The sequence below is a fragment of the Thunnus albacares genome, chromosome 3 (assembly GCF_914725855.1).
Source record: "Thunnus albacares chromosome 3, fThuAlb1.1, whole genome shotgun sequence".
NCBI lineage: Eukaryota > Metazoa > Chordata > Actinopteri > Scombriformes > Scombridae > Thunnus > Thunnus albacares.
In genome coordinates this window covers 8,234,281-8,304,302 of record NC_058108.1, presented here as the reverse complement: position 1 = coordinate 8,304,302, position 70,022 = coordinate 8,234,281, and the positions used below count along the sequence as shown (strand labels likewise).

The 70,022-nt window shown below is 39.6% G+C and overlaps 6 protein-coding genes and 1 long non-coding RNA gene across 9 annotated transcripts; 3 read left to right on the top strand and 4 right to left on the bottom strand.

Moving 5' to 3' along the window:
- Window positions 1-11,230: 11,230 nt before the first annotated feature.
- Window positions 11,231-15,217, top strand: krt98 (keratin 98). Its single transcript, XM_044346174.1, has 8 exons — window positions 11,231-11,672; window positions 12,322-12,404; window positions 12,571-12,727; window positions 13,362-13,523; window positions 14,351-14,476; window positions 14,607-14,827; window positions 14,953-14,963; window positions 15,069-15,217. The coding sequence occupies exons 1-8, from the start codon at window positions 11,334-11,336 to the stop codon at window positions 15,164-15,166; spliced, it is 1,197 nt and encodes a 398-aa protein (XP_044202109.1). The 5' UTR covers window positions 11,231-11,333; the 3' UTR covers window positions 15,167-15,217.
- Window positions 15,218-16,810: 1,593 nt separating this feature from the next.
- On the bottom strand, window positions 16,811-19,343 carry krt15 (keratin 15). The gene is made up of 7 exons (XM_044346171.1): window positions 18,823-19,343; window positions 18,473-18,555; window positions 18,189-18,345; window positions 17,891-18,052; window positions 17,617-17,742; window positions 17,235-17,452; window positions 16,811-17,043 (listed from the first exon to the last, which is right to left on the bottom strand). The coding sequence occupies exons 1-7, from the start codon at window positions 19,264-19,266 to the stop codon at window positions 16,935-16,937; spliced, it is 1,299 nt and encodes a 432-aa protein (XP_044202106.1). The 5' UTR covers window positions 19,267-19,343; the 3' UTR covers window positions 16,811-16,934.
- A 5,817-nt stretch (window positions 19,344-25,160) lies between these two features.
- Window positions 25,161-30,076, bottom strand: LOC122979016 (keratin, type I cytoskeletal 19-like). The gene is made up of 9 exons (XM_044346170.1): window positions 28,923-30,076; window positions 27,895-28,020; window positions 27,678-27,760; window positions 27,219-27,375; window positions 26,875-27,036; window positions 26,631-26,756; window positions 26,241-26,464; window positions 26,112-26,149; window positions 25,161-26,005 (listed from the first exon to the last, which is right to left on the bottom strand). Exons 1-9 carry the CDS (start codon window positions 29,223-29,225, stop codon window positions 25,899-25,901), a joined length of 1,326 nt encoding a protein of 441 aa, XP_044202105.1. The 5' UTR covers window positions 29,226-30,076; the 3' UTR covers window positions 25,161-25,898.
- Window positions 30,077-31,586: 1,510 nt separating this feature from the next.
- Window positions 31,587-34,894, top strand: LOC122979028 (gastrin/cholecystokinin-like peptide). Of its 2 annotated transcripts, none has more exons than XM_044346184.1 (3): window positions 31,587-32,882; window positions 32,963-33,202; window positions 33,362-34,894. In XM_044346184.1, the coding sequence occupies exons 1-3, from the start codon at window positions 32,822-32,824 to the stop codon at window positions 33,436-33,438; spliced, it is 378 nt and encodes a 125-aa protein (XP_044202119.1). In that variant the 5' UTR covers window positions 31,587-32,821; the 3' UTR covers window positions 33,439-34,894. The 2 variants fall into 2 exon arrangements, with proteins under 2 accessions (XP_044202119.1, XP_044202120.1); XM_044346185.1 differs by having other exon boundaries at window positions 33,345-33,467.
- On the bottom strand, window positions 33,610-51,571 carry hap1 (huntingtin associated protein 1). Of its 2 annotated transcripts, XM_044346158.1 has the most exons (15): window positions 51,157-51,571; window positions 46,635-46,711; window positions 46,266-46,382; window positions 46,043-46,137; window positions 45,250-45,358; window positions 44,911-44,989; window positions 44,684-44,814; window positions 44,420-44,494; window positions 43,940-44,151; window positions 40,161-40,379; window positions 36,920-37,257; window positions 36,564-36,752; window positions 36,271-36,373; window positions 35,892-35,947; window positions 33,610-35,360 (listed from the first exon to the last, which is right to left on the bottom strand). In XM_044346158.1, exons 1-14 carry the CDS (start codon window positions 51,353-51,355, stop codon window positions 35,908-35,910), a joined length of 1,983 nt encoding a protein of 660 aa, XP_044202093.1. In that variant the 5' UTR covers window positions 51,356-51,571; the 3' UTR covers window positions 33,610-35,360; window positions 35,892-35,907. The 2 variants fall into 2 exon arrangements, with proteins under 2 accessions (XP_044202093.1, XP_044202092.1); XM_044346157.1 differs by lacking the exon at window positions 35,892-35,947 and having other exon boundaries at window positions 51,157-51,570.
- LOC122979022 (clusterin-associated protein 1-like) lies at window positions 41,271-43,159 on the top strand. Its single transcript, XM_044346178.1, has 3 exons — window positions 41,271-41,399; window positions 42,004-42,777; window positions 42,900-43,159. The coding sequence occupies exons 1-3, from the start codon at window positions 41,370-41,372 to the stop codon at window positions 43,029-43,031; spliced, it is 936 nt and encodes a 311-aa protein (XP_044202113.1). The 5' UTR covers window positions 41,271-41,369; the 3' UTR covers window positions 43,032-43,159.
- Window positions 51,572-57,924: 6,353 nt separating the features above from the next.
- LOC122979029 lies at window positions 57,925-68,524 on the bottom strand. Its single transcript, XR_006402785.1, has 3 exons — window positions 68,417-68,524; window positions 65,233-65,382; window positions 57,925-58,129 (listed from the first exon to the last, which is right to left on the bottom strand). It is a non-coding gene; the product is annotated as an uncharacterized LOC122979029 (long non-coding RNA).
- Between the last annotated feature and the right edge of the window lie 1,498 nt (window positions 68,525-70,022).

Genomic DNA, 70,022 nt, shown 5'->3' with positions numbered 1-70,022 from the left:
ATCTTTCAGAGGCAAAAGAGAATAGGAAGAAATAGCAGACAAGTTCAGTTATAGCCTTTGGCATTTAATTACATGTAGATTTTATCTGAGTGGCATTGCAGTCACACGAATCAAATAAGAAGGTAATTGATAAAGTTGTTACCGATTGACAGTTGCATGAAGTCTTTGTAGCCTTGAAACACAAACCGACCTTGTTTTCTATATTTTCAGTCAAACCCATTTGAAGGAATTCGTCAGCACCCCATTGTTCACCGTATCACACACAACATCCCCCCTCAGCACTGTATCCTGTGTGTGTGTGTATGTGTGTATGTGTGTGTGTGTGTGTGTGTGTGTGTGTGTGTGTGTGTGTGTGTGTGTGTGTGTGTGTGTGTGTGTATGTGTGTGTGTGTGTGTGTGTGTGTGCGTGTGCTGTTCATTTTGTTGGTTTTGGCTGGTGTCGCAGGCTGTGTGAGGGTTGAGGCAGAGTGCCTCAAGGGATTGTGTGTAGTTTTAAATTTCGTGTATGCGTACTAATGTGTGTGTAGTTGGATGTGCACGTATATGTGTGTCCAAGTTTTCTGTGTTTGTGTGTCCTCCTTATCTCAGCGTTGGACTCTGGCCAATGTCTGTGATCTCATACCGTAACATCTGGTGTCAGCTAGGTTGGGAGGTGGGGGAGGCACATGGGGGTCACCTCTCAGTCAGAGGGAGAAGTGAATCATACTTATTATGTACTGTGTGTGAACAGGGCTTGGTCACTCTATACTTCACTGCATTAAGCTACATAATCTACCTAAACATTTGTGAATATTAATTACAGATTCTTGTGAGCAAATCAAAGGATTATAACCCCTTTAAATCTTAACTTGTTTGTACGCAAACCAGAAACACTTTTTTTACAGCCTTCATTTTAGCTTTACTGTACCTTTAATTATGGCATAATAATCAAATAACTTCCAGAATACATGTCAGAATTCAGTGAATCACTCAGATGACTGTACTGCAGTTTTTTAGGCAGCAAGTATCTTTAAACTGAGACTATGTAACTTTTGCCGAAAGGCAGCCACAGTAGCCACAAGTGGCAATTACGGGGTAATGACGCATCAAATCTCCCTTCATTTTCCAAGAGTCTCTTGAGTCAGTTGCTTGTTGTATTTTTATGATAAAACCATTGAAATGTGTATCTGTAACATGTTAAAACATAGTGTAACGGTAGCACCAGGAGACAAGAGTTATGAAGTCAACAAACTGATTTAGTGACGTTAACATTAACCATCATAAGGCCACTGGTCATGCCATATAAGGCTGTAGCAGCAAATCTCTGAGTGTACTGAATTGAGTAAGTGTGTGTTATTGCTTATAGGAGGAGGATTGTGTTATTTCTTCTTTCAAAAGTTACATAGTCCCGCATTTGCATTTTTAAAATGACTCACCCGCAAAAAAGTATGAGTGCACTGCAGCAGATATTGCCAGACTCAATCTTTTTGTATTCTTGTAGATTCTTTTAGGCTTCTCAAGATAGTTTGCCCAAAGATGCCCAAGATAGTTTAACCAAATGTTATCTTTAAAGGAAAATAATGTTACAATTATAGAAGCTTTTTTTGTTTGTTTGGGGAGTTGAAACAGTCTAAAAATGTCCAAATGTTCAATACGTGAGTCCCAAGTTGCTTTTGCCTTGATAGGAGTTCAAAACAAGTCACGACAAGTTTATTTGTGTGACCCCTAATCACCATTGTAGTCTCAGAAGGCCTGTCAGCGCCCACATTATGAAAACAGTGGATAACAAACTCCTCCAGACTAAGACCTTCAGTGAAACTAGAAAAAAAAACTCCCTACGAAGAGCTCAGAGGGGAAAAATACACTAAACCCAGGGAGGTGCTGCTAGGTATCCTGTGGGTGCAGAGAACGACTTCCAGATAAGGTGACAGTTTGTGGTCCACAACAAAAGATGCTCCCTGATCCTGCATCTACTGCCTACAATATAAATGGATTCAGCACAGTGACAAAAAAAAACTTTTTCTGAGACTACCTGTATTGGCACAGGTGCTGTCACACAGACAGGGATGTGCCAGTTAGGTTATCTGCTGAAACGGTGACAAAGGACTGCTTCACATTAGCAAAGTGTGTCAGGCAAAGTGGATGAGACCATAGATGGGTGTTTCCACTAAAACATGACTCATGTCTCTATGGTTGACTGAAAAACTCAAAAACCTCATCTCCAATGTTACAGGAAAATAAATTTTTGTATTTTCATCCCTTTCATTTCTCGTGTCGATCCACACTTCTTTAATGATATTGTAATCACTGTGGTGAATGGGTGAGACATAAAGGGTGCAGTGAAGTTATAATGCATGTTTACAGTTTCTCGTTTACAGAGCTTCAGACCCAGATTAAACTACTTTTTGGCAACTATCTAAATATGTATGAGAACAGAGTCTATATGATACTGAGCATTCATTCAGAACAAACATCAGGGCTTGCAAAACTTCAAACCTTTATATAAATAGGCATTACCTAATAGCTAAGGCTAAATCACTAAATCTCCTATAAATCCCATAAATCTTTAAAGGCTTTTCTCTTAACTTTATCTAAATCTTAACCTGTTGTCACTTGTCCTTTTTGGGAGTTTTTTCATGCATTATGAGTAATAAACTGTGGTACTTAGGAGAAATACTACTCCACCCACTCCCCTCTTCAAATCCCACTGCTTGGAGAAAGAGGTGAAGATAAGATCGATAAACAGACTTCAAACTTTGGCAAAGGAGGGGTGTTTTTCTCTTCAGGAGAGTGAGCAGTCTGTGCCGATTACACAGGAAGTGCTCAACACCTTTTTGCATTGTTTTTTTTCTTTTGTAGTGCAGCTTATGAAATGTGCATTGCTTCTCCATACTGTTATTTACAGTTAAATTAAAGCTCCACAAGTAATTTTGAGAAACTCTGATTAAATATTGTTCAGGTCCTGAAACTGTTTCAAACCTCCAATGATTAATGGTCAGTGACTCTTGGTAGTAGGGGTCTCACAATGAAATGTAATGGCAATAACAGTTTAATATTTCATCCATAATGTTCTGTTATGAGTCTCCTTTCAGCTGTAAATAATGGAAGGACGGTTTCTATTCAATGCCAAACAAAGAAAGTCAAGACTAACGGAAGAGAGGGAATCGGACGAGACGTGAAGGGAAGTCCACTGTTCTGTTTTTTCACTTGAGCATGTCACCTTGAAGCCACAATACACTCAAAACAGTATCACAATCACCCACTATTTGGTTTGTTTGTAGCATAGCAACCACACGGAGAGTGTGTGTCACTGTGTACTCATGCTTGAATATTGTCTATTGTCTTGTGTTCTGGATGGTCTGGATTCCTGCACCTGAGCGTAACTTGCCATCGGTTTCGTAGCACAGTGGGAATAACAGCTGGCTGATGTTCTCATGTCTTTCACTGATCACTTCCTGCATAATAAGTTGGCACATACATATATCCTGTCTTGTCATGTCAAGGTGGCACACCAGTAAATCTTTGTTCATTGTTCTAACACTTCAAGGTTTGTCACTGCAGCTGTAGTAGATGTAGAGTCACCTATCAATAATACACAGCAATCAGTTCAACAGGTCACCTGAAGGTAACAGGTTAGTCTTCAGCTTTATTAGCAACTTGTTTTTCTTGAAGATACGGAAATATGTTATGAGATATTCCTGCACAGCACAGCAATGTTCGTAAGAGCTTCTTCTGCACTGAATTTCAGTTTGTTGCTCTGCCTCAAGAAAAAGAACTTCAGTAGTTCAGTGGCAATACAAAACGTGATTGAAACAATTGCACCTGTAAAACTCCATGAAGATCCATTAGAAAAAAAATTCAATGAAAAAAAATAATTAAATAAATAAATTAAAATATATAAAAATACAAAACAATGAAATGAAATAAAAACAATACAATTACAAGTAAGACGAGGATGATTTAATAATACATAAAAATTAATGAAATAGAATAAAAGTAAATGAATAAATATAAAGATTATTTTTTATTATTGCTACTGGAGTATCTTTCTTTTTTCTTGCATCTGTTTTGGGGAAACAAATGATACACAGCACTGAATTTGAGCAGCAATTACTGTGCAGCCCAATGCACCACATTCTGGAAATATTTATACAGCAGTTAAATCAGAACCAGGACGGATTTCTGCAGCTCTCTCATGTTGTTTGACAACAGCAAGGTTTGACTCTACATGTGTGTGCTGAGAGGAACAAAACTTAGATAGTGGTCTGTGAATTAGTTGCAAAGTTATATGACTTATAGTGAAAATCCATGTCTACAAAGCCTTAAAAGTTAATTAGTTACTTCTAGCATAAAGGCAGCCATTCAATAAAGTCTTCTCTGACAGTCTTCAGAGAGCAGCTCTGTGCAGTTACAGTAACTATGAATCACAGCTGCAGGCCTGTGTGAAGCAACACGGTCCTTGGAGCCTCCCCCCGATGTACCACACCCCTCCACAGCAGGCATTATCACACTCTGCTTAACTATTCAGCCTGCACTGTGCAATAACATCCCAGCATGCAACACTTTCGACAAAGTTCCTGGACTGAATCATTGAGTGAACATCCACAATAAAATGCTGAGAGCTGGGATTGCACCTGTGTTTGTAGGCTATGTGGGGCCAGTTTCTAGAGACAAAGAAAACATTCACCAGCACCTTGACTTATCAGCTAGACTTGCTTATAGTCATTCATCCACTATATCTCAAGTAAACCAAAGAGTTGTTGTGTCAAGATAGACCTTGGCTCATTCCTTTACTACCATTAATAATGATAAATTAGCAGAAGGCTTGGTCTGTCTAAAAGTGAAAACACCTTTAGGCAACTACTTAATACACAACCAAACACAAATTGCTGCTTTAGCCAGAAATTGAAAAGATAAATCAAAGGCCGATGTGGACTGATAAAGGGTGTGTGCGCTAAAGAATGGTGATATAGAATGATGTCATTAATGGGGTTTCACATAACATGAATTAATACCACATTTAAAAATCCCTGAAGTAAACACTTTAAGTATAAATTGAAATAAAGTTGTTTTGTTTAATTTGACTGTTAAACTTCCTATGAATCAGCTACAGGATTACATTCACTTAAGAATACTTACTTTCCTCTTTTGTAACTGAATTATTATACCTGATGTTGTTCATAAAGAAACCTCTCATGTCATGGCACAGACAAGGAGAGAAAACTGGCATTATTTAATCTTTAAGACTCATCAGCAAACCTTCTCATTTTAAATCGACTCAGGCTTCGGTGAAATGTTTAAAGGAACTCCCAGAGTTCTTACTGTAAGTGATACTTGCGAAATAGATAATGGGTTAAGGTCTTCTGGGGCTGACACATCTGGCACTTGACAAATGCAACAGATCATCACACAGCCACACCCTTCCTGTGAAAAAGATTTCTGAGCTGTGGAGGTGAGATTCACAGCTGAAGAGCACCCTCTAGCGATAATTACTGCAAAAACTGCTGACCGTGGAAATCAAGTATGCAGCATTTTTGTGCAGTGAGTCACAGGTGAATCACCATGCCACACCTGAAGGAATTGTGAAAGTTAAAAAATTTCCTCCTCCTGAAGGTGAATCTGATGTCGATCTCCCCATGTATTTTATCAGTCTGTCAGTGTATTTTTGTACATGTAAGGAGGTCAGAGATAATGAAAAGTATGATATTTAAACCATGCTGATATCTGTCTAATGAATACTTAAAAAATGAGTGCAATGTAGTACAAGTATGTGGTTATACAATACACACAACTGCACATGTATGCGCACTGTAGCCTCCATCTAATGACAGCAAGCAGTTGCAGAGAATGTGTCTGTGAATAAGTGAAGGGATCTGGACTTAATGGAGTGAGCAGGGAAGAAGGAGACACAATGCAACTCTTGTACTTGTACTTGATCTTGTACTGGTACTTGTTATTGTTCTCTTTCTTGAGAACAATAATTTGGTGTCCACTTTGAGCTCTCTGCTTCTTGTTCAGTTTTGAGCTGTGAAATAAAGTGGGCGTCGACAGCTGTTGGGAGGTGGTGAGTTTGTGCTCAGTCAGGATTGGTCAAAGTGCTGAAACTTTTTTTATTTCATGTCTTGTGACATCATTCTTTGAGCTCGCCTACACCTATAAACCCTGGATGGTAATTTTAACCACTGACGGATGAATATAACCAAATTTGTAATTAATGTGGCACCAGCACACTTATGACAACTCAATGATAACATATCCTGCACTGTTTTATTTCATAATATAATATACAGTACTGTGCAAAAGTTCAGGCACTTAAGATGTTTAGATTCATATACATCATTCAACACCATCAGGGATCTGTCTGATCAGTCCCAAACTTAGTCTGCAGCATGACAACGACCCCAAACATACAGCCAGAGTCTAAAGAACTATCTTCAGTGACCAGAAGAACAAGGAGTCCTGCAACAGATAGTATGCCCCCCCTCAGAACCCTGATCTAACATCATGGAGTCACTCTGGGATTACATGGTTTTGCAGGTATCTGGTCATATACGAAAGTAAAAATTAAATTTTACCTGATGATGTTGCTAAAAGAAAAGTCAGGAGATCAAAGTTATTACAATTCATCTTCTGGGGACCATAAATGTGTTTTAACCACTTTCACATCAACCCGTCCAACAGTAATCGAGAAAGATCTAAAAAGTCGACCTCATGGTGACGCTACAGTAAAAGTCGGAGAATCTCTAAAGTCGTTAGAATGCATCGTCTGGAGACAACGAATGTCTGTATCAAATTTTGTCGACATTGCGCCATATTACAGCATAAATGAGAACTGTGGGACCATCAATGTCATCAGAATGTATCCTCTGTCTTGTACATTTCACAGCAATCCATTTCATAGTTGTTTTAGATATTTCACTCTCAACCACAAATGTCGACCTCATAGGAAAAGGGGAAGTCATGAGTTCATCAAAGTCAGTAGGATTCATCCTCTGGGGACCTTGGATGTCCATAAAATAATTGATATCAATTCATCTATGACCAAAGTGGTGCACTGATACGGCTAGCATAGCTAAAAACAGTGTCAGTATCAGGGTTGTTAAAGGATAGCTTCACATGTGTACATTGAAATAATGTTTGCTTGCTGTAATCATCTTTTCCTGTTTCCTGTTCCCTCTTTAACATACTTCTACTGGAAGAGATGAGGGACAAAATCCACAGTCCTAAGTTTATCTGAAGCTAATATGAGGCTCCAGCAGCACACGAAAATTTTTAAGGGTGTCCTTTTTCCTTGGACTGCTTTTATAGTGATCTGCTGGAATCTCCATTCCCATTATGTGTTTATTTTAAATCAGAACTGATCACATTATAAATAAGACTGACATTCAGTATTCATTTTATGTAGTCAGTTTTTTTCAGTATATTAAAAAGTAATTCTGCACTGGCTCAATGTAGTGGACACTTGTTTAACCACCTTGTACAGCTGCAATCATACAGCAAATGCTTTTCAAATTCACTATGTACTCAATATAATACACAAGGTCAGTGCAGTTGTGTGTGCCACTGTTATGAACAATCAGATAAAAATGTTGGCACATAAAAACTTTCACTGTCCAAGCATGTGCACATAAAGGTGTGTTACTACACCTGCAATCTCTCCTGCCACATGCAAACATACCATCAACCTGGCTTATCAGAAAGAAAGAATTTGTAACCAAAGGGTGTCGGTGTAACATAAAGAAGGCAGGCAGAGCAACATTTTTGTCTTAAGTGTTTGACCAAACAAAAGATCTATTCTTCAATGACCTGAGGAAAATGTTTAGAGGGTTCAAGTAAAACTGAGAAAGTTGTTTTACAAGCCAGTCATGCCTACCAGGTTTTTAAATTACTGCAGGGCTATTAGGCCTGCAAATGTTTGGAGGAAAGAAGGTTTAGATTTTCAAATGTATTCATTAGCCAAAAATATACCGAAATAGCTGATTTTGCTCCTATAAACAACAATGATATTAATTGATTTGTCTTCGCTACCTGAATTACCTTTTTTGTTTTGCTAGACAAGCACGACAGCTGGACTCCTGGGCGGGCTACGCCATTTAGATGAAACTGCTTAGCCAGTGGAGCCAGCAAATGCAGTTTAGCCTGAGTAGATACAATTTAGATATAAGATTGGGTCAAGACACAGAGTATCTGCTCTTTGCCTGGGTGAGAGTAGGATTCAAAGGCAGTTTAAATGTGTGTTAGGTCCGGATGAGAGAATGGTGTCACCTGTCAAAGAGATCAGTAGATTTATGATCCCCCCGATACCCACTGCAGGAGCCAATAATAGAAAAACATAATTTAATATGAATACTGGGCTTCCACCCAACATTTGGCACATATACTGATAACTGACAAACTGTCATCACAGCCCCACAACAAGTTTTTTTTATCCTTAATTTAAAGGCAAGGCAAGTTTATTTGTATAATACATTTCAACAACAAGGCAATTCAAAGTGCTTTACATAGAGCATAAAAAGCATCAAGACAGAATATAAAAGCAACACAAGGCAATATAAAAAAAAGCTACAACACAGTCTACAATTTGAGAAATCCAAGATAAAACACTGGTTTCTATGTTCTTTTGGACTTTAAACAGGCATCAGCCCTCAAATCATTTCACTGAACGATATCTGTCACTGGAGTAGAATGTGGGTCCTGTACCTCTAATATTATTTTGCACATTGTACTATAAAAAAAATAAGTGAAGCATTCTTCAGTTGTAATCAAACCATCAGTCATCTCTGTCTCAAGCCTCACCCTGCTTATCAGATTGAGCGTTGACTGAAGAAGTTGTGAAATGATGACAGAAGAAGGTGGGGGAGACATAACTGTGAACGAAAACATTTAGGTGATCAGGTTCTACTAACATGCGGATGTGCCTGTGTGGAGGAGACAGAAGTGATTATCATAAACCAATAAAACCAACTGCTTTATGTTTAGTGAGTTAACGCCAGACTTTTAGAAGTTGGTAGTGAGTATCATAGACTGTTTCACATTTCCCAATGTTACAACTGATTTAATTTAATCCTGTTACAACAGTGATGTCGTTTTAGGAGTGGATTTTTTAGTAATGTATCATGGTTGTTTTAGAGGGAATCCTACGTGGTTCAGAAGGGAAATCAGGGTTAGGGTTAAGGTCAGGTGGAGGAGAGACTAAGGGTGAATTGTTCCGCATGAGGCTTTGTTGCACAGGCTCAGGAGGCTGATAGGATCCTGATGGCTACTCCACTTTGAAATTAAGATGATGCAAAATCATGATCCTTTTCTCCCACTGAGATTAACATGTCACTGTCACACACCATATACATCTGAAGGCATCTGTACTCTGCTTGTTTTGGGACATATATATATATATATATATATATATATATATATATATATATATATATATATATATATATATACAGACACACACTAAAGCTGCAATCACATATGTACACATTGGTAACATCATCACATACAAAGTTGCAGGAGTACTCAGAAGAAGAAGAACCATTCAGATCCATGTATGTGCTATACAGAGAATATGTAAAAAATCATCAGTCACAAGTACAGAACACATTGGTTTGTATTGTTTTATTTATTAGCATTGGTAGTGACAACAATGATATCTGACATTCTCATGATTTTTCTTTTTATTTAAGTTTCTGAGAGGAAATTTGCCCCATTGAAGACTACCTGCTGAAGACAAGCTGACCATATATTTAGTTTTAGTTTAAAAAGACATTAATAAACAATTCAGGTGGAACTTTAATTGAAGTCACAGGTGAGTACAAGTGGGAGGGGTTATTCACTCATTTTTTCACTCATGCACATGATGACATGATGCCTGGATACTCCTACGATGTACAAATTTTTTTAGTAATTATGACATGTTCATACATTAAAGACATATGGTTAGATGTACAGTGGATCATTATAGTTCATTTAGACCTGTGGAGGCAAATGTACCTAATTTTGTCATCCACAGTTTTTCCAAATTTTTCTGCTGCACAATGGTCCAGTTAGCATTCGGGTTAAGGTTAGGGTTAGGGTTAGGGGAGTGGGAGCAATATGAAGTCAGGCAACAGGGGGACATGTTGTGACTGTGAACAGGTTAATTAACTCATAGAGTTCTTTTCACTGTTTGGTTTACACTACATAATTAGATTTAAGTTCCTTTGTAGCGTTAGTTATTTAAGACTCATAAAGAAAAAAATGATCCAAAGAAATATTAAGGAAACCTAAAGTGAGAGCATATTTTTGCATAGCACATTTCCCATCCAGAGCAATATGTGACCCCTAACCTGCAGAGCACACAGGTCTGTTTGAGCGCAGTAAAGAGTCCCAGAGGAGGACAGAAAGTGTCACCTGTGTGATTTGGATGAAATATTTGACAGTCAATTGTATCATGATGTTTGAATCAAGCTTTTCCAGAAAATGTCTGCCAGACTGTTTGACACAATGGATGAATGTACATGTTTACATACCAGGCATTTGACAAAGCTCCGTTTTTGTCAAAGGCTTATCATTACAGTATGAAAGGATGGTATGTTTAACTTAAGGTTATACCTGTTATGTTGTGACACATACAGTGTTATGAGTTTTACTTGTTCCTTCTTGTTTTCTATTACCTCTGTATTGTATGTGATGTAAGCAGAGTCTCGTAGGCCTCTGTGGGCTGGTCACCTTTGAGTTTGTGATGCTTAAATAAAAGTATTTATTCGTTCATTAGAGTATATTGTATAAGATTAGTACACACAATAATGAACACCTAGGCTCCAAGCCTTTGTGACAAAAATTTCCTCAGCTATCTCAGAAATGCCTTGCCCTCTACCTTTGGCCTCAAGTTTCACTGAGGTGAAATTGTCGCTTGTACGTGCCATTTCTGTCACTGCTGTGAGCAATCATGCTGAGTGAATATTATATAGCTTACATAGCTTTTTCTTCTATACTATAGGTGCTCAAATTGTTGTTTTTGTGCCTCTAAACCTTCTCTTAAGCAACAAGGCTGTGATTACTGCTACAGGTTGAGGATAACAGAAAAATGTGTTCAAGGAATGCTCCGTCATTAAGAAGCGTTAAAATGTGGAATCACGAGTTTGTCCTGTAAAGAAGGCAGATGAACCCCGACCCACCAGCTACCACACCTATGTTGATGGAGAGATTGTATAGAGGAGTAGGGGGGGTAGCCTGTCAGCTGCATTCTTCACTTTCAACCCCCTCCCAGCCCTTCCCACTTTGCCGCTGCTATATAACCAAGGAGACCAAAGTGATGCTTACAACTGCAGATCAACTCCAGTATTCCTACCTGGTCCAGATCCAGACCCTCCAACATGTCGTTCAGCACTAGATCCTATGGCCAGAAGACCATGAGTGTCTACGGTGGAGCAGGTGGTCGTGGGACCCGCATCTCCTCTTCCCAGATGAGCTATGCACCACCCTCCGGCGGCTTCAACCTTTCTGACGGCCTGGACCTCCATGTCGGGGCCAACGAGAAGGCCACCATGCAGAACCTGAACGACCGTCTGGCCTCCTACCTGGAGAAGGTCCGCACCCTGGAGAAGGAAAACGACCGCCTGGATAAGCAGATCAGAGATTGGTACCAGAGCAAAACTGTCATCTGCCACGACTACACCAGCTACTTCGCCATCATCGATGACCTGAAGGACAAGGTAAGAGGAAGCAGGGAGATATGGGTGTGTTTCAGTATTTTCTGTTATCTTCCTCTTCTCATCTTCCTGTTGTTATCATACCTTTTGTTTGTGTAGGAGGGAGGGGGTGGGACAGGTTTTTGTTGGTATGTATGGCATGTGGCTGACAGTGTGATTTGGGGGTTAGGGTATGACAGCTGATATTTGATTTAGACAGCCAGTAAATCCATCATTGCCATAGTTTGGAGGTATGCCATCTCATCAAGAAGCACATGACACAAATGGAAAGCAATAAGGTAGCAATATTTGTTACTGTCATTCCTACTGTGCATCACATCTTGCCGACAGCGTTCAATGTCACAGTGATAATTACAGAAGCCACAGTCTGACCGATATATCAGCAAGTTGATATTAAGTATCATTGGTATCAGTGTATCTCTTTATAAGTTAATAACCACTTTAATAACCACATTTTAAGGAACCCTTTCTGGAAAAGTGTAAAAACTATCAAATGGCATATCAGTGTATTAGAGACTTTTTAAACCCCAAATACCAATATTGGCCTCAAACATCCCATACCGGTAGTGCTGTTGTGTCCGGTAAACTGTCTGAAACATGAGATCCACTGTCTCTTTTTTGACTTGTTTCCCTGTGTTTTTTTCCTTCTCAGATTCGTATTGCCTCTAGACTCAATGCCAAGACAGTCCTGGACATCGACAATGCAAAACTGGCTGCCGATGACTTCAAAATGAAGTGAGTGTGCCCTCTCCACCCTGCCACATAAGTGAAACCTAATATATGCGTCAAAGTGTGAACTAATGTCTAACTGACATTAGTTAGTTGACATGACTTCTAATCTTAACGATCCACTTAAACCTGTCTGACCTGTCTGGCCGGCCTCCTGTGTCCCCCCTCTCAGGTATGAGAACGAGCTGGCCATGAGGATGGCTGTGGAGGCAGACATTGCAGGACTGAAGAGGGTGCTGGATGAGATGAATCTGGCCAGGATGGATCTGGAGAGTCAGTATGAGAACCTGAAGGACGAGCTCATCGTGCTCAAGAGGAACCACGAAGAGGTGAGGGTGTAGAGAGTGGTGGAGCACAAAATTTAACCAGTTCAAGGCTGGTTGACAGCAAAAACTGAGCTTGCATCTGTCAACATGCAATACATTTCTACACACAGGCCAACACCCACACTGTGTATTCACAGTGTCTGAAAGTAAATGTTACTACACCAGTGATTAATGAAACACTGTTCAACATCATCCATCTTTTCACCAGCAGGGAGCTTAACACAGCAGCTATTCACTGCATGAAAAAGTTGTCACCATTTGTCATGGTCTATTATGGTGGTCTAAGCCCTTCGATATGTGCACACATGACCTCTGCCTCACCTCTGATAGCACTGAGGAAATGGCATGTTAGGTTAATGTTTTTATAAACAGCTCTGTCGCCTTTTCCTTTTTCCCAACGCTGCCCCCTTCTCCTCAGCACACTTCCTTGTATTATTCTCTGCCTCCATTAGCTCATTGTCACTGTTTATCTTAGATGTACTGCATGCACACACACAGTTCATAGCACAGATCAAACAACCAAAAGCATGCATGCAAACAATATAGCAAGATAATCTTGTTATAATTAACAAAAAATAAGAGATTACTTAGAGTAATTGCACTGGCTGATTGAGATGTTTCCCTTTGACCCCCACAGGAGATGGCTCTGCTGAGGAGTCAGATGGGCGGCCAGGTCAACGTGGCTGTGGACGCTTCTCCCTCTATGGATCTGAACAAGACTATGACAGACATCAGGGAACACTACGAGGGTGCCATCGCCAAGAACCGCAAAGATCTCGAGTTGTGGTACCAGAACAAGGTGAGAAAGTACCAGTGGTAGCAAGTAACTAAGTACATTTATTCAAGTACTGTACTTAGGTACAATTTTGAGGTACTTGTACTTTACTTGAGTATTTCTATTTTATGCTACTTCATATTACACTCCTCTACATTTCAAAGGGAAATATTGTAATTTCTACTCCACTACATTTATGACAGCTTTAGTTACTTTTCAGATGAAGATTTAACATGTCAGATGTCTATGAGTTGTTAACAGCTCCACCAAATAATGATTTTTCCCTCTAAACTTCTTACTAATTTCAATAAATGTTCAAATGATCCAATATTTCACCAAAAATCAAAGATTGATAAAAAGTCCAAAAACTGAAAACAGATTTGTGTATCAGAACTTTTCTTGTTTTATTCTTTTCTCTCCCATTACTCATCTCATGAACCCTCAGATTTATCTAGTGACCCTTTGGGGCCTGATCCCTAGCTTGGGCACCACTGGACTAAACTAGCTAACTGTATATAAAGTAGTTGAAACTAGCTCCACCTCCAGCAGCTACAACAGTAACATGCTGCTCTAACATTCATGCTTCAGTATTAATAATCTAATGATGTCATATGTAATAATGCTGGACTTTTACTTTAATAACCTGTAATGTACTTGTAATTTTACTTGTTTCGACATTGCTGTATTGGTAAAGTAATGGATCTGAGTACTTTTTCCACCACTGGAAAATATAACTGTTGAACTGATGAATTTTAAAGAGCTAAGTGGAACTTTCTTATCTTGAGAGTATGTCAGTCATCTGCTGTAATTCTTGAGTAAAACATGTGACATTGTGTCTCTGATTTGTCTAGATCGCAGCGGTGGAGCAGGACGTGATCACAAACACAGAGACTCTGGTGACAACCCGCACAGAGATTAAAGACCTGAAGAGCACCCTCCAGAGGCTTGAGATTGAACTGCAGTCCCATCTGAGCATGGTATGTCAACATATATTGACACATAATGCCAGTTACACACTCAGACCAACAGGCCTTGCAGTCAATGCATAAAGAATCTTAATCACTGAATGCCCACTCACATGATAACTTCACCCTCTGACACCACCAGAAAGCATCTCTGGAGGGCACCCTGGCAGAGACTCAGGCCCGCTACGCTGCACAGCTGGCAAGCCTTCAAAACATGGTCACAAGCCTGGAGGCCCAGCTGTCCCAGCTCCACGCCAACATCGCCAGCAACAAGCAAGAGTACGACATGCTGCTGGACCTCAAGACCCGCCTGGAGCTGGAGATCGCAGAGTACAGACGGTTGTTGGATGGGGAGGATGACAGGTGAGAGAGATGAGGGAGGGATCAGATGTTATAGAAAAGAAATACCCACTCAAGTTTAAAACATTTAATCACAATGTGCATATATTCTAATGTTTTCTTCTTCTTCTTCTCTTCTCCATCACCAGTTCAAAACAAGGTAAGCATTCTTTAATTTTCTTTGAAGTGCTGCTGAAGTTTTAACAAGGTTTAAGAAATGTGATGAGATTTGCTCCTGATTGTTGTTTCTTTTCTTTTTCTTCAGTGGTCACCAAGGTCATCACAGTGGTGGAGACAGTTGTGGATGGAAGGGTGGTCGAAAGTAGCAAGACTGTTGATGTGGATGTGGATCAGGTTGAGTGATGCGTTGGAAGCATTATCAAACATCAATAAAGATCATGCAGTTGAATCAGAGTTTTATGTGTGAGAACTTCATTGCTTTCCCTACATTTTCATCATTGTTTTCCCTCACTGATGAATAATGAATCTTTTTGTAAAGAACAAATATCAGAGCAGATATGGCTGCTGATGGCTTGAACGTAACCACCCAATCATTTTATGTGCCCATGTATTCTTAAAAGTTGCATTGATCAGTGTTTTTATACCAATAATGGATCGAGTACTGTACATATAATGAAAAAGGGGTCAATTGTTGTGACAAACTCACAGAGAATTATCTCCAAACTCTGCACTTCTTTTTTTTTTTTTTTTTTTTTTAGCTTTATAGTCTTTTTTAACTCATTGTTTTGGTTTTATGACAAATTTATTATACAGTTGTGTCTCACTGCTCTCAACAATGTTGTTTCCAGCATCAGCAGGCAGCTGTTTTTATCAAACAACCTCTGATAAACGGACTGTAAACCTAGCACAGTTCTTAGAGACCAAACCTCAGCTAAAGCCAATGAATATTAAAATATATGAAACTAACATTCATCAAGTGGCTGGAAATATGACTCCAATGGGATATGTTGCTTTGTTTGTGTCTATGATGCTGCAACGACAACAACAAAAATCCCTATAGACCATCATTTTTTTTAAAAAAACCTTTGACAGGATACCTCAAATTGCAAACAAGGTCCATTATTACTTTTTGCAATATAAATTTTAAACTATGAAGTTTAATATTGTAAATCTTTGTCAAAGCTTGGAAAGGTTATATAAAGACTATGGGACGGACAGGTGGGCTCATGGAAGAATAAAATGAATGCACATGTGTAGTGGGCTGTGCATGATGCAAGCAAATCAGGAAGTATGCTCTGGGTAGCCAGCTGTCACTCACTGGAATGAATGGGTGCCATCTGGTATCACTTTCTTATAATATATCTATGCTTTGCCCCCTAGTAGCCAAACATCATTTAATGCTGCTTTACTCAGTGTAAAGAGAGACTGGGACCTATCTCAGCCTGCATTAGGTGAAAGTAAAGCAAACTCCCTTGATAAGTTGCCCATCAAATAGTCAAATTCATAAGCACATTGTTGTCTAAATAAGAATTAAATTTGAAACAGAAAATCTTAATTCATTTGGGGACAAAGGTCCTGGTGATCATCCGTGCTGTTTTTAACACACACTCAGCTTCAGTCTTATAGTTCAGACCTGGGAGCTGTACAACTGTAGTGTTGTATTACTGAACACTGGGTCGTCTCTGGGGTTTAAGTTCTGATCTCACTGGTATCTCAGAGAAATTGCTGAGGAGAGGGGAGAGCATTTTAACTCTTTTCCTAGAACTTCCAACTAGCCTCAGGATGCATTACTTTCTCTGTCCTTCATTTATCAGGACATAATGTGGCTAACGCTGCTGAAGTACTGCAGCCTCAAGCTATTATGATTTGATTGTGTGCAGGTTTTATACACATATGTTTCAAAATAATGAATTTCAGAACTACCAAACACCTAAATTGACTCTCATCAGGAGGATGAAATGTTCAATTTCAGACATTGCAACTGTAATTATCATGACATTATTTGGAATGATGCAGACACAAATAAGTCAAACATATAGCACAAAATAGTAGTCAGCAAACAGAGAGCCTTTTATTGCATTCACATGTGTGATGGAAGTACTGGATTCAAATGTTGTGCTTTGGCCATCAGGTGTTGCTCCCTTGTGTTGTGTTTGCTGTGTGAGACAGATTATGAGGTTGTGGTGGTGGAGGACACCACCTTGCCGTCCTTCAGTTCCTCTGTGACCACTATCACCTTGGTGCTGGACTTTCCGCCGATGGTCATTGAGCTGGCAATGCTGTTGAGAGTAAGAGAATCATTGTTATAATGTTTCAATTTACAGAATAGTTATTAGTTTATGATGAAGGGATACAAATGTTCTATTACTTGCACACATACAGTATAGTTTTATTTTTAAAGACCATACATTCACATGCGATCACATCATGCATTTCTCTTCCAAAGTGCTATCCTTCTCTCTTCTCTTACCTGCCCTCTCCGTCCAGCAGCCTCCTGTATTCTGCAATTTCCATCTCCAGACGAGTTTTGATGTCGAGCAGCATTTTGTACTCTTGGCTCTGGTTTTCCATGTCAGCACGCAACTGCATCAATTGTTCTTCCAGGCCCGTCACCTGCATCTGGAGGCTTTGGAGCTGCATGGAGTATCGTGCCTCTGTGTCAGCTAAAGTGCCTTCCAGGGCCGCTTTCTGCAGGAGGGAGGAAAAGCAAAGAGGGATGGTGAGGAGAGAAACAATGAATACACTGAAAAATACTGTAGGTGTATCAAACTTTGTATGTAATTTTGCAGAGGGAGGAATAAGTAAAGAGTGTACAGAATGCAAAAGTGATGAATAAGAACATAAGGGTTTACCATGCTAAGCTGGGACTGTAGCTCGATCTCCAGACCCTGCAGTGTGCGACGGATCTCTGAGATCTGGGATTTGGAGGTCTGCAGAGTTTCTGTGCTCACAGCCACCTCCTTGTTCAGCGCCTCTGTCTGCAGTAGACATAGGAGAAGTCAGTTTCATGTTTAACCACACGCCTTTGAACAAGAGTCTAAGCAGACAATGAAAATTACAAGTGAAAGAAATATACAGTGTTGGCTGTGTCACTAAATAAATACTAGGGTAAGGGTTGAATCTTACCTTTGTCTGGAACCAGCTTTCCAGCTCTTTCTGGTTCTTGGCAGCCACATTCTCATACTGCTCACGGATCTCAGCCATGATGACGCTCAGGTCTGCCTGTGGCTTTGCATCCACCTCCACGTTAATCTGTCCGGTCATCTGTGACCTCATGGCTGCCATTTCCTGTTGAATAAACAGGTTGGTAAGAGGTTTGGTCAGTTTGAGTGACAAGTTAAAGAAAATATCAACTCCTGACAGATTTTACTTTACAGTAGCAAATTAATCACAATGCAAATGTTCAGAGTTTTGCTTTACCCACCTCCTCATGGTTCTTTCTGAGGAAGATCAGCTCCTCCCTGAGGCCTTCTATCTGCATCTCCAGGTCTGATCTGGACAGTGTCAGCTCATCCAACAGTTTCTTTAGACCAGCGATATCTGCCTCAACTGACTGACGCATAGCTAGCTCATTCTCATACCTGTCACACAGCAAGAGATCAAACATCAATGTTTGCACCTTCAAAATATGCATCTCTTGTTGCTTTAGAGTCAATTCTCAATTTTTTTACATTTCACCAAGACACTTTCAGTCATCATGATTCTTACTTGGTTCTGAAGTCGTCTGCTGCCAGTTTTGCATTGTCAATTGCCAGATAGATTCCTCCATTGACACGGGTGGCATCCTGGATCTGGGTGATGAAGAAATGTTTCATGTTACATAATGAATTGAATTCTTTCATAAAACTGTCTCCAATTGCAAATAGACTCTGTAGACATTAACTATGCTGTCAGCAACACTTCATAAAGCATTACATGTAACACAAGGACAGTAAAGCCCACGATCACTATCAACAAAATTTTGCATTGCCACTTGGATTAACTGTAAATTTCCAGAGGATCACTTTGCATTGCATGATAAACTACAGTGTGAAATGCCTCAGCTTCTCATGACATACCTTTCCCTGCAGGTCAGCAATGGTGGCCTCAAAAGCTGAGTAGTCACGGGCACCGGGGGAGGTCTTACTCTCCAAGAACTGGCGGATCTTGAGTTCCAGCTCGGCATTGGCCTTCTCAAGGTTGCGCACCTTATCCAGGTAGGTGGCCAGACGGTCGTTCAGGTTCTGCATGGTGGCCTTCTCGTTGGCCCCCACATGGATGTCAACGCCATCACCTACCCCAAAGCCTGAGCTCCCTCCCCCTCCCATGCCAAAACCATAACCACCTGCACCACCTCCTGAGCTGAAAAGGCTGGAGGAGGAGATTCTTGCTCCAGAGCCCCCTGCACCACCATACACACTTGAAGCATATCCCCTACGCACTGAACCGCCTCCACCCAATCCTCCACTTGCATAGGAGCGCCCAGAAAAAGAGCTTTTTATGGTGCTGCTTCTCATCGACATGGTTGCTGTTGTGATGGTTGCTCAGGGAGTCTGCCTGTCTCGGAGAGGAGATGATGGACTGAGATGTACAGCGTTGCCTCCCTCACCCTTTATATCCTGCACAGGGCTGCTGCCTCTGCTGTGAGTGGAGACGTGCAGAACGGAAGGGAGGAGCATGTCCTAAAATGGGTGCTCTGCCCCACCCATCACACACTGCCCTTCAGGTTCATTTTATGCAATGATTACAGGGAGAAAGTGAAGTTACACTTAATCCTACTTTGTGAGGAAATTTAATGACATCATTCAAACGTTAAAACTAGCTTCAAAACTCATTTGCTTATGCATATACATATATATATATATATATATATATATATATATATATATATATATATATACACATATGCTTCATTATTCATTATTCATATCCATGCTCTATATTGATGTGCATCAAAGCAGGGCATCCATCCGAACTTTTATCTTTTATTTCTACAGTAACTATGAATATGAATAGTAAAACAGCCACACCTGTCACTGTTAGCCTTAGGTTAGTTATTCAGGTAAATCCTTCAGGTTTAAGTCTTTGTCAGTGTTCTGACAGGTAATCTGTCTTTATTGAATTTGTGCCATAACAAACCTGTTATGTAACCAAGGAAACGAGTACTGTAAACACAGTAAAATGGATGATGAGTCTTTCAATTGACTCTCAGCCAGCGCACTTCTTCCCACACACCTCTCTGCCTTATTTTTTTTTTTGCCGTTGATGTTATCTTGCAGTTAAATCAACTTCCAAGTGCTGATTCTTTTGTGTTTCAAAGTTTCATTTTATTTTTAACATCTTAAACTTTGCTAAATGAGTTCTGATACTTTGTCTTCTGTTTTTTGCTCAACAATAGCCTGCAGGGTTGCCAGTTCAAATCCATTTTTTTATAGACTTTTATGACATTAGTTGAGAACTGGCTTTTTCAAGACTGGGCACAGCACTGCTGGAAATCTCCCCATGATGAGTCTGCTTGTTCTTTATTTTTCTTGGCATTGTGCATTGGCATGTGTATCATGCCCAAACAAGAACAAGCGCCTGCTTGTTTGCTTCTTTCCATTTCACCACAGTATTTCTTTTTAGTCTTATACAAAGCCCCAGAGGATTTTGAACAACAAGTCTCACATCAAGCATGTGGAAAGGTTGATTTAATTTAAAAACGTAGGCATTTAAACTTTTCTTTGCAGTTCTGGATTCATGGATGCAACAATAATGCATTTATATTTTGGGGCATTTAGCTTGGGGTTAAAGCTAACAAAGAGTTGTTTTATCTCTAACTACCAGATGACTGTTGCAAACTGTCCACACACACAGCTTGGGGTAATACAAGCCAGATGTTTCTTTTTTTCAATCCCGTTTTTCGTTTTGAGGTTACAACTCATCCCATGCGCGTGCTAAAAGCCTATAAATTATGTCAGACATTTTTGTCCCTCTGGAGACAGCATTTTCACACCAACACACCAAACTCTAGTGTGCACATACTGTAATGTGTAGCTCCGTACAGCTGAGTTGCACTTCATCAAGAGTATTACTGCTCCATTTAGAGATGCCCACACTCTTTCTTTTTAGATTGGTTCACAAGTGTTGCCTGACTGGAAAAGTATCTTTTGTACAATTTCAAACATTTAGCTTGCAGTTTCACAACACAACAGTCTGTGCACATTGTTATCTGGTGGGTGTGGCACTAGTGAAAAGGTTTAAATAGAGCATATTATTACGGTACATTCTGGTTTAGTTAGTTTATATAAAGTTTACAGGATGTTGGTGTTGTTGTGAAACTTTCTTACATTTCATTTAAATGAAATACTAAACATATTGACACATTGCACAACTGGCAAATTACCACTTCACTTTGTTAATAAAAATAAAATAGACACTATGAAAATATAAAGAACATTTATCACATCCATAAAGAGAAGACATTTTAATAGTAATTGGTGGTAATCAAAGATTATGTAAAGCATGACTGAGACATTTGTCCTCAGGCACTAGGCAACGATTGCATCTGCCCAAATACAGTAGCACACAGCAACAGAGTGGCAGAGTTCTCACTGTGCTCTGCAAGTCAAACAGGATTAAAGTTGGAGAATGTGACGTAGATAAAGTTACGTTTTTTTACAGTAAAACATTTGCTTACTTGACTTCCTTTTCTGAAATTAAATTCATACAGTTTAAAATTCCCTTTCACCAGGTTGAGCATGAGGGCTCATTTTTGACTTTGGAAACAGTTTGACATGGTTAGAGTTAGATTATCAGGATAGATAATTGGATCAACATTATTATGATAGGGTTAATTTATTCTTTCTAAGAAAGTTCATTAACTAAACCTGGTTTATATTTTATTTTTACAGGTCCAGTAATCACATCAAAACTGTGTATCACAGTAAAACTACATAAAAATCGCCATAGGCTATGTAATCGTTTAGTGGGTAACATTTAGCATGGTAGCTTGTTGGCATTCTAACATGCTAACATTGGTATGATAACATGCTAGGTTCAGCATGTGACATTTATAATGTTAGCATGTGCATTAATGTCGACACATAAGCATAGCATTGCAGCTTTAACTGAATTGTTACAGAAGTGAGTTGTTGGCAGGCCAGATTCTGTAGTAGTGTGCTGTGTACTGTAGTACTCAATCAGCAGAATCTTAACTTCATGCTTTACTGAGTTTACATGTCTCTAGCTTTTTACTTTATATTTTTTTTACAATTGCTAACACACATTTCTGCACAAAATGAAACTAAAGTATTACCAGTAATGCAGTTTTCACCCATGCATATTCACTATATACTACTATATACTACATACATGTATAGGAGAGCTACAGATATAGAAGGACAACAGTGCTGGTCAACCCTGTCTTGGGTTGAGGTCCTCAGTGTTGTATGACCCAATTAGGAGTTTAGTGTATTTTTATTTTTCTCTTTTTAGATGTAGCAGAATGTATCAAATTGCAGCCCATTTACAGTAATTTTGCATTATGTTAGGTCTTTGAATGCAAATTGAACAGTTTTGACAATAGTATGTAAATATGTGCAAAATGGAAATAAACAGAGTTTTTTTGGTGGTTGAGTTTGAGTGAGAGAGTCGTTTGTGATTTTGAAAGGTGTGGTCACTGTAGCATTTTGTGTCAAGGCAAAAATGAAAAATGATCCACAGTTTAGTCCACATTGACTTCTGTGGTGCTGACTGTGAAGAGTTTGGAAAAAGTGAACTCAGTATTGAGTAATACAGGTTAGCAGTTGTAAAAAAAAATGTAAATTTCACTTTTGTGAATTTTAAGAGGGTTTGTACTTTACCTAATTAATTAATTATTGTTGCATCACTTAGGAAAAAAATACAGGCACTTTATCTCCTTCTGCAATTAAACGACAGTTAATTCTTTTGAAAAAACTCACAAGCCACAAAACCCACAAAAATCACATAAAAGTCCTTTTGAGGCAGCAGTAGTCGGGAGCTGCAGAAGAATGCTTGTGACTGGAAGGCTACATACTGAGCAGGGCACTTAAATCCCTGCTGCTCTAAGGAGCTGCAGAAGCCAACAGATGAGACTGGCTGCCTCACTGTGAAGCAAGTACAGCGTTGTTGCTGAAAAAGAGCATTTTCACACCTGCAGATAGATAAAAAATAATCATATAGCAAATAGTTTCATTCACTGGCTCTGCATTCATATTCAGATGTTCTTGTTTTAGGATTTTTTGATTTAAAACACAGAAGTGTTAAGAGACTTTATACGTTTCTTCCCAGGTTGTATCTCTTTGTCAATACATACACTTTATATGTACGTTTAATTCATTTGAATTTAAATTTAGTTAAAGAGTAAAACAACATTTTGCAATCAACAGACACTGTGTGCACTCTTCTGCTTTGGCAAACAGAGGACAGAGTTGGATTTTATGTGAATGATTAATGGTGATGGTATGTCTGGCGGTAGGGCAAGGTGTGACTGTGGTTTCTGTGTGTGAAGTAAGAATGAATGAGGTATGTAAAGTTTTAATTGAGACACTCCTGCAAACCAGATGCTCCATTCACTAAGAAAGATTTTTTTTTTAAAGCTTTTCAGAGAATTTACATTGAAACTTCACTGCAGACTTTAATAGATGTATGTGCTGTATGTGTAGCGGATGATTATCTGCTAGAAACTCATCTAGACATGAGTTGTACTCGCAATTCAACTTGCAGGTCTTTTGTCAAGAACCATATCAATAACTCTTTATGACACTTTTACTGTGTCATAGATGCCATCCACTTTTCATCTGAATGGGAATGAGTTCTCAGAATGCAAAAAGCCCATTGAAGTCTGGGTACGAAGTTCCTTGTATAACCGCGGCTGGTGGTGAAAACAGGATCAGTATGTTCAAAATGCGGTTACTGTTGTTACATGAGAAATAGCCCGGAGTGCTTTTACCTGGGTGTGTTCGTCTCATAAAGGAGAGAAGACCAACGTTAAACAATATCTCACTTTTTATCTCTTGTAGGAGAATGAATGAGGGCTGCAGTGACTCACTGAAGGTTGTTTTTATTTTTTTTTTTAACAATGCTCCTCTGCCTTTGTGATACTTAGAGACTAATTTCAGGCCAAGACAGATTTCTGTTGTATCTTGCTCACAGCCTGCAGATACTGACAACACCCTTTACTACCAGGGATGATTCATGCAACACTCCGATGCTCAGATGCACTGGGAGGTCTGGCAATTTACAACAGAGAATGAAATAAAACCAAGGAGAGCTAGATTCACTTTTTGTCCTTAATAATATATAAAAGTAACTTATATATTCATGTGAGAGCTTCACTGTCTCTTCAGTCCATTTGGAAATCATTACAGTGCTTAACTGGATTGAATGAAGAGCCCGCATTCACACAATGAATGGCCTTAATTGTGTGTGTTTTGTTGATAACAGAGATTAATGCAGCCAGCTGAAAGAAAACTTAGATTTTCTTATGTGATACACACAAGCATGAAAGAACATGACCGTGTGTGACCACTTTTTACTTTGCAAGGCATTAAGTTGAATTTGATGTTAGGAATTCATTTTAAAACAGGACTTTACTGTGTGTGATCAGGTGAGAACATGAACAGTGAAGGGGGGAAAGTGTGCATCTGCAAATCAACAGATTTAGTTTCTCTGTTTTAATCATGAAAGTGACAAACAGTCTTTTGAGTCTGCCTGTAAAGTGAGTTAGGTGTGAGTTTCGCAGGTCCACTAATGATGGTGGTTTTTGTCTTGTCTAGTCATGCAGAACGGTTCAGATTGCAATGGTTAGACAGTGAAGCAAATGAATATGGTCCTCTTTGCCTAAACTTGATAGTTCTATGCTGCTCAAAGCTGCTGAAACAGCATGAATCACATCTCAGGATCATTAATTTAGTTTAATAACCCTGCAACGACGTGCTAACAGAGGGGAGCAGAAAAGCAGTGAAAGGAACAAAGGTATTACATGTTGAGTCATTTTGACCAACAGGGTAATTCATCAGGAAGGTGAATCATTGATGTTTTGATGTTTGGAAATCTCAAGTCTCCACTTGATTCAACTCCACCCAAATGAAGACTGAAGCATAACCTGTAAATCTCACCGGACCAATTCTTCACCTTGGAAATATTTAGAGAGCTACTGTGTAACATTCAGGACATGTATCCTCTCTGGAGAAGCTATTGTGCTATTTCTAGAACATTGTTTATTGTTCTGCAAGTAAGTTCAGTTAATCATGTCTTAAAATATCTTTTGTGCAGCAACAATTTGTTTCTACTTTGGTAAAAATAAGGTCATGAGATCCACCATAGTTATGTCAAGACTGCACCTCTGGATGGAAAGACAAAGGTGACACCTAGTGGTCTTGAGTAGAATTGCATTCTAAATACTACATGGTGCTTAAGAGTTAACATTTAATTAGGTTTTATTGTATATTGTTGTGATTGCCACCAGAGTATCCACACAGGAAAAATACAGAAGACACCCAACCTTAAGCTCTTGCAGCAAAATATTATTGAACTTCTATCATTTTCTTTCTGAGACCTAAAACTGGCTTGATACTGTAGCAGGGAGCCAATCTAAAAGATTGAGAAGTTGCATTGTTCATGTAGGTTTCTCTACATAGCAATGTGTTTTTTTTAACAGTATCTGATATTGGTGTATGAACAAGTGTCTCAACACTTTTACGATTGTTATTTGTGTGTCCAAAACATGATTTTGTTTTAAACAGTAAGTTATACCATCTGTGGTTAAATTATGCTATTTGAAAAGCACAAAACCCTTTTTGATTTGTGATTAAACATACATTTTCATCTTTATTTCCTGGATTTTGATCATAATTTGACCCCATATTGAGCATTCACCACAAAAATCTCATTACTTACTCCCACCTCGCTATAAAAATGCAATAAAAAAGGACAGAGAGAATACGCAAAGGCAACCTCCCCTCCCCCTTAATAAGCAAATGTGCTTTTTTAATATAGTTTGGATTTTGGATATTATAATATAACCTGTAGACAGAAAAGCTGAACATAACAGATGACTGTAGTAAATAATTCATTAAGCAGGTATTATGGGAATCAATTATTAACTAATTAGTGGCCAAATCATCATAAAAGCGTAGCATCAGCAGAGTTGTTACTGAAGGTCCTCCACTTGAGTGTCAACAACGGAAGACACCACCTTTCCATCAATGATTTCCTCCACGATGGTCTTCACTCGCCTCTCGACGTGGGGTTTACGCTCTGCAGTGGTAGAGAAGAAACATAATGCATCAGCGACGGTTGCTGCAGCCTAATGACAGCAAACGTTTGCAGGAAAGTAAAGTCAGCTCAGTGGACAGTTTCTTACCTTCCACTCGTTCCACCACCTTGCTGATGACCACCGCCCTGTGGAGAGAGTGGACACGTTTTAAAACATAATGTTCTGCTTAAGCTGTTGGCCGACAAATAAAAAATTAAAGAATGCTTAATCTCTCACTTTTGTTGAGAATTTCCATCCAGCAGTCTCCTGTACTCAGCGATCTCCATTTCCAGGCGCATCTTGATGTCCAGCAGCATGTTGTATTCGCTTCTCTGATGCTCGAGGGAGACTCTCATCTGCTGCAGCTCCACCTCCAGCGTGTTGATGGTCTGCTGCAGCTGGCTGAGCTGAACACTGTATCGACTATTTGTGTCTGCTAAATTCTGTTGCAGGCACTGAATCTGCAGGACAAACGGGAATGATGTAAGAGAAGCTGCAAGAGAGGAAAAACTGCCCTGTCTGCCTGACGAGAAATCATAAAGTTACAGCTTCATGATGCACAAAACAAATATGATCCCTACACAGACAAAGTGTAAAATGTACTCTGTCTTTTTGTCTTTTACCTACCTGTGAGTGGGAGCTTTGGCAATTAATCTCCAAACCCTGGTAGGTTCTCTTCAGCTCTGAGAGCTGCGAAGAAAATGTCTTCACCTCTGTTGTGCAAGTGACGATTTGTGTCTGGAGAGCGTCCATCTTTACACACACACACACATAAATATATACAATAAATATCATGAATTTTCCATCTATGAATCTTCTTATCCTAATTTTTGTTCTTTGTCATTTTGTGCATGTTACTCTCCCATCTCACCTTATTTTGAAACCATTTCTCAGCGTCCTGCTTGTTCTTGATCACCAGCTCTTCATACTGTTTCCTCATTTCCTCCAGGACTGTCGGTAGCTCCACAGAGTCTGCACTGTCCACCTTGACCTCCACAGCGCCACTCTGCTGGACCCTTAGGTGCTTCATCTCCTGCAACATGAAAAGGAGAAAACTTTTATCTCTTCTACAGGTGTGAGCATCATGGCTGCCACCACCAACAGATGGTGCCATTGTACTAGAAACAGACCAAAGCAATGGACCGCCCTGCTTTCAAATCTTTCTGTTTCAAACAGGACAGAGGAGACATTTCACCGGAGCTGAATGGTTCTGACCTCCTCATGGCTATTCTTGATATACGCCAGCTCCCCTTTCAGACTTTCAATCTGCATCTCCAGGTCACTGATGGAAAGAGTCAGGGCGTCCCGGACCCCTCGGAGACGAGTCACATCAGCCTCCACTGACATACGCAGGTTTAACTCCACCTCATACCTACAGAAGGAGGTCAGGGGGAGTTACAGAAGCTGTTTGAAGATGTGTTTGTTTTCTACTGTACATCATCATTATAGACTGTTAAAGTTTCAATAAAATCACATTATATTTAACAATAAATGCAAAAATCTCTTTTTGTACCCTTTCCGTTAATGTAAATCTTATTCAAAACATAAACAATTAACCATTATTTTACAGCAATTACAAAAGTTTCTTTTCTTCTTCTTTCTTTATACTTTAATGAGATTATTGGAGAGTATATCTGGATTTTACCATGAAGTGACAGAAAAATGTAAACCTACTTCATTTTAAAGTCTTCCATTGCCAGTCGAGCATTGTCAATCTGCAGGATGACACTTTGATTCTCTGAATATCTCCTTGCAATCTAAATGGAGGGGGGGGGAATGAAAAATTGAACACTATATTCTTTCTCTGTTTCTAGTTAATTGTACTGTAAAATAGTTTTCTTAGTTTTCTCATCATTCTAATGTGTCGTGATGTGTTAAATATGAGCAGTACCTGAGCTCGGAGATCACTGATGGTGGCAAAAAAGCCTTTGAAGTCATGGGTAATAACACATCTCTTCTCATAGAACTGTCTGATCTGCAGCTCCAGGTTCTTGTTGGCACTTTCCAGGGAACGTACCTGCATACACAAGTAGAGGGTCACATTACGCAACGACAGATATAAAGCACTTTAGTTCCTCCTCCTGGGTGATTGTTTACTCGGTGAAAGGAATTTTTCTAATCCAAAAAAGGATATTTTAACAATCCTTATTGCATTAATATATTAGTATCTTAATGTTGCAATTGGTCATGGTGGAGCTCTGTTTTAGTACAGGTATGTTATACATTGTTAGGTAATGCATGAATAAAATGACGTAAATGTGAAACACTCAAACACCTCAGTACTGTAATTAAGCAGTCAGTACTTTATATGCATTAAGGTATTTTCCACCACTGTTCTCCATCCAGCTTCATATAGATATAATGTATCTTCCAACCCAAATTTCCAGAGGCCTGTAATCTTTATTATCATTTTTCATAAGATCAAAAAATAAGCTGTCAAAACAAAAACATCAGGGACTGGTTCGGCAGTAATAAGAGACAATGCTGCTGCTTCTATCACATTGTACTGTTGACAGCCAAGTCTTATCTCCAGCATGTATTGCATCCTCCGATTTTTTCATGCGGGTACAGAATTCAAGTTGACAATTTGTGGGTGAGTGTGCGTCCTACATGCATATAAGGTGTGATTATGTGTATGTGTTAGAACAGATGCATTGTGCATGCAAGGAGATGGGGAACTTCCCTTGGAAAAAAAAAAGAGAATATATCCCATGAATATATCTTTGCACTTCACTGATTCTGATGCAGTTCTGGATGTAGATTAAAACATTTTTTAAATTATTATTATTATTATTGTTGTACTATGTGCTTTCTTAGTGCTTTCTAGGCTTCAAAGAAAGTACATGAAAGTGGGATTGCTGCAGCTCAGTGTGTATCATCATCATCATCATCATCATCATCATCATCATCATGGCTTACCTTCTCCAGGTAGGAGGCCAGGCGGTCGTTGAGGTTCTGCATGGTCACCTTCTCGTTGGTGACCACTGCAAAGTCGGAGCCGTAGCCGGACCCGGAGGAGAAGACTGAGGTGGACTGGGAGATGCGGGTCCCGTAACCTCCCGCGCCCCCGTACACGCTGGGCGCGCGCCCCTTGTAAATCGCGGTGGAGATGCGGCTCTGTCCGCCTCCGACGAGCTGCATCCCTCCGCTCTGGCTGACGCTGCCGGAGCTGGAGATGCTGCGGTTGCTGTAGCTGGTTTGCCGTTCCACAGAGACAGACATGGCGACAGGTGGAGGTGGAGGTTGACCTGGAGGTGATGCGCAGAGCTGGAGAGTCTGAGACAGAGTCTGTACGAGGAGTGCCTCTGCCTGAGACAACTGGCATTTTATAGGAGTCTGAGGGAAGGAGACAGCGCCAGGTCGGATACCACAACAGCGTGTGGTATGCGGGTAATGGTTTTTTTAAAAAACCTTATAGGTGTGTACACTAACATTTGCGGTGGAAGACAAGCTGAATATCTTGTTGGGCCACTTGATGGCTGCTGTGATAACCTGGCATCCAGCCAAGTGTTTTGTTTTGTTTTTTTCTTCAGTGTCAGTTCTACTTAGACTGTACAAGGTTTCAATGAATAAACGTACTTGGCTAGTGAAGATGATTCTGATCTTCCTCGTACACAAGTTGGATTCATAACAAATAAAACAAACCTTACTCAATTCAATACACATGTATTTTGCTGCTGTCTGGTATTAGCAGCAGTTTATATGGTGGCTAATGTTAGCAGGACATTTATGTGTAACTGACTTTACTATGAGTCTGACTTTACCACTCTTCTTTTCTTGTACTGTACTGTTACTTTAAATTTTGTTATTATGTAACTTGTGGATGTTGTTAGTTACCCTACATAGACCAGCTTTAAAGTAATTTAGCAATATTTTCACAAATAGCATATTGTGGAAACTTATTGTAACTTTTTTGGAGCTCTTAAATGGAAGTCAACAGGTGCATCACAGCATCCTGTCTTTGTGTTAATCTACCATCTACCTTAAAGTCCCCCTCCACTCAAAAATGTGTTTTTCTTCTTGTTGCTACAGTTGGATGTTCGAGCTTCACATTGTAGAATGATGTTTGTGCAGAGTTTATAGTGAAGGAGGAGACATCTTGTGTCCAGCTGTTAAACAATGAACAATATTTGCATATTTATAGATTCTGGATTTTTTTAATGATGGAGACGGAGGAGGTGTAATTTTAAGGATTTTAAAGTGGTAATTATACTTTTTTAAGCAGAGTATTTTTGAATGTCTTAATACATGTGTGAATGGGATCTTTAAGTAAGCAAGTCTAACAGCAGTTATACCGGCATTAATGTATGTTTTTCTCCCATTTGCATACTGGTTTTCAACTATACTAAAGGCTTTTCTGTCCTCAGGTACGAATGAGATTCATCCAGAGCACAGCAGAGCTCAATTATCTGGTGGTTTCCTACTGTAATGTCAATGCACTGTTGCATAACAGCTAGGCAAGCATTTTATAAACACTTTTTCAAAGCTCTGCACCGGCCCACACTCTCTCTGCAGCCAGCACCTGTCCCATCATCATCTTCATCATCATATCTTCTCTGTTACTATAAGTTCTTAACTCTCTCTGCAGCTCAAACTGCAACAAATCTGCCTCAAACATCTACTCAGGGATAAAATAGTGTGTCTGCTAGAAAGTGTGCAATGCAAACTTTAACTTGCATGACACATAAATGACAAATGACATCTGAAGCGAATGTCAACAAAGCAACAAAGATGTTATTTGAAGTATTGCAAACTGGTTCCTCTAATCGCCTTCTGTTTTTTTTTTAACGACTAAAGGGAGCACACAAAAGCCTTAATCATATTTTCATAACAGATCATTTAAGAAGTATGTCTAGTTAAACATTAGTGAACTCAGCAGTACCCCACCCCACCCCAACACACACACGCACATGCACACACGCACAAACATTATCACACCATCTTTGGAAGCTTATCTAAGATGCAGTCAGAATAAAACATCCTGTAGTGAATGACGCAAGATCTTAAAACCATCTCACCTGCATCTGACCAGTCTTCTGTGGAAAACATCCATCAGGGGAAAGTGACAGATAACACTTTGAATGCCACAACTTTACTTTACTAAGTTCTCCAATGTACACACTTGCTGTGAATTAAAAATCGAATTCAGTATTATAATCCCTAGGATGCTTCAAAATAGAAATGTTCATTATTGTATCTGTTCGTTTTTGTGTAAAGGTGAAGATAGAATCTAGCAATGTGTTGTATATTGTTGTTATCAATATTTTGATTTAATATTAGTTTGTTTGTTTACATCAATGTCAATAAGTGGCTTTTATTACATTTTTTTCTGTCCTTCTGGTTTGAACGCTTTTTTCCCCCAATAGAACAAGATGTAAAAGTGGTATTTTGTGCATTTTCAGAGCTGAGATTAATAAAATATCAGTCAAAACATTTTGCTTTTGGGACACAATAAGCACCTAAAAGATGTCAGATAAACAGCTACAGCAGCACTGATGATTAGAATTTTGTTGTGTGTGAAAATAACATACAGTTCAACATTTCAGTGGATTTACTGACACCATTACTATATGTTAAATATCAAAGCCTGCATGAGTTTATCCATTCTGTAAGTAAAGACTTCACTCGTAACCTGCGTTACAAGTCCTGCAGTTTAAGAGTAGAAAGTTCTCTAAAGTTGACACATAGCTGAGAGGACACGTCTGTGAAAACACAATGCAAGTGGGAATAAAATTAGAATAGGAGCGATGGGCGTCTGCTGCACCATCCCTGGTAAAGAGGGTGTGTGTGTAAATCTGACCCGGGCAACAGGTCGGGTTGAAGGAACAAGCTTTCCACAGTGTGTGCTACCTGAGACGATCAGATTTCACTGATAGGTGCGTGCAGTCAGCCTTTAGAGGTGTGACTATCGTCTCACTGCAGGATTAAAAGAAATAATGTCTGAAGTCGTGCAAGTAACATTCCATTAAGTTGTTGGTTTTCTGTATAGTCTTGATCACCAATCAGAACATCTTTGTTTGCAGAACACAACGAGTGTTCTCTGCTTTCCATTGTGTTTGCTGTCATGTTTAATTACTGTATAAATCAAATTGTATCGCTCACTCAGGTCATGATCAGGTGTTTTGCTCTACTAGAAGCCTGCGCAGGCTGTCAGAGGACACTGGACACACAATAACTGGGCCACATGGTGTTGTAGAAAATCTATACAGTATGTAAACAGTCCTAATGTCAACCATGCTGTTACTGAAAGGGTAGCATGGACGTCATCTGGCACATCACCTCCACTCAATCATTAAATTGTAATTTATCACCATCAAGCACTACTTTCTTAACACAGGAGTAAAACAAATGTGTTGTCTAATATCCCACATAGTATTGAAATGAAGGGAAGTGGATACAACACTACAAGGAAATGTGTTAATAACTAATAGGTTGTTAATAACTGTCGCTCATAGTTAACATTTCTGGTGTGAGGAAGCCAGCTGAAAACCTGAAAACACCTTTTTTCAGCCTTTCAAGACCAAGTTTCCAGCCAGTTACATCACATCCCCTGTATTGGTTTAAAGAAGGCTCTTAAGGAGTATTGGATTTCTAATGTAAATACATTGACTTGTTTTACTGTTATTGCAGTGCAAAAAAGGGCCTTTCCAGGTAAGTGAGAAGCATAATAATGGGTTTGTGGATGTAGTGGTCCATCATTTCCTTTACGCACATCCTCCCAATGCATCTGTTTCCCAATCAATCCAAAGCTCACTGTTATCGGTCTGATTTTAGGCCGAATCGCTTGCACACACAACTTGTGGTATAAAAAAGGGTGGATGTGGCACCAGGAGCATCACACTGCTTGGATTTTGCTGTGCACCTGTCTTCACACCTACAGTAAGTTCTTTTAGGAGTTTTGAGCAGAATTGTTTTGTCACATTCAGCGAATATAAACCTTTTGTTCTTCTTCTGTACAGACATGCCAGGGAACAGGATTGTGGTGTTTGCACTGGTGGCTGCGCTGCTTCTATCTAGTGCAGCTGGAGAGGCTAAAGAGAGTAAAGTATTACAGCAGCTTCTAGCCAGGGGGGAGAAAGCGAGAGACTCGGCTAGCAGACAGGTGCCTCAGACTCGCTCTGCACCGATGGAGAGACGGGCACACCTGTCTGGGGACGAACGAGAGATCATGACGAAACAAATAATGCAAGCAATTTCAGGTATGATGTGGGTTTTGGGTGTGAACCATCATGACTGATTGATGCGTTTTGTTTTGCTCGAGTCATTTAGATAAAAAAAACGGGCTGAGGTCCAAGAGATTCTCAGGTCTGTTTACTGAATGCTTGTGTGTGGTTCATGTAGGAATGGTTTGTTCACAGAGATGATGAACTCTGGGTGCATGTCAGATCGGGATTACCAGGGCTGGGTGGACTTCGGACGCCGGGATGCAGAATGATACACATCAGTTGCCGCAACAGCCAGAGAGCTCACACTTACTGCTTTTTGTTCAGATTTTATGTACAGTCAATGTTTTAAATCCCCTGCAACTTTATAAATAAACAACTTAGCAGAATAATCATATCTGTTGGTTTCATTGCTGCGTTCTTACAAACATACAAAACTGTACTGGATGGAAATGCAAAGTTTTATTCACAGGTGGTACAATTTATACACAGACTGACATATATATATATATATATATATATATATATATACAGCTGTGATGCTAACACAGAACAGAGCAAACAGTAGTGCAGAGAAACAGTGGTTTGGTTGATTATCATAACCTGTGTTTATGATTTCTTCCCTTTTTATTCCACAGTATCCTATGCCTTTTTGCTACATCTGATTGTTCAGAAAGATTTTCACAGAAACATGCTGTTTAAATAATTATGTCCACTCTACTTTAAATAAACACTGCCTTCAGCTTTTCAATGCCCAACGCGATTTCGTTTACATCCCAGCAGTTTTCAAAATTCCTGATGATGTGAAATACAGCAGATTTGTACAAGATTTCTAGTCAACGTGTAAAATACACATATTGCTTCTAAAAATCTCATTCGCTGTCTTTGATGCAGCGCACCTGAATTGTTTCTTTGTGAGGTTTTGTTCAGGATAAAGTCCACAAAGTCAGAAATTTTAACATTTGTTAATGTGAAAGCAGGCGATGTAGGGCAGGCAGGCAGCTAAAGAATGTCGACATTATTAAGTTCAGTGTATCATCTGTCCCAATTTGGGGCCGATGTCATCGCAGTGCTTCTTAATCTAGTTATTCCTCAAGTTTGAATTCATTATATTTGACAATCTTATATATAACATGCTTTTTTTTCAATATAGCAGCTAATAAGCAGGAAGACCAGAGTGTATTTTAGTGCATTTGAATGTTCTTCAGTGTGACAACATTGGTTTGGTTTGTAGTTTCAACTAACAATAATTTAATGCATGTACTCTTCTTTTAACTTTCCTCAAATGACAACTTGTTTTACATACTGTACATAAGTGATGATGTTCAACTAAAAAATGACAAGAGATGAGGTTTTTTAAAACCAGAGGCAGGGATAAACATGTAAAATGACAATCCACAAAACACAGTATAAAAAGGTTGTTTTTTTTTCCTTCATAATCTTTCTTTTTTTGTGTAAAAGGAAGCAGTTTCTGCACGTTGCTATTAAACAAACAGGTGATCAGGTGATTCTCCTGAGATGAAGATGTCTCTCTCTCTCTCACACTCTCACACACACACACACACACACACACACACACACACACACGCACACTCACGCACACGACAACAGAAGAGAATAGTACTGTACAATAAACTACAACTCAAATTATGGCTCTAGCACATTCTGTGGCTTTTGTTTTCAAGACACCAGTGCTCGGGGCCCTGAACTGCACAGTGGGAATCACATGGCTTGATGCAAAAGTCACTACGGTGAATGAGAGGGGAGTACGAGGTGGATCAGCCTGCGTCAAACCTTCGGAGGATGTCTGACCGTGCCATCACGACCCCTCATCCCCCAGGCTGCCACTCTGTACAGCCCGAGACTCTGAAGCTTCCCCACCAAGTTCAAGCTGAAAATGTTCCTTCTGCCCTCTTTGTCCTTCCGTGAGCCTCCGCTGCTCTCGTTCGCTGCGGAGCATGAAGGTTTCGTACTGTGGGTTCGGTGCAGGTTGTGGTGAGGATGAGTGGAGGCTGAGATGCCGTGCTCTCGCAGCAGCTGCAGGAGTCCCAGTGATGAAGTGGCTACGTTTACGGTGTCGGTGGTTGCGGTGATGGGGGTCCAGCCTCCAAGGCCAAAGTGCTGCTGGTGGGATGGGGGCGAAGCGCTCACGTGCTCACAGTTCCGACAAGATGACACGCCGAAAGAGTGAAGGCTGCCAACGGAAAGGAATAATCAATATTAAAAATTAAAAATAATACACAACTGGTGAGTAAAACTGAGCTTGTTGAACAAACATGCATAAGTTCATTCACAACTAAAAAACACAAGACGGTGTGAGCAGTTTCAGTTCATTCATTGTTAGTTTCTTTCTAGCATTGCTGTAAGATGGATAAACATGATGTTAGTGTGGCGGCACTGATGAAACAGGATCTGGTGGTTTGCTGTGATGAAAAATCTAGAAAGGGCAAAAAACACTGAAATATGAGAGAATGTAACAGCCCAACAGCATTCAGTAAAGCATTAGTAGGTGGTGAAGGATGTACATTTAACAGAATCACAGTACATGATTTGCCAATTAAGTAGCTCTAACGAACTCCGATTAGGTCATGGCTAATTTGTAACATTGCTTCTTCAGTTGATGTTTTTTTTTAGTTAAACAAACATGGTACTGTGCCCCTGTCGTTAATATTTGAGAAGAGATCAATCGAGCGTTAGCAGTTTATCCGCAACCCCTGACTCTTACTTTGCCCCGAGATCTTCTAGAGTTGGTGAAAGAGCCTGGACAGACGTTTTTTGCCACTGTGGAGGTAAAGAGCAGAGATTTGTAAAGAGAGAAGAAAGCAGCAGGAAGGAAGAGCAGAAATCCGAACTCTCAACACTTGTTGAATGATGTGACGCTGCAAAAAAAGTTGCTGGTTAATGAACACTGAATAGTTGGTCAGAGTTTACTGCAACTAAAAAAAAAACAAAAAACAATACAAAATCAAATTCATGCCAAATTTAACTTCTTACAAGTGAACTCACTTGGTCAGGGCTGTGAAAAATACACCAAGACAACAGAACACGCTCAGAAATACACTGACATTGTTAAGATTGCATGTTTACAGTATGTGTATTCTTACCTAGCGGAGAAGGGGGGGATGAGAAGGGAGGGTTGGAGGACTTGGCTGGTGGTAATGGTATGTGTGGGAGAGGTCTGAGGGAGGTTGGGACCGGATGAAGAGACTGTGAGGTCATGGAGGGAGAAAGTCACGTTAAACTACGCATGAGGGAAAATACTCGCATCAAATGAGACACTATAAGGAGCCAATGAAGCTGGAAACTACAGTTGAGGAGGTATTTAAAGAGGATTTTAGAAGGTATTTAATGAAGTTAATAAGATTGACAGAGGTAGCGGAGGCAACATGTGTCCTACCCATGCCATGTGCTCCAGAGAGCAGCGACAGGTCAGGTTCATCCTCCTCCAGGTCGTTGAGGCTGTAGACATGCTGTATGTCCACCTCCAGCTCCCTGAAGTCTTTAGTTAGGACACCAGGACGTGGATGCAGGATTCCTCCCAGGTTTGGTTTAGCCAGCTGCTGCCACTGGTGCAGAGTCACCGAGCCTGACGGAGAGAGAGTCAGAGGGAAATGAGGTTTAAGAATGCACAGTGCAGCTTAATTTTATATATACTGTTAGAAATAACACAAATAATTAAAAAAAATAAATTTACAGAAGCTTGAATAGACTCCAACAAATTGATAAGACACAGTATAAAGCTGAACCTTCTACCTTCCAGAGGTTTGACGATCTGCAGGCGGTCTGGCAGGTAGGACCTGGATCCTCCCGAGGAGCCACAGGAGTGCCGTGAGCTGCCGTTGGAGTAGTTGGTGCCTGTTGATGCTGCCGGGCTGGAGACGAGGCTGTCATTCGGTGTCAGGAAGCCACTGGAGCCCTCACCCTCCTCACAGTTTGCTGCCAAGGCACGGAGTTTACGCTCACGCTCCACGTCAAAAAAAGGCCGCTCAGAGGAGTGGTTCTGCTGGCGGGCTGATAGGTTGCGCAAGGCAGCTTCGAGGTCCTGGCCTCCTGGTGTCCCTGGCTGGCCCAGACGCTTTGGCCCGCTGACACTGCAGAGAGAAGACGTGACAATGTTTTAATAATTGTGATGCTGTTTAGCTCTTACATACTGTTCAGAGTCAAATCTGACCCATTTTTACATTTGAGAGCAGTAAGACACCCTGAATATTGTGTTCTGGGTTAAATTCAATCCATACTTATTCAAAAGGCACCATTCAAAAATGTTATTGCTTTTTTCACATTCAGTGAAATTATTGTGGCTGTTGTTTGTGACAGCGGACCATAATAATATAGTGTGTCTAGAGCCCTATGAAAACTAACTAGATAGTGGGCAACACAGTCTGGTTGGGCAAGTCTATCTGTATGAACACATTTCAACAACAAGGCAATTCAAAGTGCTTTAGATAAAACATTAAAAGGCATTAAGACAAAGTGGCAAAGAAACACATTACAAAAGGACATTCAAATATAATTAGAAATAGTTATTAATCAGTGGCACTGTTTCATCAGTCCGTTGTTTAATTGTTCTCCATCCCATGGTCACTGGGAAAGTCTTTTTTTACACTGATTTTTGTGTTTTATGATTTAACTACATTGTCAGAGTGTCTAATTGTGGTGGATGAATAAAATTTCAGCAATTCAATAAAAAAAACATGTAATGTAACACCACACCAGCATCCCCTTTTTTTAAAAAAAAAATCAAAGACAGTGCTCATAGCAGACTCAGACACAGAGGAGCTGCAGCAGCAGTTTTTTTCCCTCCTTCTCACAGACGCACAGACGGGCCAGCGGACCACGGACGCACAGAGACATGCTACGAGTGGGTGAAGAACAATAGAAGCTGGAGGAGCTGCATATACACAGGTTCTCTGCCAAATTATCGAACAACATTGTCCCACTACTGGAGAAATCCAGCGCTTATTGCAGTGGCAGCTGAAACTCAAATGGGGTGCTGTGCAGAGAGATTGGCCACCAGCTGACCTGAGACCCGACCACGCAAATTACCAGGGCCATGTCGATGGACTGCTCAGACGAGTAGAGGCTAGGTTCACGCCACAAACGGATGTAAAGAAAATCACAGCCTGCAAACAAGAACCGAATGAAACAGTAGCAGATTGTCTGGTGTGTCTGGCCAAAGTTTATGATGTAAACAGCGAGCGGTCCAAGGACTTCTTCTGGAGATACAGTCTGAAGTAAAGAGACATTGTATTGATTGTGACACGGGAAGATTGGCAGCTGTTGAAAGATACGCTGCACATGCTGACATAAGATACGGAGAGAATAAAAAGAAAAAGATCAAGCAGAGTGAAGACACAGCAGCAAAGCTCCAGATGGCGCAGCTGGACATGTTCCAAGGCCAGTCACGAGGGGTGATGACAACGTACAAAGGACAAAGTCACACCCATGGCCGTGGCAGGGGACGAGGCTATGGGTGAGATGGGGCACGGGCAGAGGAAAAGACTAAACTGGCAGAGAATGTTTCATCTGTGGAAAGATTGGATATTTTGCTTGTGACTGCAGACAAGTTTACACAATATGAAGTATGAAGGCATGTGCAAGAAAACAGCAACAACAATGGTTCAGCTAACAGCCGACTCCCAAGAGCTGACAGATATTCCTACAACTCTCTGAGCTAAAAGTAAATATGATGTTGGTCTAATTAAACAAGTGCAACCAATTGAAACTGTACCTAAATCAGAATCCACACCATGTAAAGATCAATGTCCACTAAAGCCAGAAGCAACAGAAGGTATGACGCCAGTGTTTGGCCCTCTCCTGAAAGCAGGAATAATTGTACCATGTGACACATCTCAAGTGAATATTTACAGTGAAAAAGATAATGGTGGAGGGGCAGCAGAGAGAGAAAATGGCACTCTGAAAGACTGACTGACCAAATGTGCTGATACAGGACTGAGCTGGACGAAGGCTCTCCCCCTGGTGTTAACACAGATGAGAGCACGCACACATAATCTCAGTCCTTTTGAAATCCTATTTGGCAGACCAATGAACACAGGTGTTGGAGCAGCTAAAAGACAGATCCCTGTCACAGAGGAATGTACTGATGAAATGTTGAGATATTGTGTTAACTTATCTTGTCAATGCTCTTAGTTCAATCCACACACAGGTGAAATCAGATTCCGGAACCGATTGACGACTTTCCACCAGCAGTACATGATCGTATTGACAAGAAGACATAATAATGCTCCCTAAGAGAGGTAAAGTGGCAGCAGAAGCCGTGGAGCCTCTTACCTCGAAGAGTGAAACAAACACTTTGGTGTTTTGTAGCAGAGACAACAAACACCACAGGCTCCCAGACAGTCTGTCTGAATTCCTGTTGCAGTGGATTGTTTCAGGACTGGGACAGAAGAAACCCATCTTTCTGGGATTCAGCATTTTTGAAATTGAGAGCAACTTAAAAGGTTTGTTGTAAAAGACTTGAGTGTGATACATTCTAAATACACATATTATTCACCCACAGGGGTGCGAGTGATGTACACACTTTTGAATACAGTGGTCTGGGTAAAATAAGTATTGATAACGTGAACAACCCTCAGAAAGCAACTTGTTTTGAGGAGGATCCACTCATAGGTGTTATTACTGTGACGACGTGTGTTATGATCCCACATAGACCAGGATTTTTTATTTGATATTCGATAATTGTGCAGCTGCAAAATTGACATTTTGGAAAGGAATAATTTCGCTCATACATGCAATACAGAAACAACATATAATACACAGTATATGTCATGTTATCAGGCTGGACTAATGTAATTTAGGCACTAGGAACAACACGGTTCACATGGCCAAATAATGTTAAAAATCATAAATCACAATAAAAAGAGATTACTGCATTTAACATTTCTGAGAAATATCTACGTCCAAACAGAAATACACATGCAGCGCAAATATCCTGTTCATCATAAACACAGTGTGCGCGTACACTCCAACACACCTGTTGTCTTCTTTCTGAGGATGGTTGGAGCTGGGCTTGTCCTCCAGAGTAAGGCTGAGATTATCGGAGCCATAGTAGCTGGTTCGAGGGGTGCTGGTACAACTGGAGCGGATGGACCCCGGGCTGGAGCCTGGAAGCCCCGGGGAGTGGCACCGAGACCGCAGCCTCCCAACCTTGTTGACTACCTTCACGGTTTCAAACACACGCCACGGGTGGTTCCTGCCGGGAGAAACAGGGTATGAGTGGCTATCAGAGAACATTAACTCACACAATATAAGGCTCTCATCTCTTAGCCATAGACCATGAGTATGACACTTCTGGAAAATGGTTTATTCACCATATAATCCCTAATGCTGCTCCCTCAAACTGAATGGACATAATGTAGATTGAGTCCATCAGATTAAATTCACATGTGATTTTGAATAAGACAATTTAAGAAATGAGTTTATGTTTTTGATTCATTGTTTCTTGCAGGCATGTTTATCCAACAGTGCAGGAGAAGAAAATCTGTAACTTTGTGGCACTTTAAAGCCTTTGAAAACTTTGATTGTATTTGTTTATTGGGACAGTTTACAGTTTGTCTGTTGAAAAACAACATCAGTAATTATTATTCATTTCTTATTATAATCAAAAAATATTATTTAACACTCAAAAGCTAAAAAGCTGAAGTATTCTGCTTCATCAGGATTGTGTGAGTGTGCTTATATTAAATTTGATTGACAGTCGCCTGGCAACGTAGACAACCTTCCCAGTAACTGTCATCAAATCTTGATTCAAATGTAGCTAAATTTTGATTGGTGCACTGAAGTTTGTGACATCACGTTTTCTTTCTATTGAGCCCCATAACTTTAAATAAGTGAAAACAGCAAAGACAAAAACACAAATAAAGAAATCTCTAATGTGAAACAATCATCAGAGCAAACTTCACCTGCAGATGAGTATCATGTAATATGATTGAAAGCCCCTGTAAGAGTTACTAAATGGACCTTGTGGTGAGATTGTTTGTTCAAAAACTTTGTTTCACAAGTCAAGAATGAACCTTGAAGATCAACTCTAGAATGAACTGTTCCTCGGCATTAAATTACAAACATAAACAAACAGACTCACAGCCTGATCTGACAAACATTTGTTTTCATTTAAAATACACTTTATGCTACAGTGGAGTCACTTCCTCATACTCTACGCTACCATTACCACATCTGTGTCCACATGGAGGGCAGATCCAAGAAAAGAAACATGGTAAGATTTTATTTCACCAAGATAAACTTTTAGGAAAACTACAAAAACAAAACGAAAGCCTAACCTTGATATGTTTTGATGGAACATACAATAAATAGAGGATTGATTTCATTGATGGAGTAGGGTTTGTCAGACTGACACATGAGAGAGGCGATTACTCTTTTCCTGTTGCTGTCGCTGACACAATGACTAAAAGTGGAATTTTACATTGTAACATAAAGTAAACAACCGATCCTGTGGGAAAGACCAGATTTATCTTAGTTCAAATCATTGCACTTCCCACTGCAATTTATATTTGTTTGCATGAAATAAATGTTTTTTATTCATTTAAACTAAAAAAAATAAGCTCAGTGAAGAAATTTTAAACTGGGCAGCATCTCAGTCAGTTAAAGTACAGAACAATTTAGTATTGCAACTCCTGCTTGGATGGACTCTTCCTTCAATTTCTGTATGAAAAAAAAATATTGCCCAATAATTGATTGATTAATCTTTAATGGAAGTAGCTGTTACAGTTTTCTTTGACAACATACTGAATGTTAAATATGTATATGCCTGTGTGATTGTGTTTTTAGCTAAACACTACATGGTTACTTGTGTCTTTTAGGCATATAAGAGAGAGCAGCGCAGACAAGCTACCAGACAACGCAGGGCGCGTGATTCAGACAGTGAAGTGTCTGCGCTTCGACAAGCCCTACAGTCAGCTAAGAAAACCAACCAGAAGCTGTCCTCCATAAATTTTAATCTGGGGAAACAGGTTGAGGAATTCAAGCGCATGGAGATCAGTTGGGTAAAGCAAAAGGGGAAACTAATGCATGACAACAGTTGCATACATAAGATATTTGAGACAAAATACAACAAAGCTAGAAATGAGATCAACAGGTTGGAGGAGGCTTTGGATGCCGCTGAGGCCGACAAAGAGCAGATTAACAGGAAGAATGAGAAGATCAGAGAGAGCCAAAAGGAAATAGAAGCTCTTCAAGAGAGACTCCATCGCCAAAGGGAGATTATCAATATAGTCCAATCTTTCTGGGAGAAAGACTACAAACAGCTCCAAACTGACTATGAGAACATCGTGAATGTAGTCAAGGCAGAGTTGGACAACCAGTGGAGCCTTAAAGAGATACAAATAACCACTGAACTTAAAGAAATCCATGAGAAGTGCCGGATGCAGCGAGAGGAGATAATGATAAAGGAAAAGATGATCACCGGGCTCCTGAGGGAAAGGCTGGATCTCATGAACGAAATGTTGCAGACTGCGATCCAAATGCACGAGAAGGACGACGCGCATGAGCAGAGTGAGAGACAGTGGAAGATAAAATGTGAGGCCCTGGAGTTGGTGCTCAGGAAGGAGCATGCTAAGAGGGAGGAGAGCGAGAAGGTAGACACTTTCACTTTCATTCATGCTGATCACTTTGCTCTGCAGAAAAGACAACTTGTTCAGAATTATCCTCTGATAGCCTGATTGAAATACACTCTGAATTGTCTTGTCTTTTTTTCTAGGAGCCAGTCTCAAAAAAGATGAAAAGGCTATTCAGTTTCCAAAGAAAGAAGAAGGCAGCTGATAGCGACAGCGAGGACAGCGAGGACAGCGAGGACAGCGAGGACAGCGAGGACAGCGATGATGATGCTTGACTGGCTCCAGCCGGGCAGCAATAGAGCATCATTCACACATGCTACACTCCTTCCTTTCCCTCTTCTTTCCTTCACAGTGGCTCAATCTGTAGCCTGACAAAAAATATTAAAATTATACTTGGCTATGATGAATTACTGTTTTTCAGTGTTTTTGAAGCTTTGACCTCCTTCTGGTTCTCTCACACCTTCTCTTAAGATCACTTAAGAAGATACTTGAATGTATTCTCCGTATTTTGAAGCATTTAAAAATATTTTTTGTTTCTTATCAAAAAAAATGTTGTTACTCATTTTATATACTGACTTCAGGGGCGCAATATTTTACCACACGTCAACCAAACCCAATGTGATTTTTCAGATTTATTTCCTTTAAATAATCAGTTATACCGTCTGTAAATTTCATAATTCACTGTAGGGCAGTAATACGTTCCAGACGGCCCCTGCGTGATGGCTTGAATGAACCAAAGTAAATTGGTTTGGATTAAAGTGATATTTCACCTCCAGTGAAGTCAAACACTCATCCCCTGTAGGCCTCAAAAGGCTGTAAAAAGTTTCTTGATTGCTCCTTTGCAGAAGAGCAGCTGCAGTCAGCTTGAATTTACAGCAATTACAATACATTCCAGCCGTGACAATTTTTCACAGTGAGGGGGATTTAAGCATCAAATTAGCCTTAATGACTCACGTAAAGTAAATTTCCCGGTGCTGAATTTATGGCTCTCCAGTCACATGAGTCCTGAACTTTATCTAATTATAGGAATTGTTCTACGCATGAGAAGGCACACATAATCAAATCCACTCCCATTACATTTACAGTGTGAACAGACAAATCTATAAACAGAAAAGGGGATCAAACAACACTTTGAGACCTGCCTGTGAACAAGTACAGTTATAAAATAGTAACATTCACTCACTTATACTCTGAGGGAGCCGGTGTGTCCAGGCCTTTGCGGAAGGTGCCTTCTATCTCCGCTGCCAGACAGTCCATGGGAAGGACAGAGGCCAGTGCAGTGTACCGCTGCACTGTGCTGTTAGGCAGGCTCTTATTTCGCAGGTTTTTAATGTCCTCTCGGGCCTCGTGCAGCATGTCCTCACACTCCGAGTACTTGTCCTGCAGGTCCTTGAGCTGCAGATAGGGGGAGAGAAATCTGTCAAACTGTAGTACATGAAGAACACATTGTACACAACCACAACATTGTGGTTTTGGTAATTGCCCGCAATAACATTCCATGAAAACAGGTCGGCTGACTTTGTAAACGTTTACTTGCATGTTTCAGACTTGACACAGAAACGTGTTTTTATTGAAGCTGTTCAATAAGACAAAACAAAACTGAGCCCGAGAAAGAATGTGAAAGGACGAGCATGTTTTGCCAAAGTAAGTGAAAAAGTCTTGCCTCGGATTTCAGTTTAATCTGGCTCTCACGGGAGGCACTCAGGTGTTGGTTCAGCTCCTCATTCTCATGGGTGAGCTGGAGGGACAGAGAGGAGGAAGTTAAGATAGTGTTACTGTGATTTGACGTTTGTAGATCAAATGGAAGCATCTGAAAGCAAAGGTATGTATTTACTGTGATCTATGACATAGCAACTGTTTTATGTACGCTTCTTAAGAGCATCTTGACTCTTGAATTTGTGTGTGTGTGTGTGTGTGTGTGTCTCACCCCTTTGCAGCGGGCCTGCAGGTCAACAATCTGAGCGAGCAGTGAGCTGATCTCCTCCTGCTGTCGGACAGAGTCCTCTACCTTCCGCGCCAGCTCCTCTGACAGGTCGACTACCTGTTTATTGACAGATGCTGAAACACACAAGTTCCATTAATACATTTGTAACTGAGTGTCTAGTCTACGCATTACAGTGTTCTTATGTATTGAAGCGAGACTGGAACACTTACAGAGCTCTTCCACACACACCATCATCAGCTCCTGTTCTTGCTCTTCGTAGTTCGTCGTCTCTGTTGTGAGATCGTTGGCCTGCAGAAAGAACTTTAATGTCACAACTCAAATCTCAAAATTTCATGCGAGAGTAGGTTAAGAATTGAGATGGATCACATTTTTCTACTATATGTTAAAGACACTGTATTGCACATATCAAATGAAGGCACAGATGTAACCATTAACAATGAAAACAACATTTTTCAATTGTCTTATTTTGTCTTAATGTACACAAGACTATGAGCAGCCTTCCTTTTATTTCACTCAGTGTGAGAACTGTGAAGCGTTGCATACTGTACCTCTGATCGCAGTTTGCGGTTCTCCTCCTCTAAACCTTTTAGTTTCTGCTGCAGGAAGTCGTAGTGGACAAAGTTGCTGAGAGAACTGCATGATTCATTCCTTTTTATTCTACGACAAGAAAAGAAAATGTGTCAGCATTAGATAACTCTCTTTTTTCACTATCGGAAAAAATATTTTTAGGGAAATATGCACAAGCTTAAAATATACTGTATGTAATCATGAATCAACTCTAGTGTTTACTAAAAATACAAATACTCTTTAGCGAATAAACTAACTAACTAAAATAAACTAAGCTGTTGTCAATACTACGTATTTACAGGATATCCACTATATCACTTAATATCTACAGCATTGTGTCTTAAAGAAAGGCTGTCTTTTAATTATTTTGTGATAGCATTCTGTGTTTCATTGTAGTAAAAATGACAAAAGTAGATCATGCAACTCTAGGCTGTTGCTTTCAAAGGTTTTATTGAGCAAATATTGAAACTTTTTTTTGGTGAAATATCCAAGTTGAACTGTGTACATATCAAAAAGTATTGTACTTTTTATTATGAGGTAAGAGGTGTTTTCAAAGGAGAAGTATTTTCTGTTTACATCAAGCAGTAAGTAGCAACAAGCAACAAGCAGGAAGTAGCATTATTTTAAAAGATGTCCATATAGACCAAAATCAGAAATCTACTGTCTCTATTAAAACAAACTAAATACTACATGACTTCATGGAGCAAAATAATTCCAATTGTATAATTCTTCAACCTGTATGTATATGTATATATGTTTGTGTGTTATACTCACGGTGAGTGTGACTCGGCGTTCTCTATCTCCTCAGTGCTTGCATAAAACTGGAGGAGGTCGTCTCTCATAGTGAGCTCATGACGAAGTTGAGCGATCTGGAAAATAAGCCACGATCACTTGAGCTCAGCAGACGGTTAAAGCTCCAATATTGATACTGTAGCACAAACAGATGATATATTTCATATTTGTTTTCATCAGAGTGCATTATGGGGTTTGTTTATACCTCCTCCTTTGCAATTTCAAGCTGTTCATCCAGCATTTCATTCCGCGCTGTTAGTTCTTGGTTTTGCTTCAGGAGAGATTGACCGATCCGCGCTGCTAACTCAAGATCCCGCTCTTTCTGCAAAGTAACACAAAATAATACCAAATTTATACAACCTGTATGGATAAAGAATATTTACATTTCTATTTCAAAAATTAGAGGATACACAATCAAAGTTTTAGCGATGAACTCACAATTGCAGAGACATTTTAATTGTATTTTCTGATAAAAACAACAGAGCTAAAAATGGTGACAAACAGTGATGGTCAGTGAGGCGGATGAGTTTAATCCTCTTTAATCCTGTTCATCTGCTGTGTGTCTCTCTCTTACCTCCTCCAGCAGGTGGGTGACTGCCTTTATGTCATGATACGTCTTGGTGACCTGGCCCACTCTGTCTGAGCACAGCACTGAGGGAGGAGGGAGAGAGGGATTTCATGAATGGAGGAAGAGACGGGGCTTTAGATGGTACAGTAAGAATATTGTACACAGCCTTGCAGTATTTCTATGATGAGTGGTGAACAACAATGACAAGTAAATGGGGAAGATTTTTTTGATTTGGACCGATCCCTCCGTCTATCCCTGTTCCAACCAGCATCACTACTACAGAAAATGATTAGAAGAGTTCATTTTATACTGATAAAATAGGGTTTTCCTTCATATCATCTTAAATAAAGTTTGGTTACATCGCTGTTCTTGAGCAATCAGTGCTATAATTTCTTAAACTGCACTTTCCAAAACTCACTTGGAAATCAAATCACTTGTCCAGTACTATAATGTCTTTATCTTTAGATTTTCTGTTAAACGTCTCTAGAGATATTGTTGCATTTCTGGATGTACTTATCTGTTGAAAATGGATTATCTGTAATGAGTATCCAAACTGGATTACTTTTTATTAATTACATAATCATGTTAAAAAATGAAAGTAAGAAAGGCTGCGTCCGAGAACTTTTTATCATTTAATAAGAACCTGTACCAACAAAAAAACTAGACTCTCACACTGACAACATTGTTCTTTATAAGAATCATCAATGTCTTGAATGGAGCTTGTTTCTCCTTTAAGTTTCCAGAGCCACAACATCTCCATGTGGTCAGCCACGTATTGATCCTCTTAGCTTGATCCTTTTTAGCCCAGATAAGACACCAATAAAGACCTCGTTCTCCTGGATACCAATATAGCTCAATGGGAGAGACTGCTAGGATTAAACTGAAGGAGTGTTCACAACAGCAGGACACGTACAGCATGGAGGGGATAACAGTGACTGACTATTGACCTGAAACTCTGTTTACACCCTGTACGATGGCTTGTTTATGTCCACTTCAAAGTCAATAAGGGTGATGATGTGTAAAAGATTAGTCATGTCCTCAGTTTGGATCGATCTGTTACTGACGTGGACAGGAACTTAATTAAAACCATTAATGTACTGCGCATGAGACAAACGGAAATGGAAAAGTAATGATCATTTGTTATTTCTTAATTATCTGAATTTCATCATAAATCAACCAATAACTTATAAACAATAACCATTAAGTATAACATTGTGTTTTAATTTTGTATTCTTTCTTGCAACACTGCATCAAATTGTAGGTTCATGCTTTTGGAGCACAACCTGTTGACTTAAGATGGATACCATCTATGAACATCTGATTCATTTCCATTTAAGGCTGTACAGAATTTGCCTGGACTAGCGCAAGTCTGAATGACACTGCATACCTCTAGACTAAAATCTGTTGAGTAATCTTACTTGGATAGAAAGCTTAGCTGGACTAAAGAGATGGATAGTTGCCATACAGCAAAGTAATTAGATTGAGATCCTTGAATTTGGCTTGGAAACGCAGTGATTGGGTAGCTGTATCAGTATCTAATCAGCCTAATGGAAAGAAGCTAACTGGGGGGTGAACTTATGTACTGTAAAGTATAGCTGCCCATGAATTATATAACATAAATAAGGCATATACCACACTGAGGTGATTTACAGTAGAGGTCACGTTTCATCTTCACTTAGCGAAGTAGGCAGATCTACTGCGCAATAAATGCAGAAATGGATTACAGAAAATAAAGTAGGAACAGTTTGAGTTCAAGAAAGCCAAACAGAAAAATGATGTTGGTCATTATTAAACTCTGCTGGGAAATTTAATTTTAGAGCTCACTGTTGGCTACATAACAGGTCCGCTGGCAGGTTTCTCTCAAGGACATTGCAGCAAGGCAGCAGGGCAAATGAATTTGATAGATGGATGAATCTGGCCAACTCTGTCTCCCAAATATAGGTCACACATACAGTGGATCTCATTCATTCTGATGACTGCACAAATACACTCTCCTTAAATAGATTTTATTTCTTTTTTGCAAATTCCTGACTTCATTACAGCCAAATGTGATAATCACATGGATTCATTTTGTTCATTACTCTGCTTAAAACCTATATATGGTTATAATAGATGTACTCTTTATTCAGCCTGATCAAAAAGAGTGTCGACATTTCACTTTCTGATAACAAGATCTCGCTCTCTGATTCTTTACAATCGCTACATGACTTTAAATCATTAGGGACAACGAACTATCATCTTCTAAAACAGCAACCTACATCTTCAGTTCTTAAGCACTTAAAGGCTTATTGTGTTATTGTAAAAATACATTTTAAAAATGAACAAAAGGTTAATCACATAATAATTCAAACTCTCTCAAATCCTATTGTGCTTTAAGTGGATTGCAGCCAAAAAGCTAAAAGCAAAGTCAGCAGTAGATACTGTCCTGTTCCCGAGCATTGACCTACAGATCTATATTCACACACACACACACACACACACACACACAAGTTACTCAACTGTAATAAAAAGCCAAATCAATCTTCATTCAATCAGTGCAGCAAGTAAAAATTCACTTCATTAGCCTGTATCAACTGTGTGTTCATTTTCCACTGCTGCGTATCATTTACAACAAGCAAGCTCTTGTAACTCTTAGTGAATAAGGCATCATGTTCTGTTCCTCAAGTATTTTTGATTGTTGCTCAATGAATGCTTCTTTCAGCATGCATCTAAACTGTACATCTGCCAAAATACCTGATCTATTTCCTCTTGACCTGACTGCCACAGATCAAGGTAAGAGATGCGGCTATGCCAGCTAGAGGTGTTAGGGTTTGGTTAGAGCTAAATCCAGGCAGCTACCATAAACTGTTAGCCTAATACTAGCCTATGGATTTACCTTGCAGACATAGGTATGCTTATGACGTCTGTCATGGTGTGGGGGGGGGGGGGGGGGGGGGGGGGGGGGATCAGACAGGCATGGATGAGCTCCGAGAACAAGATTCACTTTGATCCTCTGTTTATCTCTGTTGTTGTAAAGGTGCAGACTTCACAAGATTGACTCGAGCTAAAATTGTCTCTATGGACCCTCTTGTGAGTCCGAAATAAAGTTTGAATTGAATTGTCTCATAAAGCTTAATAAATCTGCTGGGATATTCTTAGAGCGGTTAACATTAAAGTAACATTAATTCCACTCTAAAGAATTAGAAAGGAATTTTTAATAACATTCATTTTAATAACATTATCAGTACCAGATCCATCACTAATAGGTAAACATATTATACACAATACAGAGCAACAATGAATCCAACAGAAACAGCTTAAGTACATGTGCGCTGAAAATTTTATCCGGTGTATTTATCCTCTTGTGTAACAGAAAGACCAGAAATTTGTTCAGAACGTCCCGTCTTTCTGGAGGGGCGCCCGTGTCGCAGTTTTGGTGCAAGTACCAGCCACATACCCATTTAGACAAAGAATGACCCACACAGAGGAGGAATACAGGAAACTCCTCGCTCATATTACCTGCTCTGTTAAATCAGGAGATCAGTGCAAGGACCTTTATAATCTTAGATGTGCAATCATGTCCTTCATTGTAATCACACTGATCAGTTAGAGCACTGTAACTAGATTAGATTGTCAAGTATTCATTGAAATGTAGCAATACTGTCACTGCAAAACATTACAGTACAATCAAAAACAACTAACAATACTGGACAGAAACTAGAGTAGCAGTAGAAACTAGAGTACAGTTAATGTACCTGCAGGTTTTGTTCCACTGAACCACAAACCTCCAAATGTTTGAGAACATTCAACCAGTCATTTTTAGAAAAGCATTTAGTTAAGTCCTTCATTCTTAATTTTATTTCTGTTAAATGCTGTTAACAAAGAGCTTTTCACTTATGACTAAAGCTTGCATTAAGATACTATTCAGAAATTCTATTGCATTGATCTCCATATGAAAACAGTCATAAAAAAGCGATACAAAAGAAAACCTATGATCACAATGCTGCCAATGACAACTGCTTATATAAACACACCGCTTGATTGTGCTCCTGCAGCGTGTGTAGACGGCCATACAAACACACACATACACACACACACACACAGGCTCAGTGACCTTCACCGCACTAAGTGGGAACATTCAAGCTGAATATATTTACAAAACTGCACAAGTCTTCAGGCACCTTCATGATGAACTCCAGCAGTCTTATAACGACAACCACAAAAACAAGCATTTTTCTGAATGGCCTGAATTGTTATCTGCGTGATGTACCTATGACATCACTGCACCCTGCGCTCTGCGGTACACGTTGTGCACTATTAAGTATTAAAGCACTTAGATAACAGAGACTCTGACAATCCAATGTACAACAAAGTAGACCAGCCAGCAAAATTAAATGACACTTTGAACTCCTTCCATTATATTTCATTTTTCTCTACACGTCTTCTTACTCTCTGCTCTAAGCATGCACTCTGCAGATCGCTGATCATTCCCTTGTGCATGTCACCTTCCTTTTCTTATCCTCTACTTCATCACGTACACTTATCTCACCTTGTGTCACCTCCCTGCAAATGCCATCACTGTTGTTATTATTATTATTGTTATTGCTGTTGAGGCATTTCTTCTCTTCCTCCACTACTTCATCCACAAGACTGGAAGTGCTCCTCTCTTCTTCCTCCTCCTCAGATGCAGAGGAGCTCCACACCTCCATGGTGACCGGTGAAAAACTACCCTCCGTGTCTCTGTCCATCGGTTAAATCCCTTCTTCTTCTGATTCTACTGCTTGTTCGTTGTGCTGTGACACACCAGTAGTGCCTCTAGCATCATCCTGCTGGCTTGTGTGTAGAGGAAAAACAGTGTCCACTATCCTACGTGAGTGGGCGTATACACCTGTGTTTGTGTGTTCAAGAGAATCTGAGCTGCTTGGTGTTAATATATAATCCCTCAGGCTGTAAGGGCCATCTGTCGTCATGCCTGCCTCCGTTCACCTGGCCACGTTGGACTACCGGGTAAGAGAAGAGGGGGGAAAGAGGAGGAGGGGTGAAGGAGGAAGCAAATGCTAAATTATTAACCATAAAAGCTGATAATAATCGCATTGACCTTGTCCAAGCATAAAAACATAAGTATTATATGGCTTTAATTGAAAAACTATTAAGGATCAGAAGCTGATGCAGTTTAAAGTGATGCTGAATTAAGCCCATTCACCCCTGTGAAATGAGGGAGATGGTAGGGTCCGCCCATGCCAAGGGCTGCTTTTATTCTCCACACATACGTAATACCAGAGTGATGGAGAGAGGGCTCTGCGTAATACTGGTGCAGAAAGAGCCACTCCTACTTCACAGGGGTCTGATGGAAGAAACAGAGTGAACACAGTCTGGGTTGTTCAGAGGAAACCACCAGAAAAAAATACTTATCTTTTGTTTATTTGCCTTGAGAGGGTTTCCCCATTTCCCCTTCCATTCAAACATATTTCTCCCTATATATAAACAACAATTCCTTTTATGTAATACATAAGATATTTATATGAATAAGTAATCAAAATTCTTCAAAATCAAAGAAATTGCTGCAAAAAACAGCTTTTGTCAACAGACACTAGGAGAATATTCTTTTTTGCTACATTATGAGGGAAAACACTGATATTTTTATTAGTGTTTGTTTTCATTTCAATCAAGGTTGAATCAAGATAAAAGTGTCCAATGAATTTTCCAGCCAACCCTATCGTGCTGTCATATCTTAAGTCTTTCTACACCTGTAATCACACTCACTGTCTTGTCTCTGGCCGTCCCATGCTCTTGCGGATGCTACGCAGACGCAGCAGTTTCTTAAAATCAAATATTAAAACTACTCATGAATTTTTCACCCACAAACGAACTGTTCCAGGTCAAATGCTGCACGCAAGAGACAGTGTAGACACAACTTTCACCATCTGTGCTATCCCATTTCCTCCTGCCCTTCGTCTCTGAAAACATTAGTTGGTCCTTACAGAATAAATTGTTTTAAAGTAGCAATTAAAACTTTTATGGATTAAGAGGAAACTACATCACCCTCTAGAGAAATGTTCAACCACTAGAAGTTAAAAGGTCAGTAGTACAACAGCGTGACTAAAAATGCAGCAAGGGAAAGAGGTTATAAGGAAGTAATGTTTCAAGTACTGTGTCCACAATAACAAACAAAGACATCATCAATATGTCATCAATATGTCATACATATTCAGTAAGGGCAGTTTGTTACAAAAAAACACAAGCATTTAAGTACCGTTTGAGTAAAGGCATGATAAAATTAACTCACTAAGTTACTAAGCACCCTATCACGTGTCACATGTCTCTGTCAAACATTGACCAGTGATGCCAGCTATCAGTTTACAGAGGAAAAACCTATAAAGGTCATTTGCCACCTTGTTTTGACCCACAATGTCAGAGATATCACGTACTGCTCGTGTTTATGATCTCATATATATATAAACAATTTTTATTTATTAAAGATTTGACATGTTTATGATTTAACGAGAGAAGTGAGATCCCTCCCTGCACTGCGTGTCTGAGCTGTTTCGTATTGTAGGTGATATTGTAGGTGTGTACAATGAGTTGTGGATCAGTGGTTAAGCATGTCGTCAATGTTATGTTACGTGTGACTTAAAATTTTGCTCAAAAGCTTCCTAGAAATACTGGTTTACTAGTCAGTGAAATGAGATATGTGGCTTCTTCGCTTCATAACCACAATCATATTAGGTTTTTAAACTATGTTTCACATGCTGAGACTATATCTTTCTGCTTTTTATCAATTATTTATAAAAAAAATAACATAATGTGTTAGGAAAGTGTTGCCTATTTACACAAAGCAACATCAGTATTCATTTAGAGTTTTGTGTGTGTGTCCTTTCAGCTGCTTTTGGTCTCCATCCACTATTGAGAAAAATCTCTCTAAATGCTCCACTATGTTCACCAGTGAGTCACTAACGTTGTGTGTCTGCTGACAGGTAGTGTGCCTCGGTTTTATTAGAGCTTAAAACAGCAAGTAAGGGTCAGGTTATGCTAGAAGAGAACTGGTTCCTATGACGTGCTATTGCTGTTTCAAACAGCCAAACTCAAAGGCGAGGTGAAAGCTGTTCAACTATCAAATAAGCACTTCTGATGGAGTATACTGTCACTTTAAAAAGGTACAGGCTGCAAACTCTAACAATAAGCTGAAACACATTAAAACACTCCGTAGAACTGAGAGGGAATGCAGAGTCGGCTGGGTTTGTCACTATGAGCACCCCTGTTCACATTACATAGTCATATGATCTATTGTTAATATAAAAAACATTTAATATGGCAGCTTTAACAGCCAATTGTTTGGTGTGCCACTTCACAATTTTGCATGATACTGATATATGTAGAGATAGTAATAAAATACTTTTGAATATGTAGGACCAGCAGAAACCTCAATCATACCCTAGAAGACAAAGGACTCAGGGAAAAACTCTACACTCTATACATCTCAAGACTTAAATGGAAACACTAACAGATGGAAAAGAGAAGGAAGCAGTGAGCCTGAGTAAAGAACTCTAAAAGCAAACAACACCATACTGTATGTCACCTGCCAAAGAGTCAAACACTGCAGCCAGACACAGCCTGGCACAATCTGCACAGACCAGGTTAGTCTGTCCTGCTCCTGATAGGAACATGCGGCTTGGCATCAGCTGAGTACAGCCTATCTAGCATTATAAGGACACAGCCAAAAGATCTCATGAAATAAAATCCTATAAAGCAAGGTCATAAGGAGTAAAGGATATCTTGGAATAAAATTCGGATTGGCAGATCTTTCCTGAGAAACTGTTAGAAGAAGGTTCATTTGATATATGACGCATTCGAACAGTGGCCCTTATTATTGACTTCTGTCTCAGTGTTGAACACTATACCACTATCACACTATACTACCTGTTTTAAAGTGTCCCTTACCTTTTCAGATCACTGCAAAGTAAATATGGCAGATACACATGGCATAATGTTACTGATTGATGCACTGATTTTCTGTCTTTGCATCATGGATGTCAAACTGCTCCCTTAAGACTCACTGATCAACTCTTCATTTTAAATCTCAGAGCAGACAACAGCGTTTTAGGGTAGTAGGGGAGAAAGTATCACTCATGCATGCTGATACAGTACAAAGGCCATCTAAGGTGTGAATGCACACAGCCTCCCGTCACCTCACAAGTCTAGACGTACGTATGCATCTAACTATAAGCCCTCTGTGGGTTGCTGCGGCAACTGACATGCTAACAATGTCATAGTGATGTCAGAGCGGCTGCTGGGATATATCGTCTGCAGAGCTCCAGCGGAAACTGCTTAGGAAGCCAAGTGACGGCAGGTTAATCGGCTTGGTGACATTTGACATCTGTGACTCACAAATGTGGCAGAGAGTGTGGAAGAAAGGAGAGGAGAGATTAGTCTCCACACATTTGGGTCATTACAAACACACAAGAAAAAAAGTTATTCCACACACACACACAAAAAAAGGTATATTCTTAATAACAGATGAAAAAGTGAGCTTGAAGCTCAAACCCTGCTTACTTTCTCACATTCGCACACCTGGACGATCAAGTCAGTGAAGTGGGTGAGAATGTCGGATTGTCAGTTTGGGAAAGTTACAGAAGTTGCTGGATGCAGCTTCCCCCTCCCCCACAACACGGACACTGGAAAGGTGTGAGGGGAGGTGGTTTCTGAAGCTCCAAACAAGCAGTTCTGATGAAGCCTTTTTAAAAAATGCAGTGACGGCTCTAGTTCTGTTGCTTCTCCTGTTTGCACTGTCCCAAGTCATGTGGGGGTTTTTTTTGTTTTTGTTGTTAATCACGTATCTTGCAAAATAAAAAAAATGCAGTAATGGCCTCTCAAGGTCAGTATGCTCAAATGCCCTCCCACAAGAGTCCTAAAACACTTATTTGATGTAATGTGGCAAACCCTAAAAAACATTTCAAACCTTTTTTTTCTACTGACTCAACCTGCACTTTCAGATGCAACCATGGTGGTTCAACATTTTGGGAAATTAGAGCTAGAACTATCAACTCAGCTTTAGAGGGTTGGTAAGCTTAATAAGGTCGTGTCATAATTCACTCTCCAGAGGGGAAAAACATCTCGGTGAGGCCTCTGGTGAAACTGGGAAAAAAAACAACATGGTAGTTTGTTCTAAGCTTCACATAGTTCTGTGATGATAAATTCAGGGTTCGTTGCTTTACACTGTTTTGATGCTGTGTCACAATAGGCACGCCCTCTCATTCATCTCATTTATATTAATCTTTTAGTTTGTTTAAGGATTTCATTACAAAGCTGCTGTGGCCAATTTCTTGCTCAACCATCAAAGGAGACTTTATTAGCTTTCAACAAACCTTACAAAACAAATAAAGACAACAAAGAACAGCTGAGATAGCCCTGACATTCTCATTTTTACTTTCCTGTCCCACTGTTGTTGTTACATTGTCACACAAAGTATCTGCTTAGCAGCGAAACATCTTGGAACATGGAGCCCAATAAGAAAGCAGCAATACAGCAAAATTAAATCAATGTATCTATGCAGGTATCAAACTAGAAATACCACCTCATGGTTGTATACCTCCTCCAACCAGTCAAGTTGCAGTTTACATCCATGTCTGTCCAGACTCATATAATATTTGTAGTGAAGACTTTGAGGGAATTTAATAAAAGGTTTTAAGTGTATTTTCCTTGTATGTGTTCACATGTTTGGCCAATAAAACTGATTCTGATAGAAGTCAAAGTTGTAGCCATGACAGTAGACGATGCTTAAGATACTTTGTTGCTGCAAAGAAGCTACAAATTCTAAAAGGTGGATGCTTCACACACATCTTCAACCCAAGATTGAAGCACAGAAGATCTTTACAATCACCACAGTTTCAAGGTGGGCACCAAGATTAGTGTCACCAATTCAGTATCTGACCAAATGTGAAATATGGTCACAATCTCTCCTTCTGTTCCTGTTCCTGTTCACTGTTGTCACAGTGAAGTTGACCTTTGGGATATAAAATGTCATCACTTCATCATTTTATCCTATTAGACATTTGTGTGAAACTTTGTCATAATTAGCATATGAATTCTTGAGTTACAGCCAAAAACATGTTTTGTGAGGTCACAGAGACCATTGACCTTTGACCACCAAATTCTGATCAGTTCATCCTTGAGTCCAAGTGGATGTTTGTGCCAGATGTAATGAAATTCCCTCCAGGTGTTCCTGAGATATCACGTTCACAAGAATGAGATGGAGGTGAGGTCACAGTGAGCTTGACCTCTAATCTAATCAGTTCATCTTTGACTCCGAGTGGATGTTTGTGCTAGATATCAAGAAATTCCCTCTAGGGATTCCTGAGATATCATGTTCACAAGAATGGGATGGAAAGATGGTCGGATGGATCCACCCCTCTGTCGCCAACACAGAGGCATAAAAAAGGGCTGCAAGCAAATGTCTGTATACTTGCTCTAACATGAGGTCTAACTTTTTATTGGTCCTCCCAGGAAAACTGAGTAGTCAGCCATTCAATAAACATTTCATGTTAAAGGTCAAAAGAAAACAGAGTGAGGGTGTCTTCTACTAAAACCAAAAATGCCTTGATATTGGCTAATTCATCAGTACACACTATGCTGTATGTTGAAAATAACACAACTCACAGAAGTACTTGAACGTCTCCTCAATCTGCTCGTGCGTGAGTCCCAGAACGACTTCCGGTGGCAGCAGAGGGGTGTGCAGCCAGTCGTCATTGTCGTACCCAAACACAGAGTCTGCTCGAAGAGTGTAGTTGGGCTGACCCTCTGACAGGAGGCTCACTATCTCCAACTCTGGCAGATCTGAACAGAGGTCTGAGAAAGGGCAATGTTTATGTGTATGTGTGTGTATTAAGATATATATGTGTATGAGTTTATGTATGAGTGAAGAAAAACAAAGCAAGAGAAAACAGGAAGTACTTTAATAACACATTGCCCTCTGCTGACAAATTTACAAACCTGCACCTCTATCCAAAATATAACTGAATTAAGCTTTGGTGCTTAGAACTATCAACATATAAGTAATTTGTAGATTGATGAGTAAGTGAAGTTTTTCATTTAAATAAACCTAATATAACATATCGTCATAAAAAAGATGATTCCGTGTATCATTTGTGATGTACCTGTTAGAGTAGACACATCGTGGCAGGGTGGTTGTACAGGGTCCCTGAGGTTCCCAGCTGAAGCAAGCTGAAGAGGCTGGGGGTCCACATCCAGGGCCCCCGGCGCCTCCCCCCGCCCCTCATGGAGGGAGAAGGCTGACTGGGAGTCCAGGTGGGCCTGTGTGGGCCAGGAGGGAGAAGAAAGAGGAGCAGGAGGAGAAGAAGAGGAAGGAGGGGAAGCAGGGTGGGACAGCTTGACTGGGGCCGGAGGGTTCAGGGTGAAGACAAACTCGGTGTTGGGTGTCCCGATGTGGGACTGAGGCCCCCTGGTGGCTCAGGGAGAGAACAGAGGCTCCTAGGGCATCAGGCTGTGATTGGCTGAGAAGGTAGAGACTATAAAGAGAAAAGAACAAAGGAAGAAAGGAAAGGAAAGAGAAAAGAGACATTAGATGAGTTATTAGTTTCTGAATGTTGCAATTTTGTCAGATATAGTACTGTATGCTTAGACTAGACTTTGTTTTCAATCTCTCAGATTTTCTCAGCTTCAGTAATATAATGAAGGTTTTTGTTTTACCATGGGCATTTTAATAGACACACTGAGAAACAAAGAATATCACAACTCTCGTACTAGTAACTGCATCTGATTTGGGAATTAATGGGTTAATTATTTGTGCAGTCCTGTTCCAAAATAATGTATCTCTGTCATATAATTATTACGCAACACAATAACCTAATCACATTCTGTATCATACATTGCATACAGTTTATATATTTTGCAAAAAACTACAGTATCTCACAATTAACAAGCTGAGGGACACTTAAAAAACAATATAGTATAATTAAAAGGTACTGAACAGCACTGAACTTGTTACCTAGGCAACAGTTCACTCAACAGGTTGAGATTCATTAATTTTTCAACAGAGGTGAGCTCTCCCGACATCAAATCTTTTGTTTGATCAAAGAGCCTTTCACTATAAACAAAGCAGAGCCCGGCCTCTTGTCTGTGTTTTGGGGTCACAAAGATAAAGTTACCACAGCCTGAAGCCACACACGGATCAGGTTCCTCAGCGTGACTCTAACACTACTATAAACACCCTGCTGTAAGAGGTGCTACATGCTATATGAATTACATGCAGAACCATTAACGCCAATAGCTTCAGCCAACAACAGTGTGTCTTATCCCAAACTGTGTTATTGATGCCATTTATTTTATATACTGCCCGATACGAATTTACACAAATGGACAAAAGAGAATCATATGTTGTAAGATATTCAATTATTTGCAGTTGAACAAACAGTATGTGTGTGGTTTGTCTTAAAAAGATAATGATGGGCTATTTCATAGAGATTTCATTCAAGTTTATGAACCATCTGCTGGTTTAGAAACTTATTTTATACTATAAAGGCAATTTAGCAAAATATAACCATACACTACAAGCATCCAAATACATATAATGTTGTATATGGGTGAGAAAATACACAAAGCTATCTTCATAACAAAGATTTCAAATCACGTTTTAGAACGTACAGTGCAAACAGTTGTGTGTTATTGTTAGAATAATGTTTTTCTCACAGACTGAAGACGCTTCATGCAGGCTGTTAACAAAAAGGACACTTGATACCTCCGACCAGTTATTGCAGTCAATAAAACATGCAGGCCAGAGGGCAAAGGTTTAGGTTCAATTAAAGCAATAGCTACTAGACTGGTGGTGTAACGACAGCACAGGCACGGGCACGGACGGACATGACACACACAGCTGTGTACACATCATAACACACCCACCTTATACATGAAATAACCCCGCCCGCCTGCCCCCCAAGCACCAGTATCACTATCACCATCACAACCAGAAGCCCTTTATTCCCCTTTATCCTTGTTGGTCTCCTTTGCACAGACCATCCAATCAGCTGAGTGTGCTAGTTTGTGGCCAACCCTCTCCCATCAATCCTCTCTCTCTCTAAGAGATGTCAGCACATGCATACACTTGAGCTTTTATAGTCACCCCATTTTACCATCCTTTCTCTAAATCTATGTGTGGTGCGAGGAGACGTTCCCACTCACACGTACCCGCAACTCAATAATACTAATTAAACATAGATGCTGTGGATATAAAAATATTTTGATATTGCATGCACACAAAACAAAAGCAACACACTCATTGAGAGAGAAAATAAATAAGAGGCATGTCCAGGCTTTTCACGTTAACAGTCTGTCAGTTCCAATTTAGCAGCTAGTGAGGCACACTGTTGGTTTGTTAACCGTGCAGCCAAGCGAGACCCTGTCAGCCACTTAGGGGTGACACTAAGGACATGGTTATTAGCCATCTCCCCCTCCTTTGTGTTTGAGTCTTTTTACTGTGCTAGACAGGGTGCCAGAGAAATCAGCTGGGCCATCATTCGGACTGAACATAATGGAGCTGCAGAGAAGATTAACGCACCAACTTCTGTGCTCAGAACCGCTAATAGAAAAACTGGCCAACACAGACTTAAAATGCTATAAGGGATAACTAGAATCAATTAGACGTTAATCTGATAAAATGAATCACATGAACTAAAAAATGCTTGTGCCTCATGCGATTGGCTTAAAGTCATGTCTGTGCTGAAACTGTGTAACACAAGCAGAACGTCCTGCTTTTAACCTTGGAGCTTGGACCGGACCTGAGCTGAACTCAGAAGAGGTAAAGGGTATTTGAAAAGCTCTACGTTGGTACTCTGTGCAAACAAAGCTCTTCCAAGAGGGTGAGTACGTGAGTAGAGGCACACAGGAGTGAAAGAGAGATGAAGGAAGGAGGGGGAGGGAGAGAGGGGACGCCTGCACTAGAGGGTGCATTAGAGAGACACGGGTGTTTAGGAGAGAAGGGAAGAAAAAGACTAATTATTAACACTTTCTATTTGCCCTGTCAGCAGGAGATTGAATAATTCACATTCTGAAAACAAGCCAAAAATGCAGGGGAGGGTTTGTTGATCTCTTTTGTGACTGGTCAAGTTACAAAACTACAACTCTGAACTTCCCAGTAAGCAGTAAAAAAAACTGTCAGTAGCTTGTTCATGCAGCAAAACCCAAATAATCCAGTCTAACAGGGACACTGTAGCAGTGTTTGTCAATTTAAATATATAGAAATCAGAAAACTATGAACTACAACAGCATTGTATCTTGAGAATTAAAATGAAATGTGCTGGAACAGATAACCATGTGATTTGGCACTCTTTATAACTTGGTATGAAATTAAAAGGTGACAAGGTGAAGTACTTTTTTCCCCAGAAGTACTTCGCTTTGATCCAAAAAGCTGAAACCAATTCTAATGAAAATCAACCCCCCCCCCCCCCCCCCCCCCAAGTATTTCCAATGATGACCTGGGAATCACAATAAGACAATACATTACTGACATAATGCGTCACACTGTTTAATGTTTCCTGTACAAACATGTTAACTATTTATTCAACCTTGAAAATGTGCCCCTACAAGAAAACTCAGCAGTTTCAAACATACAAAGCAAAATAATTTCTTAGATCACGTTACCAAATTTATGTCTAATATATTAAAGTTAATGTTAGTCTTTTTACTGTTTCTCTTTTTCCTGATGTTTTGACTCACATTTCATTTTTAAACTCCATTCAATCATCATGTGTATCCTCTTCAAGACTGCACCATCAAGGTAGACTGGGCAGTGTCCATACATGATTATTATTATTAAGTTGCAAATACAAGTAATGTATATAGGTTACAGAGAAGTAGAGTAAAAACACGCTTGTTTTGGTTTCAACTCAAAGTACAAGAGCAGGCAGTAAAGCTTCTTCCAAAGCTTACAGGGAGGTGTGCATCCGTTCTCCAGGGTCGTAAATACAACAGGAAAGTTAACAATACTGAACAGTAAATGGGGCAAACTCTGTTTATTTCTTCAAGAATATCAAATGGATGTACAATACCTGTAACAAGGGTTTTGCTTTAAGTTCCTTGGAGCTCAAACAAATTAACTTAACTCTGTCATGTGCTACACATTGGCCTTCAGGACACTAGAGAATAATGCATGCAGGGTCTGGATGATAGCAGCTTTTTAATGATTAAATGTCATTAAAGAGTTTTCCTGGCTGGGCTAAGAGGTTCTGCATTACAGAAAGACTTTAAAATAGTCTGTTGTACTGTTCAGCATAAACTACTTTTGAGAAATATCTCATGTCATGATAATGTTGGTAACCGCCTAACAACACGATAATGTAAAGCAATATTACAACGTTCTCTAAAAGCTCAAACTCTTCCTTTACATTGATCAACATCATCTGCCTTATTAGTGGAAAATGCCAAGATCCAATCATCAGGGTGGACTAAATATTTGAACCTAATCAGCTAAAAGGATAAGATGAGCCAACAGTGAGTCTACAGTATGTACAGAGATGAGCTGCATCAGTTCATCATTTGAGAATACCATTAAATCCACAATGACAATGTGACAGCCTCTGCACCTCAGAGCTAACACAACCATGTGCACACCCTTTGAATCAGAGGACAAATAGATCAATAAAACTGCAATTGGGTGTATAACAAGTAATGTATATATATACCCATGCTGCCAACAAATGCAATAGTCTGCAGCTCATGTAACAATTCCTGTAACAACCACACTGATTTTAATCCAAACAAGGCAGGAGAAATGTAAGAACAGATTATTAGTGGGGTTAAAAGGCTAAAAATACTGAATTCACGGTGACACACTGTTTTATTAAATTGACAATATACTTGGCAGCAAATGTTAGAAGTGAAACACAGCACTAATCATTACACACACACACACACATTAGAGTATCAAAGCAGCGAACTGAAGTGAGGATATGATCCCATAACCACCAAGAGACAACTCTGAATCAATACAGCTTTCTATCATTTAGTCTAGACAGATTTAGCTAAAACCACAAATTCATTTTCCATGTTATCATACCCTACTCCACAAAGCCACGAAAAACATCCCAGCGGTGTCAGATGAACAGCTGTAATCCTAAATATACTAAATGACATCACATACTCATTACTGCGAACGCCAGTTGTTCTGAAGCACAAGACTCCCTCATAGAGTTCAATTAGGTGAACTGTTTGGTTAACCATTTGCTACCTATACTTATACTTTGCCAAGTTTCCATAAAAGGACAAGTGCATTAGTGGTGTCGTGACATCATAAAAAGGAGACTGAATTAACAGCAAAGAACTGGCGGTTTCAAACATACACAAGGAACTCAGAGACGTCAGTACAGCTTTGTGTCGTCTCCGCATTGCCATGGTTGCTTTAATACAACATAGATAAGCTTTAAAATGACATCTTTACTGATATCTGTTATACTACTGATAACATCTCATTTTGATATATCAGGCACAGGTCAGCACAGTGCAAACACAAAGCCTGCATCATAACAAAAAAGCAGGATATAATGCCAGATAACAGAACAAATATTGAGGTTTGATACATTGAAGAGAGCCGGGAAGGCTGGAGAAAAGGATTGATAAAGCTGTGGTGGCTTAGATGAAGATATGGAAAAACAAGAGGCGATAGAGTATGACTGTAAGTTAACCAACGATTATTCTCATTGGTTAATCTGTCCATCATCTTTTTTAGGTTCATCGATTCAAATTATTCCATTTATATTGAAAGAATTTGTAAGAAAATCAGCAAAGCTTTACATGTGAGAAGCTGGTAGCAGCAACATTTGGTATTTTTGTTTGATAGTTGACAGTCAATCAATTATCAAAACTGTAATTGTTTCATCACTAGGAAAGAGTGCAGTGTTCAGATGAGAAAAGCAAAGGAGACAGACAGCTAGAAAGCTCATTTATTTCTCACAGAGATAAAACAGAAGACATAGGAAGGGAAGAGGCTGGGAAACAACAGGCAACGTGAGCAAGAATGCAACCCTGACAACTGGGAGAGCTATATCCGGACAGCAGCTCCACGTGAAAAGAAAGTGGTCACAAAAAACCCAAATAGAAATCTCTCATTCTCTAAAGGCCAACCTGCTCTGTTCACTCAATAAGCGATGCCTTGAATCTGCTCCAGGAGCTGTAAGGGACACGCAAAACTTTGGTTCAAAACATCTGACCCATATTCCAACTTAATCAGCTTGTAGGTCTTTGAGATTTGGGCAGAAATAACAACTTGTGTGATTCAGAGTTGAAGATTAGGCTGGTGTACAACAGAGAGTAAGCCTGCTGAGTTACTGACTGCTACAAACTTGAAAACAGAAAAGCTACTGACAGACCAAGAGGTAAGGTTGAAATAATTAACACAGGATGCAAACTTCTAGCAGTACTATCAAAAGATCAGATGTCAAACAGACTTTAAAGAGTGCCATTATGTTGCTAAAACAGCAGAACTGATTATGTAAGAGGGGGCCACAGCACTTTTTGAATCTAGCTCAGTCATTTTTTTATATCTTAAAATACTAACTGTTGTTTTAAACTTACATTTTACATTTTCATTAAGCAGACACTAAGTTAGCAAACTTAGAAAAATCAGGTATGTTTAACAAAACCTTTTATCTATCCTTCCCTAAAAAGTTCCCTCAGCTTCAACACCTGCATTACCGAAGCTAAAAACCAATAGTTTCTGACCGACCTCTGAATGTGTAACTGACATCTGGAAAAAATTACGGATGCCAAACCGCACATAACATTAACTACGATGTCTAAAGTTAAAGTGTTGCTAAGCTGTATTACAGGTTACTGTACAACGCCAAGTGTCTTTGAGATTTGAAATTTTGCCACTCTCAACTTGACAAATCATTTCTGGAGAGACATGGGATGCTTTATTATTAAATATGGGGGGGGGGGGGAGCATTTCATACCACATATGTTTCTGTCAACAGTGTGTCTCTGATAAATGATCAAATAAAACAAGCAGAAGAGGTAAAACACTATTTTAAAAAGGTATAAACTCACTCTGTTAATATTTACAACATGAGGTCAGTATGTTCTAGCATGAACGCCAGATGATCACTTTATCACTTAAATTGCTTTCAAGGCAATTTGTTTTGTTCAGAAACGACTGAACCAACAACAGCAACACACAGAAAATAAAAAGGGAAGTGTTCCTTGAATTGTGACATCTGACAGTTCAGAGATAAATATAACACTTCATCGAAACACAAAATGAAATTGCCTTTGGGATTCAATCAGCAGTTCAACAGTACATAGAAACAAGCCTTGAGTCAATTTTAACAATCACATTAACTCAATTTAAATAAAATGATAAGCAGATTTAAATAGTTGCTCATAAAACAAACAGCGGAACAGTTAGGAAACAAAACATCCTTTTATTTGTTTTTATCATGTTGACCTGACAAATAAAAGGCGAGGAGAAAGACAAACAGGTAAAAGCTCCTGTGTTAATCAACACAGACTGAGTACAGCAGCACAGGAGAGAAACAGCATGCTAAAATGCTAATAACACTGATCAAACCCACCAGCTATAGTATTTAAAAAAAAAAACACACACTGTGTGAAATGGACTTACTCTGCTGCTGCAGCAGTTAGCTTAGCATAGGATGTCCTGTGCAGGTAGGGCACTCTTTCTCTCTTCTTTAATGTGTGTCCATCGAATTAAATGCTCTCTAGCTGCTAGTGCTGCTTTACCGGCCGGCTTCTGTCCTGTACAGAGTGTGTCCTGTCAGAGGAGAAAGAAAGCAACAGTGAGGAGGGGTGGAGGTGGGGCTGAAAGGGGGGGGAATGAGAGAGAGGAGGAGGGACATACAGAGCAAAGGCGTGCTGGTTTATCATAGAGACTTAATGGACAGGCAGACAGAACATAAAAGAACAAGACGGTGAGTCTGTGAGTCAGCACTTGTCCAGAATATTGTAAAAAACAGTGGCAGGTCAGGATTTTCCTCTTCCTTATGAACACAGTCATTTGCATCAGTCACAAGATGCAAAGCTCCAGGCTTTGGTCTCTACTGTATTAGTCAAATTAGATTTATGTCCATAGATCAGACTGACTTTATCACAGCAACAATACCAAGTCTGTTTCCCAGCAACACTGGTCACTGATTTACAGACAGCAATCAGTTATTAATTACACACTGTCTCAAGCTGTACGAACTTACACTGTTTTGTAACAAAGGCCTTTCCACATTTGACAGATCAATCTTTTAATGTCTCATTCTCTTCATGTATTTATGAATGTTTCTTTTGTTGAACTGTAACATTAAAATGACTTAGAGTGTTGTGTCTCCCTTGACGTCATTCGGACCTGAATGTATCATGCATGTTTACACTTGGAAGGGATTTACAGTATCCGTCTAGATGGCCAGTTTGGACCGTATCCCGGGGGAGTGATCACAACACAGACGTTTACTTACAGACAACATCAGTGGTGTGTACAGTTGAACACGCAGCCCACAGAGGCCACCACTGTTTGTTAAATCTGGCTTAACTTAATACTGGGGACAAAGTTTACTAGTTCAGACAAAACAAGAAAAAGAATACTGACAACATACCATCACGAAACAAAGATCAATACTATTTATACTATGTGAATTTCTGGTAGTGTGATATTGGTATTCTATGTTTACCAAAAAAGGTAATTGTAGTTTCTTAAGAATTTCCCATGTTCTAAAATAGCAGCCACCTCCTCTTATTATCTAACATGTAACCTGATATAGCCATGATATCATAGGAAATACTTAAAACACTCAATTACATCACACAAGATGTTGTCCAAAAAGCAAGAGGCATAAATTCTTCAACTCTCTGAGCTGAATCACTTCTTTAAGGAGCCACTTCTACACTCTACAAACACCTCGCTGATTGTAAATAACACAAAACCGTTTCATAGTGTAAAATCTGGCAGTCTTCGAAGGACTCAGCTATCAAGTCTGTAAAAACCAGCAGTTGACTGTGGTTGAACTCTAACATCCACATGAGCGGCAATGAGAGCAAATAGTTAAAATTATGAACAAATACAAACTGAAGAATAATATGCGGGTAAATAGGCATCGCTGCCAGAGGCTACTGCTAATCGGAACAATATTTCTCAAAATAATAAAAGATCTAATAAACCCAGTTATATGATCAGAAGACTCTGGGCTTTGCTCCAATGGCTGCAAGGACTCACAGGCAGATTACAATCCTGAACAGTAAATGTGGACTAAAAAACTAAAATGAAATTTCAACTCTGCACTGAATTGTTTGTGTTCAAGCAGTATTACAGGGTCTTAAACTCTTTGTATCTAATAAAGATCATACCATCCTTTTCTTGTTTTTTGGCGATGAAGAGAAAAAAAAAAACCTTTAAAAAAAGGAAATCACAGGGAAGGAGAGGAAGAGTGAGAGAGAAATTGTGTTTTCAACTTTTTTCCCAACTGAAGTCACTCTCTGCGTCCTCTAATAACTTATAGTGTCGATGAAATGTCAGTGTTATTCGTTAATAACTAGAGCTGCGTGTCGGTGGTGTTGATTTTGACATCTGCATTTCTGTGGCAGTACCAAAATGATACTTGCCAAACTTCTCAAATAATAAATACAGGCTAAGCACAAGCAGACAAATAGTAAGTTTCCTTAAAAAAAATATAGTCTACAAATGGCAAAACGAACATTTCAAATCAGCAACTGTTTAATCAGAATAAGTAAAAAAAATTTTAAAAAACAGTGGATCTGAGCAAACATCTGATGCCAGCTTACATTACAGGACGGTATTCAAAACTGCGCTACAGACACAGTACACTGTTCAATACCTAGTTCTATTAATGACAAATACATATATTTTAGTGCGTTTCAAAAAAGTTTTTAAAGGTGATCATGTGCTCCTTACTTCTTATAATACCATACCTGGATTTAATTTTAGTTTGCAGTGTTTTCCACTCTGCCTCTGTGAAGTCATTTCCCTACTTTAAATCTCAATCACTGTGTTGCACACACGGTGAATAATGTGGTTTACACACAAAGGTGGCATTCATTCCCCACCACTGTCTGTGTGCACAGAGGGTGCACCTCCTGTAAGTCTCTGCTGTCTGATTCCTCTGCAAAACTACAGCATACAGAAGCTATTGTTACTTCAAGGTCGTCACCTGTAGGATTAACAAGAAGGGGATGACTTTTTCTAACCTGCAGTACAAGAGTCACAAGTGTTTTAACAGAGAAGTGGTTAAAGAAGAAAGGCGATATATTTATAAACTAATGGTTCCAAAGGACTGTGTTTCAGGTACCTGCTGTAAAGTAACACACACTATTATTAAAACTTATATTGCCAAGGCTTGATAGTGGAATATTGATCTTCACCTTGACTGTAAGAGATTAGCTATCATTATGATTCATGACATGATTAGCAAAACAAGATTAGCTATGTCAAGCCAGTAGATATAACGTTAGGTTAACGTTAACTTAGCTAGCCACATATCAACAGCTCATTTTTAACAGCTTTATTAAGTTTGACCTAAATGTCAGTGAAGAGCATATTAACTATAATCAAATGTTACTCAAAAGTGTTCAGAAGATGTTGACAAAAAACAAGACAATATGAACCGTGTTATCAACAACACTTCCACCCACGGAGGGATCCCACCCTGCAGCGTTACGGAAATTTCCCCTCACTATTAGTTTAGATAGTTTGGGAAACAAACGGTGATGCGCCAAGTGTAGAGTTAGTAGAACAGTCTGTGAAATGTCAGTAAGAAGTAAAGAAAAGGTGAAGAGATTACACTTACATGTTTATGTCATTTGAGTCTGTTCAAGGTCGTGGTCGGCGCTGAAGTTTCCCACAGTAAGTTTGTAGCTCAGCTGTCACAACGGCTGGTCCGCTCCGTGTTCCATTTGGTCATCTTGAGAGAGAGAGGCATCATGGGACATGTAGTTTGTTAAGGAAGTGCTTTTTTTCCCTTCCCATCACAAACCTGTAGAGTTTGTAAAAAGCAAACCATTTCTGATTATGATTCATCTTAATTATTATTATTATTATTATTATTATTATTATTATTATTATTTAGGATGATTTTTTGTTGTTATTAATGGGAAATTGACTTAGAAATCCACATGAACACATTGGCTGTAGTATTCAAGTTTCCAGTCACACCTGCAGGGGTATCCCAACTCTGTACTTCATCCTACATGTCATTCTACTGTAAGAAATACACATATATGAGACGTATGTGCAAACTGAGCCAGGCGTAGTAGTAGCAACTGATCACATGAAAAGTATTTTAAGCCAGAGAAATCATACTCTGTGGATATTTTTGGTTCCCCTGTCTGACATAATCAATTTGAGTGAGTGACAGATGACAAACCCACAGCGCAAAATGCTGGAGAAATATAAACGACTATAAGAAAATGTAGGAGGGCTGCATTGCAAATAAATGAGCAAATATTAGCTATCCTGTACAATACATGTCATATACCTTAAAAGTTTAAATGATTTACACACATATCTCAATAAGATCCCTTTCCATTAGCAACAGTGACCTTTACGAGCTGTACATCTGTCTGATTGTTATGTGTGCCATTGACATTTGTAGTAGATGTTATTTTCAGCTGCCTCTCCTTTACTTTATCTGGATCTTCTCAAACTGGTAAGGACGCCCACATGTGAGTGGAGCAAATGCTGAGCTATTTTAACTTCAAGAGCCAACCACCAAACCCGCCTGAGAATGTTCACAGACATACTGTGCACCCTCAAACTTACACACACACACACATCTGATCTGACCATAACAGATGCCTCACGTCTTGCTGAGTGTAAACTGACTAAGTCTCTGTCTACCTCTAGTGGCAAAAGTCTGAAAGAACGGAAAGATTCCACTCATCATGATCATTTGGTCCAAAGGTTCCCTGCTTTATTATGTTTTAACTTTTCTTAATGTGAAATAAAACTAATTTAATCATTTACAATCAAGGTGTCAGATTTATTTTATGGAGTGATAAGTGATGAGTATATACGACTGGATTAAATGTTTTTTGATTGTTAACTAAACAATGTTGCTTGCTCTGGTTGAAAGCTCCAGAACAAGTGATAATAAGTGGACCTTGAGTCGAGAGTGAGTTTTGTCTGCGGTTTCCAAAGTCAAGAATGAACTGTGTCAAGCTCAACCTAACAGTGCTCAAAATAATGTAATGTTTGAACATGTACACTTGTGAGATATGGACAAAAGCTCCAGACAAAGCCAGTAAGTGAACCTTGACTAGAGACTGTTTTGTTAGCTGTTGTTTCCAAAGTGAACTCTTGAGCTCTGTAGATTTGGAAAATCCAGAGACTCTCAAACTGAATCATTAAAAACAAGGCTTTGTGTTCTTGCTTGTCCATTATGATTTTTTCCACAC

Excerpts from the sequence above, each read along its gene's own strand:
- krt15 (XM_044346171.1), bottom strand. The coding sequence starts at position 19,266 with ATGTCGATGAGAAGCAGCACCATAAAAAGCTCTTTTTCTGGGCGCTCC. Across the intron at positions 18,053-18,188 it reads TCAGAAAGAACCATGAGGAG|GAAATGGCAGCCATGAGGTC; the intron begins GTGGGTAAAGCA and ends TTTATTCAACAG. Across the intron at positions 17,453-17,616 it reads TACAGTCCCAGCTTAGCATG|AAAGCGGCCCTGGAAGGCAC; the intron begins GTAAACCCTTAT and ends TCCCTCCTGCAG.
- LOC122979028 (XM_044346184.1), top strand. The coding sequence starts at position 32,822 with ATGTGGCACCAGGAGCATCACACTGCTTGGATTTTGCTGTGCACCTGT. Across the intron at positions 32,883-32,962 it reads CACCTGTCTTCACACCTACA|ACATGCCAGGGAACAGGATT; the intron begins GTAAGTTCTTTT and ends TCTTCTGTACAG. Across the intron at positions 33,203-33,361 it reads AATAATGCAAGCAATTTCAG|AGATGATGAACTCTGGGTGC; the intron begins GTATGATGTGGG and ends GTTTGTTCACAG.
- hap1 (XM_044346157.1), bottom strand. The coding sequence starts at position 51,355 with ATGGACAGAGACACGGAGGGTAGTTTTTCACCGGTCACCATGGAGGTG. Across the intron at positions 44,495-44,683 it reads TGCAGGCCCGCTGCAAAGGG|CTCACCCATGAGAATGAGGA; the intron begins GTGAGACACACA and ends CTGTCCCTCCAG. Across the intron at positions 36,374-36,563 it reads CTCTGGAGCACATGGCATGG|TCTCTTCATCCGGTCCCAAC; the intron begins GTAGGACACATG and ends ATGACCTCACAG.
- LOC122979016 (XM_044346170.1), bottom strand. The coding sequence starts at position 29,225 with ATGTCTGTCTCTGTGGAACGGCAAACCAGCTACAGCAACCGCAGCATC. Across the intron at positions 27,761-27,894 it reads TCAGTGATCTCCGAGCTCAG|ATTGCAAGGAGATATTCAGA; the intron begins GTACTGCTCATA and ends CCCTCCATTTAG. Across the intron at positions 26,150-26,240 it reads GATGGAAATTCTCAACAAAA|GGCGGTGGTCATCAGCAAGG; the intron begins GTGAGAGATTAA and ends CTCTCTCCACAG.
- LOC122979022 (XM_044346178.1), top strand. The coding sequence starts at position 41,370 with ATGGAGGGCAGATCCAAGAAAAGAAACATG. Across the intron at positions 41,400-42,003 it reads GATCCAAGAAAAGAAACATG|GCATATAAGAGAGAGCAGCG; the intron begins GTAAGATTTTAT and ends TGTGTCTTTTAG. Across the intron at positions 42,778-42,899 it reads AGAGGGAGGAGAGCGAGAAG|GAGCCAGTCTCAAAAAAGAT; the intron begins GTAGACACTTTC and ends CTTTTTTTCTAG.
- krt98 (XM_044346174.1), top strand. The coding sequence starts at position 11,334 with ATGTCGTTCAGCACTAGATCCTATGGCCAGAAGACCATGAGTGTCTAC. Across the intron at positions 12,405-12,570 it reads GCCGATGACTTCAAAATGAA|GTATGAGAACGAGCTGGCCA; the intron begins GTGAGTGTGCCC and ends CCCCCCTCTCAG. Across the intron at positions 14,477-14,606 it reads TGCAGTCCCATCTGAGCATG|AAAGCATCTCTGGAGGGCAC; the intron begins GTATGTCAACAT and ends TGACACCACCAG.